A 72,089-nucleotide genomic window follows, 5' to 3' on the forward strand; every position below is an offset into this window, starting at 1 on the left:
ATTTGGAGTTTCGTAGCTCCAGTTATAAATAATTTAGTGACTGTTGCTTAGGAAGACATCTTGTCATGAAATTGAGTATATGTTGTAAACATTTATTAAACATGTAAATGAGCTGCTAATTGTTTTCTTAAGAACTTACTAAGCTTAAAGCTTACCCCCCCTTCTTTCCCATGTTCTCTAGGATTGCCAAGTTTGCTCGGGTTGGAGTTCGCCGGAGATATTATCACACTGTCGAGCTAACGCTATTGGTGTAGTGAATTCAAGTACTTTGGGTCTATGGCATGTATAGGTGTGTAAATATTAGAGTATGTGATATGGCTTTAACCGTATGTGTTGGCCTATTTTGATTATGGGGTTGTAAATCCATTTTAATTATGCATGTATGTGCTATGGTATTTCGTGATGAGTTTATAATGATTAATGCATGAATTTTCCAAGTTTTTCTTAAGTTCTCGGTTTAGTCCCGAACCACCCCGGATGTATGTTTTGGGCCTCGTAAGCCCGCATAAGGGACATATTGCAAAAAGAAAAGAAAAGAAAAGAAAATTTTTTAATTGTTTGAGATTTCTTGGCCCTGTTTAGTATAGAAGCGTTAGTAAAAGTCAGATAGCACCTCGAACCCCGTCCCGGCTTCTGATGCGGGCGAGGGTTGTTACACCATAGGATTGGAAGAGTTCAGGGATACTTCAACCTTGAGTCGATGAGACACTGGGTGTCACTATTTTACTTCGGATAGATTCGATAAGGTATTGGGTACTACTTTGCTTCGGCTCTGCTGATAAGACACTGGGTGTCAACTTTGCTTCGAACTATCCAATAAGGCACTGGGTGCCAATCTGGTGTGTTTGGTTGGATTCACCTATCTGCCAAAGTCTGAGTCTGTTAATAGGGGTAATTAAATGGAAAGTTAAATCAACTGAATTGAATCGATTGAGCCATTGGAAAGAAATGAGAAAGTAGATTATAAATTGAAAATGTGACTTGAATTTGTGAGTGGAATTAAGATGTGAGATTTGAAGCATGAATTTAAGGTTTATGAATTTGCTAAAATATCGAATTATTGATATTGAAATTAGTTGAATAAATGAAATGAGAAAATCAAATGAATTGATCAATTGAACTATTGAAAGTATGAGAAAGTGAAATTATGAATTGAAATGTGAATTGAAATTGAGATATCGAAATAAGAAATGAAAATAGAATGATTTGGAAATAATGAAATAGTGTATGAGTTAGTTGAATAAAATCTTATGAATTAATTATAATTATTTTTATTGAAAAATGTTGGTTTAAATAATTATTGAAAGACTAATGTTGTAAGGTTTTAGATATGGAATAGAATAAGTTATTGAATTAGGATATAGAAATGAAATATATGAAATAATGATTTTATGAAATGGTTATTGATGAAATGCATGAAAATGGATATTGATATAATAAGAAGATATATAAATTAAAATAAAGAAAAGCTATTTAAGATATATATTATTAGAATAAATTTAAAGTTTAAATGCATAAATGATTTATTGAAGGTAAAATAGTGGTAAGATTTAATATGTATATATATTGTTTTTACCTTAAGTATTTGAATTATAGTAATACCATTAGGTGTATACTCAGCGTACGGTTTGTTTCCATGCACAGATTAGGTACAGAAATTTTGAAGAGTTGAGATTACGAGTCTTTATCTCATCACATCTTCAAGCAACAAGAGGGTATGTTTTAAAATTTTGAATAGAATGACATGTACTTAGGAAAAATTAAGTATGTCCCAAGTGGTAGTACTAGATTTAAATATAAATTATTTAAATTTATTATTTGTCTATTTTTATGTTCAAATATAATAGTAATTAGCCATGAATTACTTTGGCACCAAATCTAATATTCCTGTATCAGGTTCCTTGAGTCGAACATGGTATAGGGGTGTTACAGTGACTTTGGTCATTTTGGTTATGAGTTGATAATGATTTTGGCCATTTGAATTGGCTTGTAAATGTTTACTTGATTTATTTTGGTATGTTTGAATCATGTATATATATGTGCTTATGTCTTGTGTACTGTATTGGATGATGGTTGTGTGATACTTGATGGTAATAGGTATTATGAGTATCAAATGGTTGAGGTGTGGATATTGGTATACTTGTGAGATTAGGCTAAATAATGCATATTTGAGTTTTTTTATTATGTTTGAGTAAGTGAAATTTGGTATGAATTGGATGACATATTGGGATATTGTGTGTCTTGTATATTGTCGGTATTGAAATGGTATAAATGATGCTTGGTTAAGGTTGATTTAATGCCTATTTATGCCTTATTTTAGTGCCATTTGGTTTGGTGTAGGTGTGCACAAGTTTGGGTGGAAAAATGGATTGGTAAATAGCCTATTTTTGTCCACACGGGCATGTGTCTTAGCCGTGTGTGATACACAGTCATGTACACGGCCTTGTGTCCCTTGATGTTGAAATAGAAACCAAGTCAGTATGCTCCACACGGCCTTACACACGAGCGTATGACTTGGCCATGTGGCATAAGTCAGTATACCCTACAGGTTTGGCACGGCCTAGCACACGACCTGGCACATGGGCATGTATGGCCATTTTTAAGGCACACGGGCTAGCCACACGGGTGTGTGACCCAAGTCAGAGAGTCACATGGGGTCGGACACGGGCTGGGACACGGCCATGTGCTTCCATTTTGAATGTACACACGGCCTGTGACACGAGCGTGTCTTTGGCCGTGTGAGACACACGGGCGTGTATCCCCTATTTTTGAGAAAATTTTTTTAAGTGTTCTAAGAATTTCCAAAGTTATCGGTTTAGTCCTGAACCACTCCCAATGCATGTTTGGGGCATCGTAGGCTCGTATTAGGGACAATATGATTGGTTGTGATTAAATTGTACTTGAATTGATTAAATTGTATGTGAAATGTATGTTTAAATGTGTGATAAGTTCGGTAATGCTCCATAACCCTATTTCGGTATTGAATACGGGTGAAGGGTATTACACCCTGCATCTTAAAATTGAGAAACAGAATACTCAGCATTGAGCACACGGATAGAGACACGGGCATGTGTCTCAGCCATGTGAGGTACACGGTCTAACATATGGGCGTGTGACCTGGCTGTGTGAAACCTGCACCTAATTTTCGAAAAATAAATTGACTACACGGCTTAGCACATGGGCGTGTGTCTAGCCGTGTGACCTAAGTCAGTGAGTTACATGGGGTAGGACACGGCCTAAAGTATGAGCATATCAAAGGGTCACACGGGCATGTCCCTTAACTACACGGGCGTGTGTGCCCTGTACCAGGGAAAAGTTTTAGAAATCTGCGAAAAATTTTCTAAGTTCCTGATTTAGTCCTGACTTGTTTCTGATCCTTAAATTGGGCCTCGTGGGCCCATTCAAGGGACGATATGATTAATTTTGGAAAATGAATAGTAAATAACATGATTTATTTATGATTTTTCTGTAAACTCTGGTAATGCTTCGTAACATTGTTTCGGTTAGGGGTGTTATAGCAGGTTAGCCGAGAATTCTTTTAAATTGATTTCTCTAGTGGAAAGAGATAATATAGGATCATTGAAGACTTTAGTAGTCAGTGGGATAGTGTCAACTATAAACATATCTAAATGCAACTGTTATGGCCGAGAATCTTACAATAATATCCTCTAGGTATCCTATATGTTCTTTTATCCTTAGAGATATATGTAGATGTTTTATCTCCAGATGTGGTTCTCTTTGTAAGGGGATGTTGGGTAGTGATGATGGTAAGCAAATATTGTTAATTTGACTAGTTAATGATCAATATCACTATATTTTTGGTATTCTATTTAGTTCTATATTAGTAGAAGATTCGGAGATAAAACTCATATTATGCTATTTTCTACTTCTATCGATTGTTGCTCTGCTTTATGTATATGGAATTTATGTTGTTTATGTTATAGCTGGTTCTAGTGTGTTTGATTAATATTCTTCTTTTGGATTTTTGTCAGAGTATCATCGATCTCTTTATCAATCAATATGAGTTATATTCTCGAAAGCTTAGTAGAACTTTACATCTGGGATTTCTTTATATTGGTTTTCTTATTGTTCTTATTATCTATTTTATCATATATGGTCTATCTGCAAAGAATACATTGTCTTGGAATTATGATATCTGTTACGATTATAATTCTTGGTTGGATCATTGAAGCATGTTAACACAAATCCCAGCTTTATAGATGTCATGTTGTTGCACTTATTATTGTGCTGGAATTGTATTGAGTTTCTCTCATTGCTTTGGGGTGGATTATTGGTACTTGAGGCATTGCTTTACCTACATCATTGTAACGTTTATCTTATTATAACACTGTGCTTAGTTTGGAAGAAGGTTTTCATAGGAAAGAGCAAAATAATCCTCTTAATTGATCTGATGTTGTGGCTCAAGTATGGTTCAAAGCTTCGATGTTAATTTTTGAAATAGCTTCATTATGTGTCTAACTTCTAACTTTCAAGAAGGGATAAATAGTGGAAATAGTATAGATGGTGGAAGATTAAGTTGAGCATCACACTCTAGTTCTCATCACTTTGATGATCTTGAATTATGTCAACAAATCAAGTCTGGATGTTATACTTCATATGGACTAATACAGTTGATGTGAATTTTGATTGCTACTATGACGGGATCAGGATAGATTTTATGTTTGAATATTTTATTGACAAGAAGTAAGCATTGATTTGAAACCTTAATATCAAGTTGATAAAATCAACTCAAATGATTTTGTCAGAACAAATTATTCACTTGAAGAACTAGTTGAGTTTATCTATAGATTCAAGAATAATTTCATGAAATCATGGACAAGAAGACAGACAACCAAAATGAGGGATTCAGATCCCAGAAGACATGATACATGGATATATCAACTAGGTCAAAATGGTTATTGGGAATTTCTTGGAAGTTATATTACTGATGGTAAAGCTATAACAGGAAAGTATCAAAATTGTTCAGTTAAGTTAGGTATTTATTTCAGCCTTACCCAAAAAAGAATTTTTTGTTCATGGTAATGTTTCATTCTGAGATCTTGAATTAAGATGGGTTGAATATCATGAAATTGAGGGTAAAACCATTAATTCCTTAGAGAATTTTGAAATGTAGGGAAAAACATTCAAATATGTGCATTGAATAATTTCGGGATTTTATGGTACATCTTATATGAGGTAGTTTATAGTCTAATTGATTTACATCAGACAGCGACAAAGGTATATAATTTTTTGAGATGAGGCTACTGGTATACATGATCAGAACGAGAAATTTTAGAGTTAATTTTCAGATATCTGTTATGCTTATAGTTAAGGTTTAATATCAAATTTTGGTATAAAGTCTTATTAGGAACGGGTTATGATAGATTTTTTTATTGGAATACTCTTAAAAAGGTGAAAGAAAGATTTGATTTGAATAACTATTATCAAGTGAGAAATTTCGAGGACGAAATTTTCGTTGGGGGGAGAATTGTAACAACCTGTTTTTCAGTAGTGTCAGAAACAATAGTTTTGGGGCCACAAATTCAATGAGCTAGTTTGTAAATATTACTATTTAATATTCACGAGTCAATTATGATGTTAAAATAAATTTCGAATTGGTAATTTATACTATATAGAAGAATAATTGGGTTCAAGTGGTATGACCTTAAAGTAGTGGTTTTAGAAAATGAGGTATCGAGACCTCGTTTCTATAAATTGAGCCATAAATATTTTTATAAATTTTTTCATAAATATTTAAGGAGTGTTATTAAGATTGTATTAAATTTTTGTTAAGAAATTTTAATGTTTAGATAGTTAATTAAGCTAAAAGGACTAAATCGTAATAGTTGAAAAAGTCAATCGCTATTAGTTTAAAGGTGTTAATTGATTAAGGAAACATAATCGGATGGGCTTAATGGATAAAGTACCCATTTTTAATATGGTGGATGGTTAAAGCTTTAAATTCTTTTAACTTTATATGTTTTATATGTTAATTTTATTATTAAAATAAAAGAAAAAAGGTTAAAAAAATAAGAAACAAAAGTTATCTTCCTAAATTAGTTTCTCCTTCTTCAAATGAAAGCCATGGTTAAGAGCTTGAAGTTTCGACCATGCTATAGTTCATGCATGTAAGTCCGTTTTGAACCTATTTCTCGTAATTTTTATGTCTTCGAGATAGTTGCAATTAGGTCCAGTTAGCCCGTACCTTCTTTTTTGAAACTGTTAAGGATTTTGAATGTTAACATTGATCAATATTTTTTATTTTAGATATTAAATGATGAATTTGAGGTATTGGTTGTTATTTACAAGTATTTTGTTAAGTGATTTTGATAAATTTATCGATTAGGGGCTAAATTGTTGAAATAGTAAAAAAACGACTTGATGTGAAATTGTTGCAAAAATGGGCTGAATTGGAAGCTATTAACATTCGACAATAAAATTGATTTATTTGCAAGACTAGGACATAGGACTAAATTGAATAAAAATGAAAAGTTGAGGATAAATTTGTAAAAATATAAAAAAGGACTAAATTGCATAAAATGAATTGGTTTTTCTGTCCAAATTAATGAATTGAATAAAATTATTATTTTAGATCAAGAACGAGTGAAAGATTGAGGAGAAGGAAAAATTACCAAATAGCCCCTGTACTTAGTTATTTCTGCAATTTAGCCAGTAAGTTCATAGTATTTCAATACTTAAATAAATTTCTACTTGCATTTTTATAATATAGTTTTGTAATTAAATGTTCATAGCTAATTATTGAATGATTGCATTTATGTGCCCCTGTTTGTACTTTGGTACCCTTGATTGCACTTACGTGCCCCTATTTATACTTCGGTACCACTGATTGCACTTACGTGCCCCCGTTTGTACTTCGGTACCTTTAATTGCACTTATGTGCCCTTGTTTGTACTTCAGTACCCCTGAATGCACATCTTTGCCCCTGTTTGTACTTCGGTACTCCTAATTGCACTTGGTGCCCCAGTTATGCATCTATGATGCCCTTGGTATGGTGTAGCTACCTGAGCATTCGAGTTAAGTTGCTAGTTCAACAGGCATAAAAAGGAAAGGAACAAAAATTTTTCAATTGACATATATTATAAATCTATGAAAATGACTGAAAAAGAAATGTTCAATGAAAGTATATTTATGTTCATGAAATTAATGATTTCAAAATGAATTTGTTCATGTGCAATGACTTACCTTATGATATTACACGTGAATTATGTGTATACAATAATATATGTAGTTGGTAATGCTTAGGCTTGTGCCAAGCTTATGGTTGGATTATATTATGCTTAATGGTAATATTATACATTGAAATGGTAAGTGTCTAAACGGAAATATGCTTATGTTCATGAAAAGGTGGTATGAATCAAAAGATGTGTTTTCTAATGAAATGGTGTATCACGTGGTTGATTCCAAAAGAGTTGTGTAAAATGCACTAACTTGTGTATTGATGATGATGTTTAGGCTTGTGTCAAGCTTGTGGTTATGGTTGATGTTGATGCTTATATATTGTATTAAGCAAATGAAACTAGTAGGAAAAAGTAATGAAACGGTAAGTTCATAATTGAGATGTGATGTAATGATAAAAGGAATAATGAGTTGAATGACGTACTTATATGGGAGAAATTTTCTTACGCTATGAATGATTTACCTATGTCACAAATAAATACATTAATTCGTGAATCGATGATGTTATTTAAGTTTATGTTAAGTAAATGATCTGTAAAGTAAGTAAATAGAATGGAAAATAAGCAAATGGAAGGGTTTATATCTTATGAAAGGGTTAATGATTATGTAATATGTCTTATAAAAATCCTATTATATTAGAAATGAAAAAGAAGTGATGTTGATAGACTTTCTCATTTGTGAGTTGGTGGTTAAGTAGTTGATAAATCTTAATGCATTGGTATAGCTTTTTATTTAACCTATAAAGTTCATTGTTGAAGTGGAATGTATTGTTTAAAGTTTATACGAACTTACTAAGCATTCATTGGTTACATATTTACTTTCCTTTACTTTTCAAATTATCTGAGGCTCGATCGGTTTGGAAGCTTGTCAGAGATTGATCACACTATCCAACATAAATTTCGGTAGATTTTGATGTTTTTGTCATGGTTATAATGGCATGTATAGGTGAATTATGTTTGATGATCTAGTTGTTATGTTTGGCTTGGAAATATGGTAATATGGTTGGTGTGTTTTTGGTATTTTGGTGCCGTAATGGTTGGTGTGGATGTGCCTAAATGAATGTATGTTTCACATTACCAATTTGGTATGTTTAGATGTGGTTTGGCATATGGTCAATTGTTCTATGGCTTAGTATAAAAATAGGTAGTTGTGTGTGGTTGATTTATGCCCAAATATGTTTATGTATAGGTTGATTTGATGATTTGTGATTGAGGTGCCTTTTGGCATATTGGTTCTATGGATAAATGGTGTAATGATTTAATCATCGTTATGCATGTTTTAAGTATGTTTTCAAGGCTTGAATGTATGTGTAGTTGGTTCATGGGATCATGTTTGATTAGGGTAAAGGAAATGGCTTGAAAATTTTCCTATTTCTTGTCCAAACGGCCTAAGACACGGATGTGTGTCTCAGCTGTGTGTGACACATGGCCATGCGACATGGTCGTGTGTCTCAACCGTGTATCACACACGGCCATGTGACACGGCTGTGTGTCCCTTGTAGGTTTTAAAGGTTGCATTTCGAATGTTACACATCCTGGCACATGGGTATATCACTTGGCCTTGTGACCCAAGTCAGAGAGTTGCATAGGCACGGACATGGGCTGAGACACGGCCATGTGTCCCTATTTCGAATATGAAATGGCCTGAGACACTGGAGTGTGTCTTAGCTGTGTGAGTCACATGGCCTGGCCACACGGCCATGTGACACCTACAGTGTGAATTTTTTTATATGTTTCCATGAAGTTCTAAATGTTTTCGATTTAGTCCTGAATCATTTCTAATGTGTTTCTATGGCCTAGAGGGATTTAATTAGGGACGTTATGCATGTGTTTGATTGGATTTTGCAATGATTATGAAATTTTGAAATGAATGATTTGAGTTACATTTTTACGGTAATGCTCCGCAACCCTATTTTGGCGACGAATACAGGTTAGAGGTGTTACACCACCACTATAAGATGGTATGACACACCAATCAAGAGGTCTTTACGAGGTTGTAATGGGGCTCAGGTTAAGGGTATGGAAAAAGGCCAGAAAAGTTGGTTATAATTGAGATTGAGTTGATACGTTACCAGACTAGAAAAAGTAATCAAATGCTAAATTAAAAAAGAAAACATCAATAAAGAATAATCAAAGACAAAAGCGAGCTTTTCAACACTAAATAAAACTAATTATTCAAGCTCAATCACATTATTTATTTATTTTTTTCGATTTTTTAGAACAAGAAATAATTGAACAATTCAAATAAAGGAACATAGTTAGGAAACTAACCAAATCAAATATTAACAAAAATGGAGTCAATAAAATGGGAAAGAGTCACAATGAAAAAATGGGTCATGGCTTAAAATTCGTGGTTTAATCAAGAAAATGTGTGTTAGGCTCAACGGGGTTCACTAAGGGTTGATTCAATAGGTAAGCTTTTTACAAGTTAAATGGGTTAAAACTTAAGTGCCTACATCATCTTAGTATATTGAATCAATCGTGTGGTCTCGACATGTATAATTGAAGCAAGTTCTAGAATAAGAAATCAAGTTGACACACTCATACCCAGTAATAAAATGAGCATGAACGATGTATGTTCTATAGGCTCAAAAGCTCACAAAAAATCATAGTTTTGATGTCAATGTTGCAAGTTCAAAATTTTAAGATAATTCTTCAATTCAGGGGGACAACCTAAAATATGATTTTTGAAAAATAGCTTATCATGCTCGACTCTCTCATGTCTTAAAATTTGAATCAAATAATGCAAAAATATCCAAAAATAAATCCAGAACAACATCAATAAAGATTCCAAATTTTAAAATAATTCACTCTAATGGGGGTATGATAAAATTACTTAAACACAACAAATAATTCAGGGATTTTATCACAAATATATAAAATAACCTCCCCATACTTAAGATGTACATGTTCTTTAATGTACAGACAGAAACAATGCACAAAATAAGCAGAATATCATAAGAGAAGGAGAAATCTAAAACTACCCTGAATATAGGTGAAATCACCAGAAAAGTGAAAACTGGAATTGTAGGCAACTCTAAATATAGTGCATAGTGCTGAGCAAACTAATAAGAAAAAAACAAAAATAAAGAAAAAGATTAAGAAGTTACAAACTCAAATAAAAGCAACCATCAAAATAAAAAATATAGTTCAAAAGAAAAATAAACTAAAGAAGTCTAAGAAATAAAAACAAAACAACAAAAAAAAAGAAAAGCACAATTGAAAATAAAATAAAGAAAACAAAGAAAATGAAAGTAGATCAGTGATCATCATCATGAGATGTGTCGGGATCGTAAGGCGCAGGATCAATAAGAGAAATATGAAGATGCTAACATATCTGCTGCAAGGTTACATCAATATTGTCAACCCATTCAAAGGAACGTTGTTCGAAATGGGTGAACGTTCAGAAAGATCCTCAAGTGTAATGGTAGAAGTAGCGGTAGGGTGACTCGAAGGTGAAAAATAAGGTGGATTCTCATGGTGAAAAGGATCATTATCGGGAAAGTCCACATACTCATCCTGAGGGTCGAAACGAGACAATCTATTCGAGGAAGATCCACTCCGCACTGTTGCTCGATCATCATCATATGACTTATAATCGATAATCCCTACGAGGTCATCTTCCCAACTAGTGTAAATGAGGATGAATGCTCTGGAGAATTAAGGAGGCCAAAATGATGTGTAAGATGAGTCATAAAAGGGCCCAAACAGATGAGACCCTTCCTATTGCGGTCAGACTGACGACGAAATGGTAGGATGACGAAGTAAGTGAGATCTAAAATGCGCCACATCATCATCCTCCAAAGAAATAAGTGTCGAATGTACCAACGCCTCTAGTGCTCTCCCTCTGACTAGTCAACTTGTGTGCCAAGATAGTATGGATATATCGCAATGCTGGAGGTAGGGAAGTCATCTTCGGTTGACTAGGATCATATGATGTTGTACTAGTAGTAAGCTTTGTTTAGCATAAATATAGGAATGATGGATGTGTTGGTATAAGGTGAGGAACCCCTCGGCACTCACGAACTCCTTAGAATAGAGTCCTAAGGTAATTTCTAATTCTGGAATGCTTGATAACGCGTCGTACCATCGAGTCGGAAAGAAATAGTGCGTGGCTCATAATGTCTTGGCATCACATGCTGCAAAACAAATGTCAAACAAAACTCTAGTTTGAGTTCTGAATAAGTAGGCTCGATGATAAAGAAGAATTTGTCCCTATGATATGTCACGATCAGGGTGCGCACTCTATCGACTAGATGGGCAGTCTATAAAGCCTCCTAGTCGATGCAACACCCTAAACCCAAGGGTCTCTACCAACGAAGTTGATATAGGTCCTTGTGAGGACTTAGTGGAAACTTTAGTCAAGGATAGCGTGCATCGAAGATGGGGCTCATGAAGAGGTTGTGCCCGGAGTCTTCTTGTTTTTTGAAGCAGGGATGGTGACTTTGGATTTGTTGCGGGTGTTAGTCATGATATATGATTGTTGGGATAATAGCAGTGATAGACGACAGTGGTCAAAGGAAGAATGACGACAAGGCAATACAGGGCTTCGATAATGGAAAAACGGGCTACGACAAGAAGTGAAGACGGCTTTGGGTTGTTCATGTAGGTGTGTGGTGGTGTTTTGAATGGGAAGAAAAAAAAGGGAAAAGGGAAGGCTACACATGGTGGTACGACGAGGGGGACGAACAAGGAAAGGGTTTTGGGGGGTAGGGTGTCTCAACGACAGTTCAAAGAAAGAAAGACAAAGCTTTGTGCGTGTGTATGTAATCGGTGATAGGAGGGGTTTGGTTGTCGAGGACGTTGGTGGTTGGATTAGTGAATAAAAGGGATGGGGAAAAGGTTTGGTGACCAGTCCGACGAAGGGGAAAGAAAAGGGAGAACGATGATTAAGAGAAAAAGACAAAGGAAAAGAAAAATATTTTAGGGTTTTGGGTTAAAAAGGGGACATGGTTGTGTAAAGGCTTGTATTGGGCCACACAGCAATGTCTCACGCCCGTGTGATGCTTTCTCAACCCGTGTGTCATTTAAAATATAAATAAAAATTAAGCCTATTTTAACACGACCTGAGACACGCCCGTGTGTCCATGTATTATGTCACATCTAACCGTGTGTGAACATCTTTCGCTTCTCCCACGCCTGTTTGCGAGGTCGTGTTGGGAATATGGTCTCACACACGTCCGTGTCTCTGGCCTATGTGACTCACTATTTTGAAATAAAATTGAAAAATTCACTCCAGTTTACACATGGCCGTGGACACACCCATGTGTCGAGGTCGTGTGATTCACATGGCCATGTCTTCAAACTATGTAAATCTCTGTTAATGTGTGTTTCAAAAAGTTTTAAAAAAATTAGCTCCAATATGCACACGGCCTGGGACACGCCCGTGTGTTTAGGCCGTGTGTCACACACAATCGTGTCATCAGGCCGTGTGGACCACTTTTTTTTTAAATCAAAGCAGATAAAAAAATAAATATTAAATAATAATAATAACAGTAACACTCGGATTGCCTCCCTAGAAGCATTTATTTAAAGTTTAAGCTTGACTTCCCTTTTTAGGCTCGCAGTTACAGTGGGTCTTGGAGTCGATGCTCCTTTCTCTCGTTATTAGTTTTACTACCAAAATAAGGTTTGAGATGAGTACTATTTACCTTTAATGTGCCAAATTCAGAATGTGCTATTTTAATTGTACCGAATGGAAAAACATTTAATACCACAGATGGGTTCAGTCCTCTTGACTTAAACTCCAAATGGAACATTCGTGGATCCGATTTGTCTAGCAGTGCTTTGTCCCCATCTTTGAATTGGTCATAATGCAAGGCCATGTGACATACCCTAGGTCATGTAACATTCAAACAAAGGGACACACGACCGTGTCCTGGCCTATGTCTCCACCTGTGTAACTCACTGAGTTGGTCACATGGCCGTGTGCTAGACCGTGTAACTTTCTGACTTGCAACACATGACCATGTCACAGTTCGTGTAACTCACTAACTTAATACACTAAGAATTGAAAAATGACACACGACTGTGCACCCAGGCCGTGTGTGTCATACGGTTGTGTGACAACCTGTGTTCTAGGTCATGTGATCCATACATTGACCCTAAAAACATGCTATTTGAAGGCCAAAACACACCTAGCCATCCATCCCATTTGTGCACACATTCAATTGACCTAAACATCATTCAAACACTCATAAACATACCATTTCAAATATCCTATTTCATCAAACCAATATGTCACCTAAAGGCATCATATATATATATCAAAACATCATGAATCAACAAATCAATATGACCATACTTCAAGCACAAAATCTAGTTCATTTATCTACCAAATGATATCATCAATGGCCATTTACATGCCATCACAACATACAAAAAGAAGTCTTATAAACAAGTACTTAAGAATGACCAAAATGACCTAACTTGTCAAGGTTCCAAAGCTCATCAAACCAAACATAAACTTCAAAAGTATATACGTACCAAATCAACCATTACACATCAAGAAATACCATAATAAAATGGTCATATACATGCCATTTATAACCTTGGCCAAAATACATAAAAACTACAGAAATGGTTGCAAGATAATGTGATTGATCCCTGACAAGCTTCCAACCAATCGAACTTCTAATAATCTAAAAACAAAAAGGAAAGTAAATATGTAAGCAATGAGTGCTTAATAAGCTCGTATAAACTCAAACATAACCTACCATTTCCATAGTACAAACTACAAACTATGCATAATGTCATTACCAAGACCATAAGCTTAGTAAAAGCCTATACAAGCACTATCAAACTCACAAGTTAGTAGGTTTATCCACGATACATATGAGTTCAATCTTATAGTAAGTAGATTTCATATACACATCATTTAACTCATCAACCATTTCATAATATCATGAACCATTCAATTGTATGCTTACCATGCCATTTCCTTTACTTACTCGTTGAACCATCTGGAATTGCATTAGATACTTAGGAATGCTCACACATAGTGTGCCTTTCCATATAACCGTAACCTTTCATTTTCAATAGTGCTCACACAAGCTATGAAATGGGCCTACTCACACGAGCTGTGGGTTGGAATGTTAGCTACACAATGCTACTCACACAAGCTGTGGAGAATCCGCAAAAAATGTAGGACCTCAACCATCAGTAGGATAATCAAGACCACCACCCGAAACATGAAATCCCTAATGACATGTCATTCGTATCCTAAGAATTCTTAAGGTTCAAACAGGATTCGTTATTTGTCAATTAATCATAACATTGATACATGTATATTCAAATTCATTTATAACAACACAATATAATAGATAGTCAATTTAACTAACATTATTATGATTATAATTCATACGAATTTAGCTCAATAACTATGGTCGTAGAAGTAAAATTTGAAACTAATCTGAAGCTTTTGCCTTCCCTCAATTTAAGTCCGATTGTGGTTTATCTTGATCTAAGTAGTTAATTTCATTCAATTAAGTACTTCAAGTATTCAATTCAATCCATAACTCATATTTATGTAAAATTATAAAATTACACCTAATACTTTAACTTTTCATAATTTAGTCCTTAACCTCATAACTTGAACTTTAACCATTTTAATCCTCCGTACAGGCTAGCCAAATTTTTTAAGGACTCATATCAACCCACTTAAATCATCATTTCATAATATTACCATGAAATTTTACTATTTTCACAAATAACTCCCTAAAGTACAATTCACCCAAAATCACTTAACAAAACATGTTTGTTTAACAACTAAAGTTAACAATCTATCAACTATATCAAAACCTATTCAAAAAAAACTATAGCAAGTCCCTCAACCTTTAAAATTTTTGCAACTTAATCCTTGGGCTAGCTAGATTAAGCTAATACGATCACAAAAACATAAAAATCATTAAAAACAGGATCTATATCAAATACCATGCAAGATAAAAGCTTGGTCGAACTATAAAGCCCTAAAAATAGTTTTTTTCTCTTTAATTTTTGGTGGAGAAGACAATTAGAGAAGATGGTATCAATTTTGTTTTATTTTGGTTTAAGATTATTTACTAAATTACGACTTTACCCTTAGTTATTAACTTATAAATTAACAAAATCCTACTCATAATTGTCCACTAACTTTAATAATGATATAATTACTATCTAGATCCTTCAGATTTCCTTTCCATATCCATTTATCCTTTTTAAACTAATAGATACCCACTTTTGCAACCTTTACGAATTAGTCTTTTTTACCTAATTAACCATTTAAACTTCAAAATTTCTTAACGAAACTTTAATAAGACCTTAATATAACCCCGTAGACATTAAATTAATAATAAAATAACAACTCAGTCGTTGGAATTGTGGTCCTGAAACTACTTTTTTTGACACTACTAAAAATGAGCTATTACAATAGGACATGAATCAATTTGGTGGTCATAATTAGCGCATATACCACTTCTCGTAACACGTTGAAAATTTTGAATTCTCTCTCTTCTCCTATTGAAATTGTTGTGTGTTAGTAGTAAGTGATTCAACAATTTCTTCAAGAGACATACCTGAACTAAAGGATGATGGTTGAATCAGAGCATATGCCCTCGACCCAACGTCTGTAACAGCCAATTTTTCAATGGTGTCGAAAATAGTGGTTTTGGGGCCACAAAATTTGACAAGTAAGTTTGTAAATATTATATTTAATATTTACTAGTTAATTGTGATTTTAAAAAAAATTTTGATATTGTGATTTTTGTTTTATAATCGATTTATTAAGTTTAAGTGGTATGACCCTAAGGTCAAGTGGTTTTACAAATTGAGGTATCGGGACCTCATTTTTTATAAAATGAGCCGTAAATATTTTTATAAATATTTATGGAGTGTAATTAAAGTGGTATTAAATTTTTGTTGGAAAATTTTATCGGTTTGATAGTTAATTAAGCAAAAAGGTCTAATTCGCGTAAAGTGCAAAGGTTGTGTTCTATAAGCTAAAGGTATTAAATAGCTATAGAACTTTAAAGTGTAAGTCCTTATATGGTAAATAGACCATTAATGTGTTAGTGGATGATAGTGGTTTGGCAATGTCGTAATTTTTAAATATAACAAAGGTTAATAAAGTAAATTAGGAAATTAAATGATAAAAAAATACATTAAAAATATCATCTTTTACATTTGTTTGTTTCTGCCGAATTTGAAAGTAGAAAAATCCATGGAAGATGAGAAAGGTGCAGCAATGGTTTTATTTATGCAAGGGAAGCCATTTTTCACCCGTTTCTTTAAATTTTTATGTTTTTGAAATCGTTGCAACTAGGTTTAGCTAGCCCGTACCTTTGATTTTGAAACTGTTAAAGATTTTGAATATTTTCATTGATGAATTTTGTGATTTTTTATGTTAGATGATGAATTTGGAATGTTGTTTTATATTTAAAAGTATTTTGTTAAGTGATTTTGATGAATTTTTCGATTACAGACTAATTTGTTAAATTAATAAAAGTACAAGGATTTAATGTGAAATTGTTGCATAAATGGGTTTTTTTGGATACCATGAACTTTTAGCTAAACTCAATTTGGGGTAAAAAATGGTTAATTTGCATGTTTTGGGCTCAAGAACTAAATTGAATAAAAGTAAAACTTTAGGGGTAATTTTATAAAAATGTAAAAAAATGACCAAATTGTATGAAATGAATTATTTTATTGTCTAAATTAATATATTGAATGAATTATTAATTTAGATCAAGATTGGGTGGAAAATCAAAGAAAATAGAAAATTACAAAAATGCCCTTGAACTTTGGTATTTCTGTAATTTAGCCAGGTGAGTTCGCATGAACTATACTATGTATATTGTTGATTAAATTTGATTTTATTATATGAAATTTTATTGAAAATGAATCGATATATATATGTTATTATATAATTTGGTTTATAGTGAAACGAGTGAAATTCAACGACGCACGACGACTATCGAGTCCCGTTTGAACTTTAGAAATATTTAGGATACAAATGAAATGTCATTAAGGGTTACTATATTTTGGGTGTTGATCCCATACGTTCTACCGGTGGCTGAGTTTTCTAGCATGTGTTGTGGTTACTCGTCAGCCTGTGTAAGCAGCACCGTGTAGTTACGTCTTGACCGTCAGCTTGTGTGAGTAAACTCAGTGATAGCTCGAGAGTGAGCATCTATATGAGATATGAGATAGAGATGGTTTCGACCATGTGTTGGCACATAGTGTGCGAGATTTCCTGCGTATCTCATATTATTCTAAGTGGTTCAACTGGAAATATGCTGTTACGAGACGATATGAGTTCGATACAAACTAATACATCTATATATATAGAATACATGGAAATGACGGTACATGATTTATTGATATATTGAAATGGATTATATATGTATATAATGAAACGGTAAGATAATGATATGTATCATGACATGTACATATATGAATATCTTTGATATGTCGATACATGGTAATTATGTAAGTTGAGACAACTAATGAACTCAAGTGTGACATGTTGAGAAAATAAAGTTATAAATGTTGAATTTATATGAATTTATATGAAATATGTTCAAGTACGCTAACATGTGTTGTTGTTTGATGCTTAGGCAAGTGCCAAGCTGTTGGTTGAATGGTATTATCTTTACTTATAAGTCGTATTGAAATGGTAAGTGCTCAAATGAAAATATTCTTGTACTCATGAAAAAGTGGTAAGGTTTAAATTATGCAAATTCTTATGAAATGGTTTATTATGTGATTAATTCTAAAAGAGCTATGTTTAAATGCTCTAGCTTGTGGCTATGGTTGATGATATGTTTGTGTCTTGTGTATTATGCACATGAAATGAGTGATGAAAAAGGGAATGATGAGTTGAATTGATGATGCTAATTAAGCTAAAGAAACTAAACGTAATGGAAAGTAATGGCATGCAAACGAAAGGAAGAAAATTGAAAGAAAGTTAAAGTTTTTATAAAATCCTACTTTGTTAGGGATGATAGGTATAAGTAATGCTGTGGAATTATTCAATATGTAAATTTTTGAATTTGGTTTCATGAATTGTGTGGTATCGGTATATGATTATTCTTGAATTGTATAAATTTCATATTTGAAATGGATAGATATGATTAAAGTTTATATGAGCTTATTAAGCATTCATTGCTTATGTAGTTATTTTTCTTTACTTTTCAGACTATCAGAAGCTCGATCAGGTTGGAAGCTCATTGGAGATTTATCACACTATCCAGCGATATATCGGTAGATTTTGATATCTTGGTTAAGGTTATAATGGCATGTATAGGTATTTTGGCTAATGTTAGCCTATGTGTTTTGGTTGTGGAAATGACCATCTGGTTAGTTTGTATTTAGGCCTTGTGTTGGTAAAATAATATATATTATAAGGTGTATATAAGTAACCTTATAATGGTTGATATATGACTTGTTATGGTTGAATGATGGTAGATAGAAAAGTAGTTGAATGTGCATATTAGATATGACATATAACTTGTTGTGAATTGGTGTTTTGTCATAGTAAGCATATATGTATTTTGATACTAATTATTATGTGGTACAGTTGGTACCAAATGGTATGTTTTGGTAAGTGATTTACATGTTGTGTAATGATGCAAACTTAGTTAAAAGTTAATCATTTACTTTGGCCAAATTGAGTACTTGGTTATACATGTTTTAATGTTGTCATTTGAGGTGCCTTTGGGCATATTGGTTGGATGTTATTATACCATATGTGTTTGGCTTGATATTTCATGATTTTGGTGCCTTTTTAGGACTTAGGTATATGTATAAAACGGATTATAGGTACATGTTGAAAAGGGTGAGAAAAATGGCTTGTAAAATAACCTATTTTCGCCCACACGGGTGTGTGTCTCAGTCGTGTATGACACACGGCCAGGTAGCACAGCCGTGTGTCCCCTGTAGTTTTGAAAGGGTTTCAAGTCAGGTTTTACACTGCCTGGCACACGGGCGTGTGGTTTGGTCGTGTGACTTAAGTCAGTAAGTTACACGGGTACAGACACGGGCTGAGACACGGCCGTGTGTACCTATTTCGAATGCCTACATGGCCTAAGACACGGGCGTGTCTCTTGGTCGTGTGACCTTGCAGTTGGTAAATTTTTATTTTTTCCCTAAAATTTCTCCATGTTTTTGATTTAGTCCCGATTTTCTTCTAATATATTTGTAGGGCCTCGAGGGCTCGTATAAAGGACAATATGTATGCTATTGATTGGTTTTGCTGTAATTGATGATAAGAATTAAATATTTTAAAATTTTTGATAGTTCTGAAATGTAAACTTTGGTAATACTCTATAACCCTATTCCGACTCAGATACGGGTTAGGGGTGTTACAAAGTCAGACAACCAATCTCTCCTTACCTGTTTCGTAATTAAGAGACAACTCGTTTGAAATTACTTCCCTAATCAATAAATAACCTTATAACTCAGTGCCTAAGATTTTACTTATCAACATAATTAAGAATGTATCATTAAGAATGAAAAAGATATAATTCTAACTAACAAACTTACCTCAACGGGGTTCATTTAAGCTAGATGGCACATCCACACCAAATAAAATAAACCACAACAAACAAATTATGCAATTCGTCACTAGTATTAGAATAAATTAAACAATTACGAATTTAACTATTCTAATTGACAAGGCAACCATTCTAAGTTATCAAACACTAGTCATATATTCAATAAGTCCGAGCAGTTGTAATTGAAATAGAAGATGCATGAATAGAAAAGAACAAAGAAGAATTAAAGTGCAAATAAGTCTCACGAATATATTAAATCAAGCTTCAATTAAACCTTTCACTAGAAAAGAGGTTTAGAATCCTATAAAATAAAGAAAACAAAAAGAAATTAAAAGTGGCTATGTCTATACCCTCAGTTTTAATCTAATAGTGTCTCTTTATAGGATAAAATTAATATAATGGATAAAATAAAAAAGTGCCCTTAATTAAGTAAAGTAGAATTTTTCTAGATTTTTCGGTAATTTTTGTGTCAAACTTCCAAGCAGTTTTTGAATGTCCTCTTGACATTTTTGGGTTTCATCCGTGAAATAACTTTAGATAAATATTTCAATTTCCTTTGAATTGATATATTATGGATCCAAAACGTATGTTTGTAGCTCAAGTTATGATTAAAATACTAAAATTGTGTTGTGTTGAAAATCCAAAATCACAAAAACTTGCCAAAAAATAAACTTTAAGCACATTTTTCTCCAATTATTCCCTAAATCAATAATAAATAAAATATAGGTATAAATAATATAATTCATAACATAAATAACATAATTCAATAGGAGAAATATCAAATTATAATGTAAAGAAAAGATTTAGATGCATGTCATGTAAGTATGAAAGTTGAGATATCAATTTATATAAATAAATTAAAGTATGGAGATTAAATTTTGATATTAGTATAAGGATTAAAACTAAAATTTAATCATTATTGTATAATCTCAAAGAAAAAGTAAAAGGATCATAGTTGAAATTTAACCATTGTTTCATATAATATATATACCCTTTTACATATAATATTGTGGGCTGAAAAAATTGTATAGATTGTATAGACTTAGGGGTGTTTGGTAGACATAATTTTGGGCCTTTTTAGATGATTTGCACACAAATGAAGAATTAGATAATCAAACTCTCTAATTGTAGTGTTTGGTGAATCTAATTGTAGTGTTTGGTCAATGGAGATTTGCAAGAGCTTGTTGAGTTAAAATCTACAAAAAAAAAGTTGCAATGGTCAACTTTTTTTTAACAGCTCATTGTGTAATACTTCAAACCCAGTCTAGATGTTATGACCAAAACTAGCGATGTCACATGATAGTGCTTTAGAAATCGCACTGACGTTAAGGTCATATCTCCGTAGGTACCTCATTTCATTATCTTATGCTATCTTCTAAAACGTGTCATTTGTTTTCAATCATTAACCATTTTCAAAATGATGAACTTTGCGAAAGCTTTTAAAACCATTTTCATATGTTTGGTGGTTTCGTAAAACAATTGATTCTTTTGAAAACCCGAGTTTTCCTACTACTAGTAGTAAAAACCGTAAAAACATCACAAAATTCCAAATTAAGCAAAAATCTGTAAATGCCTTAATTACATCAAATTTCCCCAAATATAAATTAAATCATAAGTAAACAGAAAATAGTCTAAGTGGAAAAATCGTGTGGCCATCGCTGAGTCCTCCGCTACTCCAATCCGTCTATTACTAGGGATTACCTGGACAGATAAAACAGAAAAGTGTGAATTTTTACAAACTCAGTGTGTAATCCCCACAGATAAAACATGCATTCAAACATACATTAGAATATAGTCTGGGGCCGGAGCCCATTACAGAACCAGTCTGGGCCTTAACCCACTCAGATACAAATGTAGAACAGATCATTAAAGTCCTACCCACCAGCCTCTACACACCATCTCTGTCCAGCCCTACACACTATGTGGGGATAAAATCAACTCACCTATCCTTACACACCAGGCTGTACCGAAGTGCGGTGCATAATCAGATAATCGCAGCTGAGCTGCCAGATATCAAGCTTAAAAGCCTTTCAGAATACTTCCTCCAATATAACATCAACCCAAACCCGATGCAATGCAACATCCATAAATGTCATGCTAAAATGCAATTTATCATACTACTCAAACAGTTCATATCTACATGCTAAGTATCATATGCTTAAATCATACATCATATAACCAGATCACAAAATCAAGGGTCTAAGTAATGCTTACTGACCCTATGATAGGTCACAGTCGACTTGGGCGACCCGTGCAACCTTACAGAGTTTTCTAGAAAAATGGGCCTACACGCCTATGTGGTCTGCCCGTGTGGGCCAACATGCCCGTATGGCCCACACGGCCTAATTTGGCCTTCGCCGTGTAGATCACACGGCTTGGCCCAAAAATCTCACACACCCGTGTGGCCCACACTGTCCATTTGGTTGAGCTCGTGTCTCGCACACAGCCTAACCGGCAAACACACGACTATGTCAAGCGCCTGTGTCTTGTGCGCATGGCCTGGCTCGTCAATCACACATCCGTGTACTACCACAAGGCCTACCACACGAGTGACCACACGCCCATGTGGCGTCGATAGAATTATTTTTTGGCTTTCACCAATTCTCTTTTTTTGTGTTTTCGGGTACACACCTGGTTCGTATCCGCTGCTTACACAATCCTGAATTTACCAGCACCTATAATTAAACAACATTTTCCTCAGTTTATCTCTTAAACGATTGAATCAAATCAAACCGAAAATGGAGTGCTGATCCAACGGGTGACCAAACTTACCCTTGAGCAAGAAAAACCGTTTCTATAACACGAGAACCCGATTAAGGCTTTCGAGCAGTACCTAAACGTGAGTGAAATGATTCCTCCGTTAATCGCTTAATCAAAAATAAAGCTAGAACTTAAGAAGAACCACTTACCGAATCAAGGGAAACAACTATTGCACAATAGAAAATAAATTGGACGAGGAACCAAAGAAGAGAAAGAAGACGAATTTTGGCACACAAGAAAAAGAGAAAAACTCAAGGAAAGTCGGCAACAAGGGGAGGAAAAGAGAAGAGGATTAGCTGAACATTGCCAAAAAGCACAGAGTAATCAAAAATTCGGTAACCACCTCCCTAATCCCTTATTTTTCTCTTAAAATCCGTCCACTACTCTCCCCCAACAACTCAAACACTCAGCATTTGACTATACTTTAAACTCCTGCACGGCAAGAATAATAAAAATAAAGCTCCTGCCCAAACTCGAAGACAAGACCTCTAGCAACCAACACTCTACTTAACCACTAGTCCAACAGGCCCATTCTGACACATTTTAACCAACTCTTACTTAAGAGCCTACTGAACCCAGTTAAAGCTTTATTCATAAAAATACCAAAAATTTACCCAAAGCTAAGGCTTGAACTTGAGACCTCTCAGAAACTTCTCAGGATACTTAACCATTGAAGTAGAAATGTATTTGTGTATTATTTACAGAAACAATTTATCAAATTTCTGGGGAATTACAACTCTACCCCCTAATAGAAAATTTCAGCCTCGAAATTTACCTAATCAAAATAGATAAGGGTACTACTGACGCATCACATCCTCAAGCTCCCATGTAGCCTCCTCAGTGCTATGATTCCGCCACAACACTTTCACTAAAGGAATATATTTCCTCCTTAGGACCTTTACGTCATGATCTAGAATCTGAACTGGCTTCCTCCTCGAAGATCAGATCTGGCCGAACCTCAATTTCTTCCACAGGAATAATATGCGTGGGATCAGAGCGGTAACGTCTCAACATCGAGACATGGAAAACATCATGAATACGATCCAACTCCGGAGGCAGTTCCAACTGATAAGCAACTGGTTCTACTCGTCTCAAAATACGGTACGGCCCAATAAACCGAGGCTCAGCTTGCCTTTACGACCGATCCTCAATACCTTCTTCCATGGTGGGACCTTGAGAAAAATGAAGTCTCCCACAGAATACTCTATCTCTCGACGCTTCAGGTCTACATAGGACTTCTGCCTATTAGAAGTCGCTTTTAGTCAATCTCTAATAAGTCGAACGTTATCTTCAGTTTCGGAGACCAACTCTAGACCCAGAACACGTCGCTCACCCAATCCAGTCTAGCACAAGGGAGTGCGACACTTACGACCGTAAAAGGCCTCTTAAGGCGCCATCTGGATGCTAGACTGGTAACTGTTATTGTGGGCAAACTCAACCAAAGGCAAGTACTCCTTCTAGCTGCCCCGGAAATCGATAACAGAGCTTCTCAACATGTCCCCCAGTATCTGAATCACTCTTTTTGACTGACTATTTGTCTGAGGATGGAAAGCAGTACTGAAGTCTAACCTTGAACCCAGAGCCTCATTCAACTTCTTCCAGAATCGAGACGTGAAGCGAGGATCTCTGTCAGGGATGATCGAGACAGGTACCCCATGTAGCCTCACTATTTCAGAGATGTAGAGTTTAACCAATTTCCATAGAGAAAGTCTGTCTTAACTGGGATGAAGTGAGCAGATTTGGTCAATTGATCCATGATGACCTAGACAGAATCCTTCTTAGTGGGTGTTAAAGGCAACCGACTAATGAAGTCCATCGTTACTCGCTCCTATTTCCATAACGATATCTTAATCGGCTGTAGCAAACCCGAAGGTAACTGATGTTCAACCTTAACCTGCTGACAAGTCAAGCAGCGAGCAACGAAGCCAGTAACCTCACGCTTTAACCCTAGCCACCAGTACAATTCTAGCAAATCTTGATACATCTTGTTCCCTCCAAGATGCATACCATAAGGACTACTATGCGCTTCCTTCAGAATCGATTGTCTCAAGTCCTCATCATTCGGTACACAAATCCAACCGTGGAAACACAATATCCCATCCTTATTAATCCCAAATTCCGTAGTAGTACCACTCTTAATATGATGGAAATGCAACTCTAGAGACTTATCCCCCATCTATTTATCTCTACTCTGATCAATCCATGTCGGTCTAACCTGAAGTTCTGCCAACAGACTCCCTTCGTCAAAGAGACTAAGTTGAGTGAACATCGCTCTCAGATTGGTCATAGCCCTACGACTTAACGCATCGGCCACCACATTGGCCTTACCAGAATGGTACTCAATAGTACAGTCGTAATCCTTAAGCAGTTCAACCCATCTACGCTGCCTAAGGTTTAACTCCTTCTGAGTGAAGAGATATTTGAGGCTCTTGTGATTAATGTAAATAGTAAACTTATCCCCATACAGATAGTGCTTCCAGATTTTCAGAGCGAAGACCACCGCTGCCAATGCCAAATCATGCGTCGGACAATTAGCCTTATGAGTCTTGAGCTGTCGAAATGCATAAGCAACTACCTTTCCATCTTGTATTAGAACACATCCCAAACCCACATGCGACACATCACTGTATACCACGAAGTCTCTACCAGGCTCAGGTTGTATCAGAACAGGAGCCATTGTCAGAACAGTTTTGAGCTTATCAAAGCTCTTTTACTGTGCATCAGTCCAAACGAAAGGAATTCTCTTACACATAAGCTTAGTCAACGGGGTTGCGATTAAAGATAAACCTTCTACGAAATGTTAATAATATCCTGCCAGCACCAGAAAGCTGCAGATTTTAGACACATTCTTTGACTATTTCTAACTCAACACAGCCTCAATCTTACGAGGATTGACTCGTATCCCCTCAATAAAAACTACATGTTCTAGAAATGTCACTTCTCGAAGCCAGAACTCACACTTGCTGAACTTCGCATACAACTGTTTCTCATGAAGAATCTGTAGAACCACTCTGAGATGCTCATCGTACTGATCCTCTATCTTAGAATACACTAAAATGTCATCGATGAACACCACTAAAAACTGATCTAGGTAGGGCTGAAATACTCGGTTCATTAAATCTATAAATGCCGTCGGTGCATTAGTCAAACCAAAGGGCATAACTAGGAACTCGTAATGTCCATATCGAGTCCTAAATGCCATCTTATACACATCAGCCTCCTTAACTCTCAACTGATGATAGCTTGAATGCAGATCAATCTTAGAAAACACAGAGGCCCTTCTAAATTGATCAAATAAGTCATCTATCCTCAGAAGTGGGTATTTATTCTTGATCGTTAGCTTATTTAACTGGCGGTAGTCGATACACATCCTCATTGTCCCATCTTTCTTTTCATGAAAAGAACAGGTGCTCTCCATGAAGACACACTAGAACGAATGAACCCACGATCCAACAACTCTTGAATCTGAGCCTTAAGTTCAGTCAGCTCTTTCGATGCCATTTGGTAAGGGGTGATAGACACCTGAGATGTGCCAGGAAACAACTCAATCCTAAAATCTACCCCACGGCTCGGAGGTAACCCCGGTAGCTCCTCAGGAAACACATCTGGAAAATTTCTCACAGTTCTGATGTTCTTAACCAAAGAGTTTCCAAAATCAGAAACATAATGTAAGCTAAGAATGCCTCACATCCTCTCCGAACCAACTTTTCTGCTACCAAAGCTGAGATCACATTAGTCAGGTAGTCTCGTCGATCCCCAATTACCATTACCTCACTGTCCTCCTCGGTCCACAAGATAACCCTTTTTGTTGTACAATCTAGACTTATCCGATGTTTAACCAGCCAGTCCATTCTCAAAATTAGATCGAACTCCCCAAACAGAAGCTCCATTAGATCAGCTAGAAATACTGTCCTTTGGACCTCTAGCGGAACATCTTTATACAGCTTACTCACCCGAATAGATTGCCCTAAAGGACTTAACATAGTTACCTTACTATCAGTACCCTCGATTGGAATCCCCAAGGTTTCAGACACAGTACTAGCTACATATGAATGGGCAGAGCCTATGTCTATCAATGCTAAATAAGATACATTAAATATTAAAAATGTACCCGTAATGACGTTTGGAGCATCTTAGTCCTCACGGCGACGAGCAGCATAAACCAAAGTAAGTTGTCTCACCTCAGTCGATTCAACACCTCTACCCGGTGCTTTCTATCCTCAGCCCATACCATTAACACCCCTGGCCTGACCTCGGCCCCTAGATGGCTGCTGAACTACTTTCAGCGGTTGTACAGTACCAGAACCTAGAGCTTGCACCTGATCAATTCTCAACGGGCAATCCCGAACACGGTGCTCAGTCGACCCACATCTCAAGCACGCCCCAATAGTTCTACAACAATCACCCAGATGGCGTCTACTATAGTGCCCACATGGCGCTACCCCAGTAGGTGCAACAGAAGGCCCAACTCGCATTGGCCCATCAGATTTGGCCTTTTTCTTAGGCCTCATCCTAAAACTCGAGGGCTCTGAATCCCTCTTGTTCTTACCCCTCTCGCGATCCCTATTTTGATGCTCCGCGTGCTTAACATCCTCAATAATCTTAGCCTTCTCAACCAAAACAACAAACTCACACTCCCTCATGCTTCCTCTACGGAGCTATCAACACCCTCAGATTATCCCTAAGGTCGTCCTCAAATCGGACACATCTCTCATATTCGGCCTAGTCTCAAAAATTCGGCCTCATATTCTGCTACTGATCAGTCACCCTGGGTGAGATTTAAGAACTCACATCTCCTTGCATCAATATAACTGGCTCCCACATACTTACTCTGAAATGCTATCTTAAAATACTCCTAAGTCAACCGTTCGGGCTCGGCGCCCTCCTTAACAGTCAGCCACCACTGGTATGTCTCGTCACGAAACAGAGAAACAGCCCCTTTAAGCTTTTGCTCAGCAGTAAAGTCCAAGTCGTCCATAATTATTTCTGTGGCCTCCATCCAATTCTTGGCCACACTAAGGGTTACTCTAGTGACACCCCGAAATTACTCAGCCTCATTGGATCGGAGTCGTTCCATAACCGACCTCGGCCCTCAGATCCAGTATTTGGCCCAACGACCTTCTCCAAAATTCGTAGCATGGCTTGGGACAGTGTGTTGTCCCCGGCTGTGCGATCATGAAACCCATTCTCTGTAGCTGGTGAAACCGGTGTCTCGCTTGTATCAAGATTCGACATGTTTCCTAAAGATGAGGACTTAGCTCGAGCCCCCTATAGCCTCTACCCCGACCTTTAGTACCACGTCCGCGGATACCTCATGCACTCATTGTAAATTTCAGAATTTATCTATATTAACAGTTTTATGCATTAGTTAACAGTTCTGATATTTTATTAACATATATTTTATGCAATATAGTATCAGTAGTTTAGAGTCTGTTATCGCGAATCGTAGTCTCACCATTGGTTTTAATCTACACTTCTTAGAGTGTTTTCAGTATGGTAAACTACCTAAAGTAGTTTCAGAATATTCAAATCATAATTTCAGACAATTCTAAATAGAGTTTCAGAAAACTTATAGGATCGGCGCCAGAGACTCGATGTGCCACATACTTATTCCAAAAATATTTCAAATTATTTATAAATCATTTCTTTAAAACCAATCTTTAAAACTCAAATCCACTGCTGAGTTTTGGAACCTGACTATGATACCACTAAATGTAATACCCCAAACCTGGCCTAGACGTTATGGTCAAATCTAGTGATGTCACATGATAGTACTTTAGAAATCGCATTGACATTAAGACCATATCTCCGTAGGTACCTCTTTTAATTATCTTATGCTATCTTCTAAAACGTGTAATTTGTTTTCAATTATTAACCATTTTCAAAATGTTAAACTTTGCGGAAGCTTTTAAAACCATTTCGTATGCGTGGTGGTTTCATAAAACATTTGATTCTTTTGAAAACTCGAGTTTTCCTACTACTAGTAGTAAAAACCGTAAAAACATCGTAAAATTCCAAATTAAGAAAAACTTCGTAAAGGCCTTAATTACATCAAATTTCCCCAAATATAAATTAAATCATAAGTAAACAGAAAATAGTCCAAGTGGACAAATCGTGTGGCCATCGCTGAGTCTTCCGTTACTTCGATCTGTCTATTGACGGGGGATTACCTGAACAAATAAAATAGAAAAGTGTGAGTTTTTGCAAACTCAGTATGTAATCCCCACAGATAAAACATGCATTCAAACATACATCAGAATATAGTCTGCGGTCAGAGCCCATTACAAAACCAGTCTGGGCCTTAACCCACTAAGATATAGATGTAGAACAGATCATTAGAGTCCTACCAACCAACCTCTACACACCATCTCCGTCCAACCCTACACACTATGTGGGGATAAAATCAACCCACCCATCTTTACACACGAGGCTGTACCGAAGTGCGATACATAATCAGATAATCGTAGCTGAGCTGCCAGATATCAGGCTTAAAAGCCTTTCAAAATACTTCCTCCAATATAACATCAACCCAACCCCGATGCAATGCAATATGCATAAATGGCATGTTAAACTGCAGTTTATCAGACTACTCAAACAATTCAGATTTACATGCTACATGCTTAAATCATACATCATATAACTAGATCACGAAATCAGGGGTCTAAGTAATGCTTACTGACCCCATGACAGGTCACATTCAACTTGGGTGACCCGTGCAACCTTACAGAATTTTCCAAAAAAATGGGCTCACACGCCCATTTGGTCTGCCCGTGTGGGCCCACACGTCCGTATAGCCCACACAGGCTAATTTGGCCTTGGCCGTGTGATCCCAAAAATTCCACACGCTCGTATGGCCCATATTACCCATTTGGTTGAGCCCGTGTCTCGCACACAGCCTAACCGGCCATCACACGGCCGTGTCAAGCACCCGTGTCTTGTGCGCACGACCTGTTTCATCAATCACACACCTGTGTACTGTCACAAGACCTACCACACGGGCGACCACACGCCCGTGTGGCATCGATAGAATCATTTTTTGGCTTTCACCGATTCTTGTTTTCTGGTACACACCTGGTTCGTATCCGCTGCTTACGCAATCCTGAGTTCACCATCACCTATAATTAAACAACGTTTTCCTCAGTTTATATCTAAAACAATCGAATCAAATTAAACCCAAAATGGAGTGCTCATCCAACGGGCGACCAAACTTACCCTCGAGCAAAAACCAACGTTTCTGTAACACGAGAACCCGATTAAGGCCTTCGAGCAGTACCTAAACGTAAGTGAAACGATTCCTCCGTTAATCGCTTAATCAAAAATAAAGCTAGAACTCAAGAAGAACCACTTACCGAATCAAGGGAAACAACTGCTGCACGATAGAAAATCGATTGGACGAGGAACCAAAGAGGAGAAAGAAGATAAATTTCGGCACACAAGAAAAATAGAAAAACTCGAGGAAAGTCGACAGCAAGGGGAGGAAAAGAGAAGAGGATTAGCTTAAAATTGCCAAAAAGCGCAGAGTAATCAGAAATTCGGTAACCACCTCCCCCAATCCCTTATTTTCCTCCTAAAAACCATCCATTACTCTCCCCCCACAACTCAAACAATCAGCATTTGACTATACTTCAAACTCCTACATGGCAAGAATAATAAAAATAAAGCTCCTGCCCAAGCTCGAACACAGGACCTCTAGCAACCAACACTCTGCTTAACCACCAGACCAGCAAGTCCATTCTAACACATTTTAACCAACTTTTACTTAAGAGCCAACTGAACCCAGTTAAAGCTTTATTCATAAAAATACTAAAAATTTACCTAAAGCTAAGGCTTGAACTTGAAACCTGTCAAACACTTCCTAAGACACTTAACCACTGAAACAGACATGTATGTGTGTATTATTTACATAAATAATTTATCAAATTTTTTGGGGCGTTCCACATTGAGAATGAGATGTATAGAATGACATACCTGACCATGCTTACTAAAAAATTACTCATTTTGCCACATGCGCTCAAACCTAATAGGGATGTCAAGATATCTGTAACCTCCATTATCTCATTTTCACTCTTACCTCCAAAGTCCAAAGTAAATCTCAAAAAGAAAAAATCATTGTGAATCTACAAAAATCAACATTGCCGCGAGAAATTTTCAATCAAGCCCATTCATCTTTGAATATATACGTACTCTTAATTGATTTTCTTTACTTGTGTAAAAGAATTTCTTATACAACTTTATATTAATTGAAATATGTTACTTGACAAATTTATTTAGAGTGTGACATAATAATCACTAATTTATATACTAAGAACATAACATAATTATCACTAAAAATATAGTTTACAATTGTATTGATACACTAGTAATATTTATCAATTTCTACAATGTTAATATTTGTAAAAAAGTAAGAAATTTTCAAAAATATTCACTAATTAATTTTCCATAATAGATGTTTTAATTCTTTGGAAATAATATTTTATTTCCATAATTCTACCCAATAAAGACTAAAGTATTATAAGCAAATAAATACTTAATATAAAATATGTAATGTAGTTATTTTTCATTTTACACCGACCAACTATCAGCCAACTGCCAAACAAGGACTTAATATATTCTAATTTTGTAAAGAGGTGTTTTTCTTCCTTTTGCTCAGCCGAAAAAGTAAAATTGACAATATGCATAAGTAAGAAAATCGAATAAAATTTGAAATTCTAGAGAAACAAACAGGAACAAAAGAAGCAACAATAGAAGGTAGTGAGGATAAGGGATCACAGTTGAGTACTGCGACGGAAACATCAATTTCTATATAAAAGGAAACCATACATAGTGCAGTTCCTGTCCTCACAAAAACTAGTTTGGAGACATTAAAAACAACATACATTGATATGTTTTTTTTTTAAAATTAAAATTACATTATTATAACATTGCATCATCGAGACAAGGGAACTAATTTATTCCTCTTTCAACTGATTCGATCCAATCTTCTTCCAGGCCCTTGCTCCCTGCATTATTTGGATAGTAGAGATGGCAAATTTGGGTAACTAGAGATATCCTCTTTCCTTGCAGCACTGAATGGCTCCATCAAACATTTCCTCCACCCCACAATTAAATTCGAAACCTGTGTCCAACAGTTTCTTTGATGACACACCGGGCCATTTCATACCTTTGATTTCTCCCAAGGATCTGCAATCACAACAAGAAGTTGGAGGATGACTCTGCTGTCACTCCATGGTTTTTATTGTTTTATAATGGAAGTTGGGAGAAAGATGCAGATGCACTCACTCTGGTGATGGAATTGGGAACTCTGGGTACTTGCCACCAAGAAATTCAGACAACTTCTCAAGGCTTATGGTGTCGGAAGAACAATTGTATCTTCCTTTTGCATCTGGATATTCAAGCAGGAATATATGTGCCCTTGCCAAGTCATCAACAAGCACCATCAATGCATTCAGAAGGAGACTATATTCAGATTGGTTCCCTGTACACATTATTCAGCTTCCTCGTCTTAGTGCACTGCACTTTCTCAGTAAAAAACTGTGTATTTTCAATCATTATCATCAAAGTAATGACTTCAGAATGATAGTTAAACAAGAAATGAGGTTATTGCTGCAGTTGAAATCTTTGAAGCAAATTAAAAAGTCTATATAGGGATGGGAGAACTAGCAAGCTTGTACCTAGGACCAGAGCCAATGACAAGCGCACTGAGCCAGGGAATTTGGGGCATATGAAAGGACCAACAACCAAACTAGGAATCACCGTCACCACATCCAATCCATGTTGTGTACCAAATTCAAGGGCCGCCCTTTCTGTCAATGTCTTGGAAATCATGTAAGAACGCATGAATGGGCTTAAATTTTCCCTAATGATGTCCACATCAGTCCAAAAACTCTCATCCACCACCTCCACATCCTGCCCGTTGAACATAACAGTGGACGCACTTGAAGTATACACAACTCTCTTCACTGTTTTCGACTTCAAGCATGCCTTCAAGATGCCTAGTGCTCCACTCTTTAGAAAGACAACTAAACATTCAGTTGTTAGAAACCATCAAAAGACGAGAAAAGAGGGGTGTGCGGATTCATTTTTTTCTGCAAAGCTCCAACAGGAAAGTGGGGGTAAATCATGTACATTTGCTCAAAGTATTAATGTTTTGAAATTTGCATATTTAAATGGATTTGCTTATAAATTGTGATGGTTCAAAAGAAAAAGTGTTCCTTGTTATTTTGAGTAAATTAAGTCGTGTTACCTGAATCGGCCCTAACAGTGGTACGAACAGCATAACCCTCCTGAAGAAGGCTCTTGATGAGCCATGAAGCTACGAACCCAGTACCTCCAGTCACACACACTGCTCCTTTATCTCCTTCCATTTCTCTCTACTCTATTAGAGTATTTTGCATAAAAAATATAATTAAGAAAAGGCTCATATATATATAATCTTGAGCTTTTCCTCGTTATTTACAAAAATTCTTGGATGACTCTGTTGTCTGTCATTTTCGATGTGCAACTGTCCGTGTGGTGTCAGTTTAAAGCACGGATGAGTATACATTGAAATATCTCCACCAACATCTTATTCATACTGACAAATTGCATTTTCCACGATGGTTTTGCTTTTTTCTTGAAAGTTCACTGCCAAAGTTGGAGAAACGTATATTTTGACCCTGAATTGGTTAATGCGTGTGGAAGGACTTCAGTATTTTGCATGCTTACGGCATGAAAATCATTACTCTTTATGGTTGGTGAAATTTATTGTTTTCTGTTGGTATTGTAAAATATGAACCTAATTCTGAACAGGGTTCTTCACATTTTAGCAATCAGATGCAATTAAATCTAAAATCTGGGAAATTTTAGATGGTCACCGAGGATAGGGTTCCTTGGCAAACGTTTTTTTGGTATGGTAACTTGGCGTATACGGTAGAATAATTTTTTTTTAATATTTCAAGGAGTATTTTAGAGCATAGTGGAAACTATTAAGGTATCGGTAAACTAGGCAAAACAGTACATAGTAGCGTTTAATTGGGACCTATTTAGTGATCGTATGTTAGATTTAGAGTAGCTCTTATGAAATTGTTGGAATGGTAGGGTAGGAGAATGTTAGCTTTAGTTGCTTAATTTAGTTAGGATTTTATCGCCAAAAAAAACCTAAAATTTATGTCAACGTTGTAATCTTAGTTATAACCTTAGAATCTTCTCAAGAGTGCTGTCTTGAGCATTGCCGAAAACAGTATTTTCGTGACAGAAATAGAGTGAAACAGTGAAAATCTAAAAAAATTTTAGGGTATATTTAGAAACTATAGAGTAAACGGATGAAAATGTAAATATTATAGTAGTAATTACATCCTCTTATAAGTTACATGGTTGTTCTCCACATTGTGTTTGATAGTAAAAATTGCAATTACAAGTTACAAAATTTAACTTTTTTAAAGTATTAATTATTATAAAAAGTTAACAATAATGCTTGAAGAAAAAAAAAATCTTAATAAGTAACAAAAAATAAAATTAAATCATTGTATTCAATATGTTAATTCAAGAAAATAATCGACAATACAATTACTAATAAAAATAACAATAAAAATCAACATCATGTGCAATTTTATCTAATTGCTCTGACATTTCATATTTGTTGAGTTATTCTCTCTCTAACATTTTACATGCACTCCTTATCATTTATAATAGCTCATTTTTGATAAAATCAGAACAGTAGTTTCGGGACCACAGATCTAAGTCCGGAAAGAAAAATTATTTTAATACTATTTTAGGATCTACAGTATGATAATAATATTGTGTGAAAATTTCGTATAGAAATTTTATTGATTACATGTTTAGTTTGATAAAGGACCAAATTGCACAAAGTGCAAAAGTTGAGCTCTAATAACTAAAAGGATTAAATAGCTGTAGAACTTTAAAATGGAGGTCCTTATATGGTAATTAGACCATTAAAAATTCTTAGTTGTTAAGGATGATAATTCATCCATGGAAAATAAAATAAAGAAAAGGATGAAATTGGAAAGATGAAAAATAAAAGGTGATAAATTAATTAAATAAAAAAATATCATCATTTTATGTCATCTTCTTCCCTAAAATGCATGGAAACCCTAGGAAAGAGAAAGAAAGCTTTCTTGACTAATTAGGTAAGTATTCAAGTCCTGTTTTTAGTATTTTTTATATTTTTTAGATCAGGATAACATAATCTAGCTATTTTAGGGATCAATTTGTAAAGTTATCAAAGTATGAAAATTTTGTCATGGATGAATATGCTGAAATTTTGAAATTTATGGTAGAATATGAAAGGTTGTTGATAGATAAACAACTTTTACAAAATGAATTTTGATGAAAATATGATTTAGGGACTAAATTGAAAAGTTGTAATATTCATAGAAAAATTCTAAATTTTATGAAATACATTTGTTGTAAATGTTACATGTGAAAATTGGCTAGACATGGAACAAGGATTAAATTGCATGAATTTTAGTTTCCGAGCCTGAGGACGAAATCATCATTAATTAAAAGTTTAAGGGAAAAATGGTGATTTTTCCTTAAGATGTGAATTTGATTGAATTGAGTTTAAATTGTTTTAAATTGATGTTAAATTTACTCGTATAGATCTAGATAGACCAAATTTGGAGTTAGAACGAGGAAAAGAGAAAAATGTCGAATTAGTAGATTTTACGTACACGAACATTTGGCTAGGTAAGTTCGTGTAACTAAATTGTGTATATTTATATGCTTGAATTAAATGTTGTGGTTGTGAATTTTATAAATATCATATATATATAACATTGAAAACATATCCAACAAAGCCCGATAAGTGATAATGCCTGAAATAAATGATAATGCTCAATAAATGATAAATGATAAAAATGTTACTTTTATGCTTGAAATGAATGTGGAATGTGTTTATTTAAATTATATGAATATTGTAAATGTAGGAAGTAATCACATGCTTGAAAAATATTAAATCTCGTTTGAATAATTGAAAGTCGATGGATACAGTATTTTCCTGTATTAATATTAAGGTCCTGCATATGTCGCGGATGGGATTTATCTCGGACGAGTAACTTAATAAAAGCCCTCTTGAGCATCCTGATGTATAGTTCCTCCAAGCATCCTGATTGGTAGTGGTTTAGCATGTGTTGCGCACTACCGCAGCTCTTTATGAGCGTCTTGTTACATGATTCGATCAGTTGTGATCTAGCATATAATGCAGACACAAACAGAGCTCTACGTGAGCGTCCTAATATAGGTTCTTATGAGGTTCATGACATGGCTCGATTGAACTCCCTGTTACCTTATTCGATGCTCCTTAATATTATCTCTTTGAAGATATCTGATAAGCTCTACGAGCTTCCTAAGTAAAACTCTTATGAGTTTCCTGTTTGGCCCGAATAAGTGCCCTGTTACATGGTTCATCTGAGAATCCTAATATGTGGCTCAAGAGTGTGCTCCCTAGTTATGTGCCCTATCGGTAACCTTGAATACGAATTGATGAATCCTAATTTGTACACCTCGAGTGTACTACCTGTGTATCCATCGATATTTCAGATAAAGTCAATGGGAAAAATACTGACATGAGAAGACATGAATAAAAAATGAGTTATTACACATATCTGTCTGAAATAAATGAAAATGATGATAAATGATAATTATGGAAATATGAGATAATGATATTTGTACATGAGATTTATTTGATGAATATGTTCATCCGTGATTATAGATTTGTACACCTTGAGTATACTACTTGTGTGACATTGATATTTTGAATGATATGAGTAAAGTTCTGATATGAAATAATCAGAACTCGAGATGAATTATTATGAAAATATATGATATGAAATAATCAGAACTCGAGATGAATTATTATGAAAATATACTTGTAATATAAAGATATAATTTATACATGTTAAATGAATATGTGATGTGGAAAGCATATATGCCTAGAAACCTGATTGTTGTAAAGCCCATATATGTTTCTTGATGATATTGCGAATGTATGACTAACAAGGGCAATGAGGATATGTATAGGGTTTGAGATCAAATTCATTGAATGTGCCTTACATTTTTATCTTAAAATAGAATGAATGGTAAGTTAAGTACCACGTTATACAAACTTACTAATTATTATATGCTTACTTAGTTTTATTTCCCTATTTTATAGTAAAACAGAAGCTCGTTGGATGGAAGCTTGGTGAAGATCACTCACATTATCCATCGACCTATTATGATTATTTCATGATGATAACATAAGTGTTTATTATTGATTGATTGAGATAGGTTAAACGAGTATGCTTATAAAAGGTAAGATTAAAAGCATGAATGCATGCAATAATATATCATGTTAGATAATAAAATTAGCTTGGTTACCATACTTGAATTGGCTGATATATGTGTGTAAGTGATTTAGCAGGTTGATGGCAAGGTTTGAGTGAGAAATAAGGCTAGAAAATGACTTTATTTTGTCCACATAGGTAGACACACGGGCGTGTGTCTTGACCGTGTGTGACACACAGCCTGGCACATGGGTATGTGGTTTGGCCGTGTGTCCCCTGCATCCTAAAATTTAGAAATAGAATGCTCATAATTTGGCACACGGTAGAGACACGGGCGAGTGTCTCAGCTGTGTGTGCTACACGGCCTAAAATAAGGGTGTGTGTCTTGGCCGTGAAACCTGCACCTTAATGTTTTGCAAGTTAGAGAGTTACACGGTTGGGGACACGGCCGTGTGACCTATTTCATACACCACACAACCTAGGACACGGGTGTGTCATTTGATCGTTTGAGCTACATGGCCTATCCACACGGGCGTGTGACCCCTGTATATGGGAGAAATTGTGAAATTTTACGAAAAATTTCCTGTGTTCTCGATTTAGTCCCAACATGATTCCAACATTTATAATGGGCCTCAAAGATCCATTCAAGGGACGATATGGCTAGTTTCGGAAATGAACAGTATTTAACATGAATTATCTATAATTATTCTGTAAACTTCGATAATATTCTGTAACCCTGTTCTGGCGACGGATATAGGTTAGGGGTGTTACATCATTACTCATTGGTCCTCAATTTCTTCCTCATGGGAATTGGAATTTGTGTCATTAACATTATCAAGATTTTCTTCTTCTATATACCTTTTAAAGTATAAATCATCCCAATTTCTCCTACAAATAAAGTTATGAAGTATACAACATGATAGTACGATCCAACCTTACTTTTTTTATACTATATTGAGGTGGTGGTGTTACTATGAGAAATCTTTTTTTAGAACAACAAACATTTCTCATCCACATTTCGAAGTTTTGAATATCTCAAATTCAAAAGTTTGTGAGTTGTATTTGGTGCTAGTGTCTAGTTCTATTCTCTCAAATGATAACTTACCTCACAATATGGTACAAGAAAATCTTTTGTATTTTCATAATCAACATCTACTATATAATATATTTCAACAAATAATAACATATAACATTTTGAATAATTGATAAGAAAATAAAATAAAAACTTTGTGATCATCAATTGGGGACAACGAGTAGCTTGTACCTAATACCAGAACCAATGGTAAGGGGATGAAAGGACCAACCACAAAGCATGAAGCTATGAACCTTGTACCTCACTATCACACAAATTGTTTCGTTTCCCCTTTCCATCTCTTCATTATATTTCTCTTTAACAAGTTTTATTTATAAGAGTACTTATATAAGATATTAATACCCAAATTTGAAATATTCCCTTCAGTTGGTTCCATCAATTGAATATATTCCTCTATAATAAAAAAAAGGGTAAAAATACACCAACAGACACTTAACTTTAACATCAATGACAAAAAATCATTCAATTTTCAATTCAATCACTCAACTTTCAAAAACTAGCAAATCATTCATACTAACCATTTTCTGTTACAAACTTCACAGAAAGCTGACCTGTTATGCCACTGTGTGAATGACCCCAATTTAAAACTCTGGTTGGGCTGGATAGTAAAAGAAAAAAACAAGAAGAGAAAAGAAGAAAATGATGAGAAGAAGAAGAGAGAAATTCTAGAGTGGTTCAACAGCAGCATGAGGTTATGGATTGTGGCGATGGCGATGGGGTAAGCTTCATAAAGAATAGTTTTGGTGACAAGAACGATTGAGAGCTTTTCTTCGTCGTATCTGGCCAATTGCACCATCTCAATCGTTTAGGAACAAAAAAAAAATCTTTTGCTACAATATCCAGTCTGATTTCAAATTTGGGATCTTGCTAATCACAGACCCAACCCAAAATTTCACTTATCGGCATTTGTCTACCCCTTTGGAGGAATCGCTTTCTTTGTTCCCAAAAATGATGGGTTCAATGGATTGTTTGGATTATCTGGATATTCCTCTTGTTTTTCTTTTGATTTTGTTTTATGCAACTTAATAATGTTGGCATGGAGTTAGTGTTGTTTAGCTTAATTGATGACCATTTTGTTTATATCATCATATCCCATGAATATCTAGACAAATCTAATTCATTTTGGTTCTTGAATAGCTACAATGTTTCTTTGGAAGTTTTTCTCCTTACTGATTTGGTTGTGGGTACTGATAGTTTGACCCCAAATTGTCTCTAATCCCATTTCGATCTGGTTTTTTGAAAGTTAAGGGCTTCGGGCAGTTGAAAAAGATAGTAGGATCCCAATCGTTGTGGCTCTTCTATTGGGGGAAGGAGTTGAAAAAAAGGATAGTTTGGTGTGTAACTCCTTATATCCTGCTCAGTCGCCGAGCCCGAATATCAAGATGTCACACTACCATCACACATCATAAGCATTACAAATTGTCTCGTTATTAAGCACACATCTTCCGATTTAGTTTTTGAATAATAACAAGTCATACATGTTCCAGTCATCATTAAAACATGTTCAACATTCATCAAACAAAATTAAAACGAGAATTAAACATGCTTTTAGGCCACCAAACAAAGATTCAGAATTATTCATATAGGTATCGATACTAAATCAAAGGTATCGATATTTCTTTCAAATGATATCGATATTGCTTGGAGAATTGATACCAAAAAAGCATCTGTTTCTCTCTTAAAATCAAAATATCAGAATTTATCGGTACCTTTCATAAAGTATCGATTATTCTACCCCAAGTATCGATTCTTGTGATATGGTATCGATACCAAATTATGTTAGCACTTTCAAAAATCATGGAGGTATCATTTCAAAACACGAATATCGATACCTCTTCTTTAAACCACAAAAATTCAGCAGTTTAAGACATATAATCCATTCAAAAACTCACTACTCAACATGCAACTTTTACCTTATTAAGTAATCACCAAAACAACTACAATAACGGTTCAATCATCGAAAACTTGTCTGAGTAAGCAAATGATATAACAAGAACAATATCTGTAAATCTTAAGAGAAAGTAAGCTATGAAAGTAATCAAAACATTAAGACAAAATTCATGCAACAGTTCTACCACATTATTCAATGTTAGTTGACCATATATGCAGTTCATGGCACTTCAACATAGCAAATATTTAAACCAAAACAATATCAATGAAATAATTATAGAATCCATCAAAAGTGCTAGATAACTAAACCCATAAAATATCATGAGGACCACAATAATAATTGATCAAAGTCTAACCACACTGCCTTATACCCATAGTTCAAAGAATAATATTAATACCATCTATGCAAATACTAAACCCTAACTTGGATAACTTCCTTGGTATCCCCACATCACTCACACCATAAACGCTAAATATCTACAATGGTTAGAGAGAGTGGGTGAGCTTAAACAAGCTCAGCAAATGTCAAAGAGTAACCACAATGTATACACAACATTAAAGGTTAAATAAGAGCATGTTATAACACATTCACAGGAATATTCTAACCAAGTCACAATAACATATTCACGCTTCATTAAATCATAAAACTAACATATACTCCTACATGCAATTACACTCAACTCATTTATATATGTAATTCATTTAACAATAATTCATCAAGACTAAACAACATATACATGCTTTAATGACTCACAAGTCTAACTTATATATTCACATGTATTAACAAGTAAAATGATAACGACCCAAACTACAATTACATACACAATTTACCATGAGAACATACTAACATTTTCATGAAACTTAAATCAACTCATTTAGCATATTAATTACATGTTTATGCATCCATCTCGCATCGTATTATCACAATACATAAGATCACATTTAAACGATAATTTGGCACTTGAGGTTATGAAACATAAAAGTGGGCTCTATCACCACACATCGGATATACGGATCTCTAGCACACCAAATTGCTCGTAGAGTCGAACATATCCCAAAAGTGTAGCATAAAGCTAACACTCTCCTATTACATCAAACATGTCCCATTGAATGGAGCTTAACTCACATTCCCTTATCTCTCCAACCTATCTCAAGGCCTTAATGCTCAAAAACACAATATATATAAGTGAGTTATGCCAACTATAGCCAACGGTTTAAAGAGATCACAAGGCCAAAATATCCACAATTACACATTTTTAATTACTGATTTAATGCAAATCATCTCTATTTATATTCATCAATTCATATCACAATTTGTACACAATGCATGCTAATCAGATTCACATTTAATTACTCTTTAAGTGCCATAATAATGCTCATTGAGCCATCACCTGTCCAACCATATATGAGTGCATTAAAATCAATACATCATATATCACATGCAAGTATTCTCACATATTTCTTGTCATAATAATATCACATTCCAGAATTCAACACATATATCTTACCAAAATTCCACTTGCTTTCACTACATATTTGCATTATTAGTATATCATTATCACTGTCATTTTACATGTACATCATGCCCACAACACAACACAATTCACAATAGTCATCACAAATATCTCATATCATAATATCATATCATAATATCAATCTACAATTATTCACATAATCACATAATTAGCCAAAATAAGGCAAGGGAAATAGAAAGCTTACACTCGAAACTTAGGATAGGGGTTTAGGTTATTCCTAATCTCCCAATTAACACTATGAATCGTGTTTACAAGTAGCAATTCCAAACACTCACCTATCACGCTTTCCCCTAATTGCTAAAAGTTTAAAGTAGTTTTTCCTTGCCTTTTGCCTTGCTCATAGAAAGCTTCAATGGTTTCGATGCTTCACACATAATAACAGACAATATACACAATCAACAATCTGCCAAGACTCACTTCAAACAATCAAAACACAAGCCTAAGCTAAATTCTCTTTTAGTCGAAACCTTCAACATAGCAAAATTAAATTTCAATTATCTCGGTCTATACTAAATCTTTTTGCCTAAAACTGATTATGTTTATCTAATTATTCACCTACGACTGACTCTCAACCTTTAAACTACTCAAAATTACCAAATTCATGGTATCAAATTTTTGACATGTTTTTGGCAATTTTCACAAAAAATTATTAAAATGTTGGAAATCTTCAAAAAAAATTTAAAGTAAGTTTAAAACCTTCTAATCATGTCAAAACTAATTGAAAAACACTTTGAAACCATGTTTTTTTCCAAAATCTCAAAATCCACCATTAACGACCCAAATTTTGACTTTTATTCAAAACATGAGATTTAATGGCTAAAAATTCAGTTTAAAGGATCAAATAACATAAAAAAAACTAATAAGGAATCGAATCGTTACCTTAGTTGACGAAAAACTGAACATTTGATTGAAAACCCCAAAAACCCAAAAATTCAACAATAGAGAAATTTATGGTGTTCTTAGATGTTTTTCTTGAAATACTATGAAGATTTATGGTTTGGGGAATGATAGAAATCTAAGTAATTAAGTTTGGGAATCAAAATTGAATGAAAAAAAGCTTTGGAATGCAATGGATGACAAAACAAAAATATGGACAATAAACTAAAATGGGTTTTATAAAGATGAAGGAGAAAAATAGTGTGAAAATTAACATTTAGTTTAATTGCCTTTTAAAAACTCATACTTTAGACCACTTTACAAATCAGTCCTTATTTCAAAATTGAAAGTCTTTTAAACATTATTTTCAAAAAGTGATTTAATTTCCAAAATGTCATAGGCAAAAAACAATTCCGAATACCATGCTAATAAAATTTTCGAGCTCACTAGAGCTAAAATCCCTATTTTACCCTTGAAACTTTTCGGACAAATTTTGTGGTGTGACATGGTGGTTTGAAGGTTAATGATTGTGACGCTAAAGATGGTTGTGGCAAAGGCAGTGACAGTGAGATTGTTGGAATGAAGGAGAAGAAGTATAAACATATTGAGCCACTTACGCAAAAAAGTAAAAATATTGGGCCATTTATTAAAAAAGAAAAAAGGAAGGACGAAAAAAAACAGTCACTCAACTTTGCCTCATCCAACGTGGTAAGTTAACTAGCTAACGTAGCCAGTTAATTGGTCACGTCACCTATCCTGTTAAGCATGTAATGTTAATGGTTGACTAATTTGTTACTTTTCGATAACGTTAGTGATTGATTTGTTATTTTTAAAAGTTGAGTGATTGAATTTAAAGTTGAGTTTCTGCTAGTGTAATTTACCCTAAAAAGGAAATTAATCACAAGCAGAGCAAATAGGTTTGAGTGATATACTCATAGGAAGAGCAAAAAATTGCATACAATTATCTCCAAAACAAACTAATATATAAGAAGTCCATGAAAACACAAGCATCCAAACATGAAAAATGCAAATAAATACATTTAAATTTTCATGTAATTAGAGCAAAAGAATCCTATAATCTTCAAAAGAAGTATTGCATCAACATCGTCTATTCATTGAATCGTATTAGGCTTTCTTTGCTTATGCAATGAAACAATGAGTTAACATCATTCCTACAGATTCCACACCATGTTTATGCTTACTAGAGAAAGCCTTTCTTCTTGCAGCTTTTAATAATTCCATCATATATATCCTCAACCCCATACTTGAATTTGAAAACCAAGTCTAAGAGCCTCTTTGATGACAAACCAAGCAATTTAGCACCTTCAATTCCTTCTAGGGTGCTGCATGACAAGGATTAAAAAATTTTCTTTTACTCCAAACATTAACATAACATGAGTTGTAATTAAAATAAAAATAAAAATTCTACTCACTCTACAATTAAGAATTCTGGATAGTTAGTTCAAAGAATTTCAACCATCTTTGGAGCAGTAACCGTATCAGAGGAACAATTATACCTTCTTTTTGCCTCAAGATGCTCAAGCAGGAAGATGAATGTCCTTGCCAAATCATCCATATGCACCATTGCAAGATTGAGAAGAAGATTATTGTTTTTCCTACTCTCTGAACAAATAATCAATAGGATAAACTACCTCTGCATATACCTCTGTATATGTTAGAATTAAGTGACCCAAATCCTTATTTAAATAAAATACAGTGGTAAAATAAAATAAAAGTAAAATCCATGTAGACCTATAACTTTTTTTAGAATAAAGTTTTTTTAAACCTTATTAAACTCCATCTATTTGATATTGATTAGAATAAGATGTTTCAATCTTACAACACTCCTATTAGAATATAGTTTTACAAGCCTATAAATAGAGATAGTCTACTCCTCTTGTAATCATTCGAATTCGACATAGTGAATTTTCTTCTCCTTTGCCCGTGGTTTTTTCCCGAAAGGGTTTCCACGTAAAAATCTATGTGTTCTTTATTTTTATTTTCTTTTCTTTGCGATATATTGCCATTAGCGACATTATATTTTTTACAAATTAGTATAAGAGCTTTCGGTTTGTTGATTTTGATCAAGGTAATGGCATCTTTGAAGTATGAAATTTCGCTGCTGGATCGCAACACCAGATTTGTGTTGTGGCAGATTAAGATGCAAGCAGCTCTTACGTAGATAGATCTGGAAAATGCCCTACTAGGGATAGATAAGATGCCTTCGACATTAACGAATGAAGAGAAGAAGCGTAAGGATCGAAAGGCATTAACACAATTATATCTGCATTTATCTAATGAAATTTTACAGGATGTGATGAAGGAGAAGACCGGTGTTGCATTATGAAAGAGGCTAGAACAAATATGTATGTCGAAAACTCTAACCAGCAAGTTGCATGTGAAGCAGCATCTTTATGCTCATCGTTTGGAAGAAGGTACGTCTGTGCGCGAACACTTAACAGTGTTTAAAGAAATTCTCTCAACCTTGGAGGCCATAGAGGTTTAGTATGATAAGGAAGATCTAGGGTTGATTCTACTTTGTTCATTGCCTCCGTCTTATTCAACCTTTAAAGACAAAATTTTATATAGCTGTAAGTCTCCCACAGCTGATGAGGTTTATCATTCTTTAACCTCGTATAATAAGATGAAGCATAGTGTGGTTGAACCTGACTCTCAAGGAGTAGGCTTCATTGTTCATGGGAGACAAGATTGAAATGCTGATGATGATCGTGGAAGGGCACAGGAACGAAATCCTCGTGGTAAATCTAAAGGTAGATCAAAGTCTTCAAACAGAGGTAAAACTTGTAACTTCTGTAAGAAAAAAGGGCACATTAAATCTGAGTGCTATAAGCTGTAGAACAAGATCAAAAGGGAGGCTGCAAATCAAAAGGGAAAACAACCAGAAAAATCCGGTGAAGCTGATGTTGTAGAAGATTATAGAGATGGTGAACTTCTAGTCACTTCTATCAACAATTCTAAAATAAGGGAGGAGTGGATCCTTGATTCGGGTTGCCCCTTCTACATGAGTCCCAGTCGGGATTGGTTTACAACTTACAAAATAGTGTTTGAAGTTGTTGTTTTGATGGGAAATAATGCTTCGTGTAAAATTACAAGTGTTGGAATAATTAAAGTTAAGATATTTGACGAAGTTGTCAGAACACTTAATGACGTGTGACATGTTCCAATGAAGAGAAATTTAATTTCGTTGAGTACTCTTGATTCAAAAGGGTACATATACACAACTGAAAGTGCGGTTGTGAAGATTTCCAAAGGTTCCCTCGTTGTGATGAAAAGGCAGAGAAAGACTGCCAAGTTATATGTTTTGTAGGGTTCTACTGCTACTGGTGATGCAACTGTCACTTCCTCTTTCTTATCAGATGATGATATTACTGAACTTTGGCATATGCACCTAGGACATATGAATGAGAATGGCATGGCAGAATTGGGCAAAAGATGACTTCTTGATGGGTAAAGAATTTGCAAACTAAAGTTTTGTGACAATTGCGTTTTTAGGAAGCAAAAAAGAGTTAGTTTCACCAAAGGTATCCATAGCACGAAAGGAAACATTGGAGTATATTCATTTTGATTTGTAGGGCCCATCTAGAGTGCCTTCGAGAGGTGGAGCTAATTATATGCTAACTTTTATAGATGATTTTTCCAGAAAAGTTTAAGCGTTCTTCTTGAAGTAAAAAAGCGATATGTTTTTCGCATTTAAGTTTTGGAAAAATATGATTAAAAAACAGAAGGAAAACAAATAAAATACCACCGCACTAATAATGGCTTAGAGTTTTGTTCTGATGAGTTTAATAAATTGTGCAAGTTTGAAGGGATCGTAAGACCCTTGAAGTTCGTTATACTCCACAGTAAAACGGTGTTGCAGCATGAATGAATAGAACGATCATGGAGAAAGTTCAATGTATGTTGTCAAATGCCAACTTACCAAAGTCGTTTTCGGCTGAAGCAACTTCTACTGCATTTTTTTGATCACCTGATCTCCATAAGGTCTGGTAATCTTACTTACTATTCTGATTTAAAGATCTTTGGGTGTCCTGCGTATGCTCATGTTGATAATGAAAATTGGAATCGAGATCCATTAAATGTGTTTTTATTGGTTATAAAGCTGGTGTAAAAGGGTATAAGTTATGGTGCCTTGGAAATAGGAAAGTTGGGATTAGCAGATATGTTGTTTTTGATGAAACTACTATGATACCAAACTTATCTCTTAAGGACACTTCCAATAAAGAAAACCAAAAGCAGGTGAAGCATCAGGTTAATCCAGAATCTACAATAAAGTTGGCTCCTTAAGCCAATACAAAAATTCAGAATAGAGTTGCTTCTTCACCACAATACTTTATCGCCAAAAATAGAACTATAAGAGAAATTAAACCTCCAAAAAAGTATGTCGAGGTTGATCTAGTTGCTTATGTTTTAAATGTGGCTGAAGATATAGATACAAACTAAGAGCCACCTAATTATTCTAAGGTGGTTAGCTGTGAAAACTCAGAAAATAAGATGTTTGCTATGCAAGAGGAGATGGAATCACTCCATAAAAATAGAGCATGGGATCTTGTGAAACTTCCTAAAGGTAAAAAAGTTGTTCGTTGTAAATGGATGTTAAAAAAAAAAGAAGGGACCCTAAGAGTTGAAGAACCTATATATAAATCAAGGCTTGTTGCAAAGGGTTACAGTTAAATTCCAGGAGTAGACTTCATAGATATGTTCTCCCCAGTTGTGAAGCATAGTTTGATTCAAGCTTTGCTTGGTATTGTGGCCATGCAAGATTTAGAGCTTGAGCAGTTAGATGTAAAAAATTCATTTTTGCATGGAGAACTTGAGGAGGATATTCACATGCAACAACCAGAGGTTTTACAGTCCCCAAAAAAAAGGACTATGTTTACTTGCTGAAAAAGTCCCTTTATGGTTTGAACAGTCACTGTAGCAGCCTGATTTAGACCCTAATCGGAACGGTGGTTTCGGAACCATGAATCTGAGTCATAAAAATATTTAAATATTATCTTTCATGCTTATTATATGCGAATTTTCATGTGTGAAAGTTTCGTATGAAAATTTGATCGTTTCTGTGCTTAATTTAATAAAAGGGTTTAATCGCGTAAATTGAAAAATTGATACTTTATTTTATAAAGACCAATTTGTTAATGGCTTTATAAATTGAAGTATTTATGCTGCAAATAAACCTTTAGACTATGTGATTTCCAAATGTATCCTAATTATGTATGTTTTTGTTATTAGTTTTAAAAGGTTAAATATGTAATTAGGTAAATAATATAAATGTTATAATATAACATAAATAATAAAATGATGTTCATATATGCATGCTTTTACCAAAAATAAAAAGAAAGAAAAGAAACTAAAGCTTGGTGATATTCGGCCATTTCTCAAGCTTGATTCAAGGTTAGTTTGGTTTTGGTTTTTGATAATTTTTATGTTTTTGAGATCGTTGCTTCGAATACTATCCGACCCATGCTAGAATTTCTGATTTTGATGATGTTTTGAGTTGTGCCATTGATGAATATTTTTGTTTTGTGATGTTTGATGATGAAATATTAAAGATATGTTTTAGATTAACATGTTTTATATTGGAATTTTTGATGAATTTGAGTAATTAGAGCTAAATTGCAAAAAAAAAATTAAAGGACTAAAATGTGATATAAATGAAATATATGGAGTAGTATGAGTATAAGGAATATTCGGCCTAACTATGTTGTTGTGAGATTGTGCATATTTTGTGTTTTATGCAATATGGACTAAATTGTAAAAAATGTGAAATATCAGGGTAAAAGTGTAATTTACCCATTTATGTGTTTTTGGATGAATTTGGTTGAATATTTGATTTAATAAGTTTAATTTATATTAATTTAGATTAAGAAAAGAGAAAATCGGATTTAGATCGAGGGAAAAATAAAGTTGTGACTAGCCGATCCGTACCGATTTTTCATCATCCGAGGTAAGTCTTTAAGCAATTAAACATCGTTAATTTTAGATGTAACTTAGTTTAATATGCTGTTTTGGAATATCTGAAAGTTTCGATATATTAATTGTTTATGAGACAATGTTATAATAGTGATATTCAGGCGTTAAGCTTAGCAAGCCTAGTGCTGGTGAATTTAATCGAGCTTATTGCCTAGCAGGCTTATTGCTGGTGTATAAAAATCAGACTTTGAGTCTAGCAAGCCTTGTGCCGGTGTGAAATACAGGCTTAGGCCTAGCAGGCTTTATGCTAGTGAATTATTATAAGTTTATGCTTAAAAGACTTTATGCTGATGTGGAAATTGAATACGTTAAATGAGTTAAAATGACCAGGTGTGATCTTAGCTTATTACTTAATTGAAACAAGTTAAGTAAGCCTCTTGATATCTGTTATAAGATATGTAAGATATAAGTGAAGAATGTGAGTAGATATGAGAAGTATGTTTCGGCTATATATATATATATATGAAGTTGAGTTTTGATTCATGACTATATATATATTTGAATGTAAGCATACTTGGTATAATGTCACTTTGGGAATGAAAATTTGAATGATATTATACTAAATGTGATACATTAGCATTACGCCAAGGTAACTTATTTGTGTAAAAGTATAAGTTATAAATAAATAAGATGATATGTTTGAGATTAAGTATAACAATAATGTTATAATTTGGCTTGTTTTAAATGCTTTGATTATTCTTTTGAATGATTAAATTTGCTTATGACTTACTAAGCTAAATTAGCTTACTTTGTGTATTTATGTTTACCTCTGTTTTATAGATTTCGAATTCAAGTTACAAGCTCGGGGATCGTCAGCAAAGTCTAACAGACTATCGATCGCCTTCAGTATTTTATAAACTGAATTTTTAAACCTATGGCATATATAGGTTGGAACATGTTTTGAAACGACGAACTTTGGTTTTGTATAAAGCCATGCGAAAATGGCTTGGTATTTATGCTTAGTCTTGGTTTTATGTGTACTTAGTTATTATGTTTAATGAGCTATGCATGAATGTGGTAAAAATTCATTTCAGTTAAAGTGTTAAGTACTATGGATGGATGATGTTTTTGGTAAATGTTTTATGCATTGGAAATGGCTTTATTATTAGGTTTAAATTCGGTATTGGTTGGATTATAGTTAAACTTTATTTGGTTATCATGTTGTATGTCATGGTTGAACATAATTTCTGTTATATGAAAGTCTTGAGGATTGGTTGTTGATTTTGAATGTGGCATGGACAAATTGGTTATGTTATATGATTATAAATACAAATAAATATTTAATCTTGATTTGAGCTTATATTGGAAGTGTATCTGAGTGTATGATGCATGTGAAAATGTTTTGTATTTCTGCTATATGTTTATATTAAGTGTTAAATAAGTTAAAGTAGGCCATGTGATTGTTAATTAAAAACTGAGACACACACATGATACCATTTGGTGTACTTTTATCATATATACTAAGACAATGACCTATGTTAGCCGAATGTACTAGTAACTAGAATGAGTTTGTTTGTAAATGGAAGCTCATTATATTTGGTGTTAATATACAAAATATACAAGTTTCATATAGATTAATATGTTGGTGTCGTATATATATGAAACAAAGGGTTAATAATGTATATTTTATTTTAAATGGTGTATAATTTATGCATGTGCAAGACTTTTATAAAAATAAGTCTAATATTCAACAATGAAATTATTGATGTGTTATATGTTCTGTATATGTATAAATGATGGGTTATGTGCAATTTATATCATGTTATGAATGACATATATTATGAGTTTCGTTAATTGATTTAGTTATAATAATTTATGTGATTAAAATTTTGAACTATATTATGTTATGCATATCTGTGTGAATAATAATATGTTCGGTAATGCCTCATAACCTTAATCCGGCGACGGATATGGGTTAGGGGTGTTACATTTTATTGGCATCAGAGCCAGGTTTAGTCGATTCTAGGACTAAAATAGCGCGTGTGTGTCTAGCTATACATGCCATAATATATACTGCGATATTGTGATGACTTCTGGCATTTAAAAATGTGTTTTCGTATAGTAAATGGATCTCGACAGAGCTGTAGCTGATGATGTCGAGAGTATAGTGCTTGCTCCCGTGCATGGGATAGCGCCAGTTGAATCTCGGCCGATCTCGAGTAGCCATGAGGGGGAGGCTAAACAAGCCTTCTATCAAATGATGAATGATTGGTTTACTCAATATATCTGAACTAACCCAGTTACATAACAACCTCCACCCCGAATAATCCATTTCCGATACCTGTGGTACCTCTGATGATTGATCTGATGAGATTTAACAAGCCTCATGTTGATAAAATTAGAAAACACGGGCTGAAGAATTCAAAGCTACTAACGACGATGATGTTGAGCGAGCTGAATTCTGGCTTGATAATACTATCAGCGTGTTGATGAGTTATCTTGTACCCCAGATGAGTGCTTAAAATGTGCCATATCCTTGCTACGAGACACCATATATCACTGGTGGAATATACTAGTATCGGTGGTTCCGAAAGAGCGAGTGACCTGCGAATTCTTTCAGATTGAGTTCCGTAAGAAATATATCAGCCAGAGATTCATTAATCAGAAGCGCAAGGAATTTCTCAAATTAAAACAGGGTCGTATGACTGTAACAGAATATGAGCGGAATTTTGTGAGACTTAGTCGATATGCCCGTGAGTGTGTTTCAACTGAAGCTATCATGTGTAAAAGATTTGAAGACGGTTTGAATGAAGACATTAAATTGTTGGTTGGTATACTTGAAATCAAAGAGTTCGTGGTACTTGTTGAGCTAGCTTGCAAAGCTGAAGAGCTTAGGAAAGAGAAAAGAAAAGTTGATTTTGAAGCCAGAGAATCCCGTAAAAGATCATCGGGTAAGACTTTTCACTCAACATCGAAGAAGTTCAGAGATGATCCTAGTCGATCTAAGGATACTGCGGGCTTTTCTAGACGAGACCAAGACTAACCCCCTGTGAGTTCACGAGCTACTTCGATAGCTAGTGTTGGCAATGTTCGACAGAACAGAGTTGAGTGCAAGCATTTTGGTAAATGGCATTCTGGAGATTGCAGATTGCATAACCGGTCTTGTTTTAAATGTGGATCGATGGATCATTTTATTCAAGATTGCCTGATGTTAGCCGAGCAAAACACTGTTCAAAACGCAAGATCGAGTAATATGTTAGTGCGAGGCAGATCACCCAGGCATTTGGGTAATGTAGGTGGTAGTTAGAGAGGGACGAAAGATATAACAGTTCGATCTGAGGCTCGTACACCTGCTAGAGCATATGCTTTACACGCTCGCGAGGATGCTTCTTCCCTAGATGTTATTACCGGTACTTTCACTATTTATGATACTAGTGTTATTGCATTGATTGATCCTGGTTCAACTCATTCTTATACGTGTGAAACAATAGTATCCAATAGAAATTTGCCTATTGAGTCTACTGAGTTTGTGATTCGAGTATCGAACCCCCTGGGCCGGTGTGTTTTGGTTGACAAAGTATGTAAAAATTGCCCGTTGATGATTTGAGATTCATGCTTTCCGGCCGATTTGATGTTGTTACCTTTCGACGAGTTTGATATAATTTTGGGTATGGATTGGCTGACTTTGCACGATGCCGTTGTTAATTGTAAAAGAAAGACCATTGATTTTAGATGTCAGAATAACGAGATTATTCGGATTGAATCTAATGATCTGAGTGGTTTACCAGCAGTAATATCTTCGATGTTAGCTCAAAAATATGTGAGAAAAGGTTGTGAAGTTTACTTTGCTTATGTGCTTGATAGTAAAGTGGCTGAAAAGAAGATTGAATCCGTACCAGTTGTATACAAGTATCCGGACGTGTTTCCTAAAGAATTGTCGGGTTTGCCACCTATCCTAGAGGTAGAGTTTGGTATTGAGTTAGTACCGGGGACAACTCCAATTTCAATAGCTCCGTACCGGATGGCACCTACTGAATTAAAAGAATTGAAAGCTCAGTTGCAAGAGTTGATAGATAGAGGTTTCGCGCGACCGAGTTTCTCTCTCTGGGCTGTGCCAATTCTATTTGTGAAAAAGAAAGATGGAACTATGAGAATGTGTATTGATTACTGCCAGCTAAATAAGGTGACTATAAAGAATAAATATCTGTTGCCACGGATTGACGACCTATTCGATCAGTTGAAAGGGGCTTCAGTGTTTTCGAAGATAGATTTGAGATCGGGTTATAATCAGTTGCGAGTCAGAGACTCAGATGTGCCAAAAACTGCTTTCGAATAAGGTAGGGACATTACGAGTTTCTGGTTATGCCCTTTAGACTTACTAATGCACCTGCTTTTTTTATGGATTTGATGAATTGGATCTTCAGATAGTATTTGGATCAGTTTGTGGTTGTGTTTATTGATGATATATTGATCTACTCCTGTAATAAAAACGAACATGCTGAGCATTTGAGACTTGTGTTACAAGCTTCGTGAGAAAAATAGTTGTATGTAAAGTTTAGTAAATGTGAGTTCTGGTTACACGAAGTTAGCTTTTTGGGACATGTTATTTCAGCATCAGGTATTTGGGTTGATCCGAGTAAGATTTCAGCAATACTTGATTGGAAACCTCCGAGAAACGTTTCTAAAGTTCGAAGTGTTCTGGGACTTGTTGGTTATTATAGACGGTTCATGAAAGGTTTCTCTATGATTGCAACCCCGATAAAGAAGCTACTACAGAAAGATGTTAAGTTTGAGTGGTCAGAAAAGTGCCAGAAAAGTTTTGATCAGTTGAAAGCCCTTTTGACCGAGGCTCCAGTGTTAGTTCAACCAGAATCGGGTAAAGAATTTGTTATCTATAATGATGCATCTTTAAATGGTTTGGGCTGTGTTTTGATGCAGGAAAGTAAAGTTATAGCCTATGCCTCGAGACAGTTAAAACTGCATGAAAAGAACTATCCGACGCACGATTTAGAGTTGGCAGCTATTGTGTTTACGTTAAAAATTTGGCGTCACTATCTGTTTGGTGAGAAATGTCATGTTTATTCCGATCATAAAAGTTTGAAGTACTTGATGACTCAGAAAGATCTGAATTTGAGACAGTGTCGATGGTTAGAGTTGTTAAAAGATTACGAGCTAGTAATTGATTATCGTCCTGGAAAGGCTAACGTTGTTGCTGATGCTCTAAGTCAAAAATCCATGTTTTCTTTGCGTGCAATGAATGCACATATGGTTATGTCAGATGATGGTGTGATAATAGCCGAGTTAAAAGCAAGACCATTATTTATTCTGTAGATTTGTGAAGCTCAGAAGGTCGATAATGATTTGATACTAAAATGGGCTCAATGTGAATTGAATGTTGATTCAGAATTCCAAGTGGGTGTTGAGGGATGTTTTCAAATTCAGAAACCAAATATGTGTTTTGAGAAATACAGAGTTGATTCAGATGATTTTGAATGAAGCTCATAATAGTCGGCTATCTGTTCACCCAGGTAGTAAGAAGATGTATAGTGATTTGAAACAGCTTTACTAGTGGCATGGTATGAAATGAGACATTTCTGACTATGTTTCAAAGTGTTTAATCTATCAACAAGTAAAAGCCGAACAGTACCTTCTGGATCGCTTCAGCCGATCATGATACCTGAATGGAAATGGGACAGAGTCACGATGGATTTTGTATCTGGTTTACCATTGACACCGAGCAAGAAAGATGCAATCTGGGTTATTGTTGATAGATTGACTAAATCAGCTCACTTTGTTCCGGTTCGAACAGATTATTCGCTCGATAAACTTGATGAATTATATGTTTCTCAGATTGTGAGACTACACGAGTACCTATTTTTATTGTGTCGGATAGAGATCCAAGGTTTACATCACAGTTTTGGAAGAAACTGCAAGATGCACTAGGTATGAAATTACATTTTAGCACTGCTTTTCAACCCTAGACAGATGGTCAGTCTGAACGAATCATTCAGATACTTGAGGATATGTTGAGATGTTGCATTATCGAGTTTGAAGGTACGTGGGAACGATACCTACCTTTGATTGAATTTGCGTATAACAACAGCTTTCAATCGAGTATTAAAATGGCACCTTACGAGGATTTATACGACTGTAAATGTCGTACACCATTGTATTGGACTGAACTCAGTAAAAACAAGATACACGGGGTTGATTTGGTCAGAGAAACTGAACAGAAAGTGAAAGTAATTCGTGAAAGTCTAAAAGCAGCACCAGATCTTCAGAAATCGTATGCAGACTTGAAACTTAAAGATATAGAGTTTTAGATCGGGGATAGTGTTTTTGAGAGTCTCACCGTGGAAGAAAATACTCAGATTTGGTCATAAAGGCAAATTGAGTCCGAGATTCATTGGGCCGTATGAGATTATCGAGCGAATCGAGCCGGTTGCTTATAGACTATTGTTACCACCTGAACTAGAAAAGATTCACAATGCATTTCATGTTTTGATGCTTCGTAGATATCGATCTGATCCCTCACATGTGGTTAGCCCGACCAAAGTTGAGATTAAGCCCGATATGACGTACGAGGAAGAACCGATTCATTTTTGGCTTGTGAGATTAAAGAGTTGCGAAATAAGAAAAATTCATTGGTTAAAGTACTATGGCATAAGTACGGTGTTGAGGAAGCAATGTGGGAGTCAGAAGATGTAATGAGAGAATGCTATCCAAACCTATTTATCGATAAGATTTTCGAGGACGAAAATCCCTAAGGGGGAGAAGCCTGATTTAGACCCCAATCGAAATGGTGGTTTTGGGACCATGAATCTGAGTCAAAAAAATAGTTAAATATTATTTTCTGTGTTTATTATATGCAAATTTTCATGTGTGAAAGTTTCGTATGAAAATTTGATCGTTTGTTGGCTTAATTTAATAAAAGGGTTTAATCGCGTAAATTGAAAAATTGATACTTTATTTTATAAAGAACAATTTGTTAATGGCTTTATAAATTGAAGTATTTATGTTGCAAATAAACCTTTAGACTATGTGATTGCCGAATGTATCCTTATTATGTATGTTTTTGTTATTAGTTTTAAAAGGTTAAATATGAAATTAGGTAAATAATATAAATGTTATAATATAACATAAACAATAAAATGATGTTCATATATGCATGCTTTGACCAAAAATAAAAATAAAGAAAAGAAACTAAAGCTTGGTGATATTCGGCCATTTCTCAAGCTTGATTCAAGGTTAGTTTGGTTTCAGTTTTTGATAATTTTTATGTTTTTGAGATCGTTGCTTCGAATACTATCCGACCCATGCTAGAATTTTTGATTTTGATGAATGTTTTGAGTTGTTCCATTGATGAATATTTGTGTTTTGTTATGTTTGATGATGAAATATTAAAGATATGTTTTAGATTAACATGTTTTGTATTGGAATTTTTGATGAATTTGAGTAATTAGGGATAAATTGCAAAAATAATAAATTAAAGGACTAAAATGTGAAATAAATGAAATATACGGAGTAGTATGAGTATAAGGAATATTTAGCCTAACTATTTTGTTGTGAGATTGTGCATATTTTGTGTTTTATGCAATATGGACTAAATTGTGAAAAATGTAAAATATCAGGGTAAAAGTGTAATTTTCCTATTTGTGTGTTTTTGGATGAATTTGGTTGAATATTTGATTTAATAAGTTTAATTTATATTAATTTAGATCAAGAAAAGAGAAAATCGGATTTAGATCGGGGGAAAAATAAAGTTGTCGACTAGCCGATCCGTACCGGTTTTTCATCATCAAAGGTAAGTCTTTAAGCAATTAAACATCGTTAATTTTAGATGTAACTTAGTTTAATATGCTATTTTTGGAATATTTAATATGCTATTTTTGGAATATCTGAAAGTTTCGACGTATGAATTGTTTATGAGACAATGTTATAATAGTGATATTCGGGCCAAGCCTTGTGCTGGTGAATTTAATCGGGCTTATTGCCTATCAGGCTTATTGCCAGTGTATAAAAATCAGACTTTGAGTCTAGCAGGTCTTGTGCCGGTGTGAAATACAGGCTTAGGCTTAGCAGGCTTTATACCGGTGAATTATTATAAGTTTATGCTTAAAAGGATTTATGCTGATGTGGAAATTGAATATATTAAATGAGCTAAAATGACTAGGTATGATCTTAGCTTATTACTTAATTGAAACAAGTTAAGTAAGCCTCTTGATATCTATTATAAGATATGTAAGATATAAGTGAAGAATGTGAGTAGAGATGAGAAGTATGTTTCGGCTATATATATATATGAAGTTGAATTTTGATTCATGACTATATATACATTTGAATGTAAGCATACTTAGTATAATGTCATTTTGGGAATGAAAAGTTGAATGATATTATGCTAAATGTGAGACATTAGCATTACGCCAAGGTAACTTATTTGTATAAAATTATAAGTTATAAATAAATGAGATGATATGTTTGAGATTAAGTATAACAATAATGTTATAATTTAGCTTCTTTTAAATGCTTTGATTATTCTTTTGAATGATTAAATTTGCTTATGACTTACTAAGCTAAATTAGCGTACTTTGTGTATTTATGTTTACCTCTATTTTATAGATTTCGGATTCAAGTTACAAGCTCGGGGATCGTCAGTAAAGTCTAACACACTATCGATCACCTTCGGTGTTTTATAAACTAAATTTTTAAGCTTATGGCATGTATAGGTTGGAACTTGTTTTGAAATGATGAACTTTGGTTTTGTATAAAGCCGTGCGAAAATGGTTTGGTATTTATGCTTAGTCTTGGTTTTATGTGTACTTAGTTATTATGTTTAATGAGCTATGCATGAATGTGGTAAAAATTCATTTCAGTTAAAGTGTTAAGTACTATGGATGTATGATGTTTTTGGTAAATGTTTTATGCATTGAAAATGGCTTTATATTAGGTTTAAATTCAGTATTGGTTGGATTATAGTTAAACTTTATTTGGTTATCATGTTGTATATCATGGTTGAACATAATTTCTGTTATATGAAAGTCTTGAGGATTGATTGTTGATTTTGAATGTGGCATGAACAAATTGGTTATGTTATATGATTATAAATACATATAAATATTTAATCTTGATTTGAGCTTATATTGGAAGTGTATCTGAGTATATGATGCATGTGAAAATGTTTTGTATTTCTACTATATGTATATATTGAGTGTTAAATAAGTTAAAGTAGGCCATGTGATTGTTAATTAAAAACTGAGACACATACATGATACCATTTGGTGTACTTTTATCATATATACTAAGACAATGATCTATGTTAACTGAATGTACTAGTAACGAGAATGAGTTTGTTTTTAAATGGAAGCTTATTATATTTTGTGTTAATATGCAAAATATACAAGTTTCATATAGATTAATATGTTGGTGTTGTATATATATGAAACAAAGTGTTGATAATGTATATTTTATTTTAAATGGTCTGTAATTTATGCATGTGCAGGACTTTTATAAAAATAGGTCTAATATTCAACAATGAAATTATTGATTTGTTATATGTTCTGTATATGTATAAATGATGGGTTATGTGTAATTTATATCATAATATGAATGGCATATATTATGAGTTTCGTTAATTGATTTAGTTATAATAATTGATGTGATTGAAATTTTGAACTATATTATGTTATGCATATATGTGTGAATTATAATATGTTCGGTAATGCTTCTTAACCTTAATCTAGTGACGGATACAGGTTATACAGTCACCAAGATAGTTGGTACAAGAGGTTTGGTTTCTTTATGACTTTTTAGGATTTTAAAAGAAGTAGCTTTGATAGTTGTGTTTACTTTAGGAAAAACAGTGATGGTTCTTTTATCTATCTACTCCTTTATGTTGATGACATGTTAATAGCAACGAAAGATAAAGGAGAGATAAGAAAGGTTAAAGCCTAGCAAAGAAGATACTTGTTATGGAGATTCTTAGAGATAGAAAAGCAAGTAAATTACACCAAGTCAGAAGGGGTACATTGAGAAAGTTCGTTACAGGTTCAATATGCAGAGTGCTAAGCCAGTTAATACTCCTTTAGTAGCTCATTCTATACTTTCATCGGTTTTGTCTCCACAATCAGATGATGAGATTGAGTACATGTCACATATTCCATACTCTAGTGCAAAGGGATCTCTCATATGTGCTATGGTTTTTTCATGTCCAGATTTATCATATGCAGTCAGTGCAGTTAGCAAATACATGGTGAATCCTGGTAAAGAACATTCGAAAGCAGTTCAGTAGATTTTAAGATATTTATGAGGTACTACTAATGTTTTCTTGCAATTTGGAAGAACTAGAGATGGAGCCATTGGGTATGCTTATGCTGATTTTACTGGAGACCTTGATAAAAGAAGATCTCTTACAGGTTATGTCTTTAGAATTTGAGGTTGTGCAATTAGTTGGAAAGCCACTTTGCAAACTACAGTCGCTTTGTCTACCACTGAAGTTGAGTACATGACAATTACTGAGACTTGTAAAGAAGCTATTTGGTTGAAGGGACTTTTTAATGAACTCAATGAAGACCTTCAAATCAGTACAATATTTTGTGACAGTCAGAGTGTCATCTTCCTTAGAAAAGATCAAATATTTCATGAAAGAACAAAACACATTGATGATCGGTATCATTTTGTTCGTGATATTATTGCTTGTAGTGATATTGTTGTGAGCAGAATTAGTACTCATGAAAATCCTATAGATATGATGACTAAGTCACTTCCTATAACCAAGTTTGAGCATTGCTTAGACTTTGTTGGTGTTCATTGTTGATGTTAAACCCTTAAGGGGTTTTATGAAAGAAGTGGAGAACTTGTTCATTAAGAGTTCACGATGAAGAATTTTTTCATTGAGAATTCGTGTCAAGGTGGAGATTGATAGAATTAAGAGACTCGAATCCTTTTTTAAATAAAATACAGTGGTAAAATAAAATAAAAGTAAAATCCATATAGAACTATACTTTTTTTAAAAAATAAGGTTTTTTAAACCTTATTAAACTCCATCTATTTGATATTGATTAGAATAAGGTGTTTCAATCTTACTACACTCCTATTAGAATATGGTTTTATAAGCTTATAAATAGACATAGTCTACTCCTCTTGTAATCATTCGAATTCGTTATAGTGAATTTTCTTCTCCTCTGCCCGTGGTTTATTTCCCGAAAGGGTTTCCACGTAAAAATCTATGTGTTCTTTATTTTTATTTCTCTTTTCTTTGAGAGATATTGTCATTATCGACATTCTATTTTTTACATTATGTTTAATTGATTCATGGTAAGTAAGAAAAACAAGTTCAACATATACCTAGGATAGGAGACAATGCAGTGCGCACTGGAAGGTGTATCTTGGGACAGATGAAGGGACCCAGAACCATAAGAGGAATGATGGAAACCAAATCCAATCCATGTGCTGCAAATTCAAGAACTGTTTTTTCTATCGAAGTCTTGGTAATGGCATAAGAATTCACATATGACTTAACTTCTGAACGAATGTAATCCACATCCCTCCAATAACTCTCTTCCATAATCTCCACATTCTTGATCTCGTTGAAAAAGACAGCGGTAATACTAGAAGTGTATACAACTTTCTTCACTGTGTTTGATCTCAAGCATGTCTTCAAGATGCCTAATGTTCCATCGATTGACCTTTGGATCACAACTGTTTCGGGTTTATTGTCCAGGAAATCTATGGGAGCAACAATATGGAAAACTCCTTTGCATCCCTCGATGGCAGTACCAAAACTCTCAGGATCATTAAGATCTGCTGTGAAGATTTTAAGCTTTTCATTTGATCCTGGAAGATTTGTGAGGAAGCTAAGGTCTCTCTTGTTACCTGCTACAATACAGAAACTGAGATAATAATAAAAAAAGAATGTAACTTCACTAATTTAAAATTGAGTGTTTACAGATCTTGACCTGGGTCAGCTCTAATAGTGGTATGAACAGAGTAACCGAGCTCAAGAAGTAGTTTGATTAACCAGGAGCCAACGTAATTGTTCCCTCTAGTCACGCACACTTTTCCTTTATCTCCTTCCATATCTCTTACCTTTCTAGAGGAATGGGTGGTATTCTTAATCATTGCTTCCATGGAATTGTTTGTTTTGACTTTGAAATGCCAAGTCATGCACAATATCAACTCATGCATATATTTCTCAATATAATGATAAGGTAGATAAATATTTTAATACCATACGGAATTTTATATACATATGTGTACATATCGACTTACCTATTAGGCCAACATATATTTCTACATATTCAAACACATTTTGTAATTTCACATCGCTAACAATTCCTCAGGATTAGCACCCTCATAATGCCCAAAATTGTTACCTAATTAATTACTTAATTTCTTGATATCAAAAATTGAGAATTTGAAGAGAATTTAAAATGTGATCCCTTTAGTACGATGTTATTTGATGGTATTGAAAAAGTCTCTATCTAAATTGAATTTTTAATGAGGAGATCAAGACGAAAAATCATATCCCGTAAGTTGGGGCACAAAATCTTGAATTTCCAAAAATAAGAATGCTCACCTTTTAATTATTGCCCAAATATTATATTTTTAATTTTTTTTAAGAGAGAAGGGACATTCGATTATTTGGATTCGAGGAAAAACCGTACCTCGTAAGTTAAGGGCACAATTTTTCGAATCCTCAAAATAAAGAATATTGTCTTGGTTCAAATCATTTCTTATGCATTTGTGCAGAAAAACAAATGGATGTATGTAGCAATATTTATAATGCACGATGATGGAAAAATTATGACATTAACAAAATAACAACATAAATAATAAAATAAATGACAATAATATAATGAGTACAATAAAAAATGATGAAATAAAATAATAAAAAATGATTAAATAAAAAATATTCAATTAATAATATTATATAATAATACTAATAGTGAAAAAATATAAAAATGTTTGATAATAATATAATTATATTCATAAAATATTGATTTTTAAGTGAATTTTAACAAAATTAATATTAGTTAACAACGATGATCATTTAATAATATTAATAATATCATTAATTAAAAATAAAGGACCAAAATAAAATAATTGGGAAATTCAACGGCAACAAATTAAAAAACAGCAAGTACATGGACTTAATAAAATGAACAAGGGACTAAATTGAAACTATGACAAAACCTCAAGTATAAATAATTAAAAACAGTAAATAAAAAGGTTAAATAGAAACTAATAAAATGTAGGGACCAAAAAGGTAAATAACCCTAAACCCAGTACATGTCATTCCCTAAGGGGTCTATAGTCTAGGGACTGAACTGAATATATAGAAAAACTTAAAGCATAAATAATAAAATAAAATGGAAAAGTGAAAAGCCTCAAAGGGAAATTATCCCAATCCCATATCATTTCCTTGGTTCAACTAGAGGTGTGCATGGGCCGGGTTCTGGTTAGGCCCAGATAAAATTTTAGGCTCGTTTTCTAGGCCCAGGCCCGGCCTTAAATATGGGTCTAAAAATTTGTCCAAGCCTGCCCCAAAATAAAATTGTTAAGCCCAAGCCTGACTCGACCCATATTAAATTTATTTTAGCTTATTTCATTAAATAAAAAATTTTAAAATATAATAAATCAAATACATTTAAAAACATAAAAACAAATATTAAAACAAGAAACAAATAAAAAATGAGAAAAACAATTCTTAAAACAATACATAAATTAAAAATATAATAAAAAATGGTTATATTAAAATTGAAAATAAAATGTAAATATGATTAAAAATAAAAAATATATATATAGTATATAATTCGGGCCAAGCCCGGGCCAAAAAAGGTTTACCCGAGCCTTGGCCCATTTTCTAAACGAGCCTCATTTTTTGCCCAAACCCATATTTCGGGCCTATATTTTTACCCGAACCCTTCCATTTTTTGAGGGAGCCTTCGGGCGGGGCCGGGTAGCCTGACCCATCCACACCTCAAGGTTCAACAGTGGGTCCAAGGACCGACTTGCAAAGAGATTAAAATAATGGGATAAAAACGAAATAAATAAAAAATAAGTATAGGATGAAATTAAAAAAGGGAAAAAAGTGGAAGGGCTTAGGAAGTAATTTTCCCAACCCTTTAAAAAACAAGCAGATCCTGGGGCCATTTGGGTCAGATCTTCGGGTTATGCTCGAAACGACGTCGTTTTGGGCATCTAAAGTCAAGCCCAAAATGATGTCGTTTTAAGGGGCTTATATAAGTCAAAAAATCTAAAAAAAACAAATCATTTGCAACCTTTTAAAAAACTCTATATGCCCTCTCCCATCTCCACCGTTTCGATCGGCCATGGGATGGTGGGCCTCCACCATTGCCACCGATCATTGGCGACAAAGTCCGCCGCCTCCGGTGGTCGGAGATTGCCAAAAGACTCCCTTTTTGACCCTTTTTGACTTTCTTAACCCAAATTCAGGGCTAAGTACCCCTGAAACTTCACCGAAATTCCTAAATAACCCAGAGAACCCTTCGATTTCTCTCCTCCAATGAAGCCATCGACGAACCCCGAGGGGTTCGGAGGCCTTCCCAGATCGAAAAAAGACCTTTTAGCGGTGATAAACAGGTAAAGCTCAAACTTTTATTTTATTTTTTTATATTTTTCAAAATTAAAAAAAAAAAGATGAACCTTAATTTTTTTAACCTTGTTTCTATATTTTTTTATGCTCTTTACGAAAGAAAAAAAAATCAAAATAGAAGTCTTAAAAAAATCACCTTTGTAATTTGTTTATTGTTCTTTGTATTCTCTATTAAATTTCTTCATAAAAACGAGAAAAAAATTACAAATTGTTCATTGGCTTTCTATAGCTGAAAATTCAACATATTATTTTTGTATTGTTTCTTTCTGTTTCTATTTCTCTATTTTCTGCAGGTGGTAGCGGCAAGGACGAGGCGGCAGTGTTAGGGCTCAGATTGCACGCCTACTGATGTGGCGAGGTGAGCGGCTGCTGGAGACTTTAGGGGAAGCTAGGGTTTCTGAAAATTTTTTAATGTTTTGGGCTTTCGGGCTTAGGTAAATTAGGCTTTAGGGTTTTGCATTTGGGCTTGTAATAGATTGGACTTTTAATTAATGGACTATTTTTTGTTTATTTATTTTTTTGGTGTTATTTTTGGGCCGAATAAAAATGGGTCTCTACTACCGCCCTTCATTGATCATTGTCGTGTAACGGGAAGGGAGCAAATACTTTAAAAGATGACCAATTTTGTCCAATCCCGCTGCATCTCAACTTCTCGGTGCTTCTCATTTCTAAGTAACCCACTTTTTCAATTCATTGGTTACTCTACTTTATTGTACCCACTTCGCTACAACTTTAGGAAGGCAGGATTTTGTGTTATAGCTTCATCTTGCTCCATTGCAACTTCAAGGAGATAAGATTTGTTGTTGTAGTTTCAATCCATTCCACTACAACTTCAGGGATATAAGATTTTTAGTTTCATTCCAAACAACTACAACTTCAGGGGTATAGGATTTGTAGCTTCATCTTGTTCCACTGAAACTTCAAGGAGATAAGAGTTACTATGGTAGCTTCGATCTAATCCACTACATCTTCAGGAATATAGGATTTGTGGCTTAATCTTGCTTCACTGCATCTTTAGGTAGATAAGATTTGATATTATAACTTTGATCCAATCCACTGCATCTTCAGGGATATAGGATTTATAGCTTCATATTGCTCTACTCAATTTCAGGGAGATAAGATTTGTAGCTTCGTCTTGCTCCACTGCAACCTCAGAGAGATAAGATTCGCGATTGTAACTTTGATCCGATCAGCTACATCTTCAGAGATATAGGATTTGTAGGTTTATCTTGCTCCACTGCAACTTTAGGGAGATAAGATTTGATATTATAACTTTGATCTGATCCACTGCATCTTCAGGGATATAGGATTTATAGCTTCATCTTACTCCACTGCAAATTTAGGGAGATAAGATTCGTAGCTTCATCTTGTTCCATTGCAACTTTAGAGAGATAATATTTTCTATTGTAACTTTGATCCGATCCACTGCATCTTCAAGGATATGGGAGTCACTATTTCACTGATCTGTTACACCACTCTCTAGGGAACAGGAACTGTAAAATCTATTTCATAGGCTTATATTTTGCCAAACAACTAGGATGTTATGAGTAGAATGAATCAAATGCTCCTATCTAGATGCATATGAATAATGAATGCAACATGTCATTTTTTAGAATGGTTTTGTCTTTTAACACTTAGGTTGATATTACTAGTCATTCGCACAAGTTCTATACAGATGCTTTACCACGCCTTCCATTCAAGTCTGGTATCTTTGATAGGAAACTCAAAAAGGTAATCGCAATTTTGACTATTTGTTTTAGGATCTTTCCATCTTTCAAATTTGGTTATTTCCAACTAGTGCTCTTGTTTCAGGTCCCTGTACTATTTAGAAATTTTCAGAGTGATATGCAGAAATCCTTTTATACTTTAACATTATTAGTCTACTAGCCATTATTTCAATGCAAAAAATGCTTGAACAAGGTCATAAAAGAAATGGATAAGACTAAAATTTATTGGGAGCAAAGCCCTTAATGAAAAGATTAATCAAAGTGGCAAACATTGATAAAACACAAAGTGGGTAAAAATGAAACCAAGTGCCCCAAATATCACAGTATGAGCTTCTCTGAGCAAACTTGTTGAGGATAAATCTGAGCTTGATATGTGTTTGAGAGATCTGGAGTACTCTGTTGATACCCCAAAATATAAAGTTTCCCCTCCTTGTTTCCTTTGGGGGGAACGACTACTACATGCCCATTCTTTGATCAAAATTTAATCAACCCTTTTTGGGTTTTCAACTCAAAACTCTTTTGGTCTCAAGACGTCCTTTGCGGGTTTTAGCCTTGGCCTCTCCATTTTTTTAGGTGAAGTATTTTTTGACTGAATCCGACTTCACATGATTATGCAGATCTTTTCCATCTATCTCGGTTAAAATCAGCGCTCCTCCAGAATAGGATTTCTTTAGAATATAAAGTCCTTCCCAATTTGACATCCATTTTCCTCTAAAGACCTTTTGTATGGGAAGAATCTTTTTGAACACTAGGTCCCCCTCATGGAATTCTCTCGGGTGAACCTTTTTTTCATAACCTTACATCATTCATTTTTTGTACATCTGACCATGATAGATAACTTTAAACCTCTTCTCTTCGATCAAGTTCAGCTGATCATATATAGATTTGATCCATTTTGCTTCATCTAACTTTAATTCTGATAAAACTCGGAAAGAAAGAATCTCAACTTCGATAGGTAAAACTGCCTCCATTCCATAAACCAATGAGAAAGGTGTTGCCCTGGTGAAGGTTCTGACAAATGTTCGATAAGTATAGAGGGCAAACGGTAATTTCTCATGCCGATCTTTATAAGTCTCTGTCATTTTCCCCACGATCTTCTTAACGTTCTTATTACTTGCCTCCACTGCACCATTCATTTTTGGGCGATATGGTGATGAATTGTGATGTTTGATCTTGAATTGACTACAGACCTTTGCTATTGTATTGTTGTTAAAATTCAATGCATTGTCAGATATGATCTTTGTTGGCATTCTATACCAACATATGATCTCTTTCTTTAAGAATTTGCTAACTACTAACTTTGTGACATTAGCATAAAAAGTGGCTTCTGCGCACTTGGTGAAGTATTCAATGACCACAAAGATGAATCGATGCCCATTGGAATCTTTTGGCAAGATTGGTCCAATGACATCCATGCCACACATAGACAAAGGCTACAAAGAAGTCATCACATGGAGAGTTGAATGAGGCACATGAATTTTTTCCCCATAAGTTTAACATTTATGACACCTCTTGGCATAATGGATACAATCCCCTTCCATTACTGACCAATAATATCCGAATCTCATGATTTTCTTTGCCATTATAAAACCATTGGCGTATGTTCCACAAACGCCTTCATGGACTTATTATAGAATTTTCTTGGCTTCAATAGCGTCCACACATCTCAATAACACCTAATCCTTTCTTCTTTTGAATAGGATCTCCCTATCTAGGACATACTCATTGGCCAACCTTCTTAGCGTCCTTTTATAATTCTCGGTTGCTTGCTCAGGGTATTTGTAGTTCTTTCCATATCATATTATGTCATAGTACTAAGGTAATCATCCCTTTTTTCTTCCTCGATGTTGCAACAATAAGCCAAGGCCTCATAAATGATCATCTTGATAGGTTTTATATCCTCTTGTTTGTTCACTTTGACCATGGCGGCTAAGCTAGACAAGGCACCAGCCATATGATTTTCATCTCATGGGAGGTAGCAGAAGGTAATGTCATCGAACTCCTTAATTAACTCGAGAACTAGCTTTCGATAATCAATCAGCTTGGGATCTCTCATCTCCCATTCACCTCTGAGTTGATAGATTACTAACGTAGAATCCCTATACACCTTCAGTACTTTTTTCTTACGTTTTATAGCCTCATGGATACCGATGATACACATTTCATATTTCACCATGTTATTTGTGCAATCAAAATCAAGTTTACTGGTGAAAGGATAGTGATCTTCGTTTGGGGATGCCAAGACTTTCCAATTTTGTCACCCATCGCATTTGAGGTGCCATCAAAATTCAATTTCCAGAGATGTTCTTTTAGAACACCTTCTTTAGTGGTTGCAACATACATCAGATCTTCAATCGGGAAATCAAAGTTTAAAGGCTCATAATCTTCTAAAGTTCTGTTAGCTAGGAAATTTTCTATTACACTCCCCTTTATTGCCTTCTGGTTTAGATAGATTATATCAAATTCGGAGAGTAAAATTTTCCATTGAGCCATTCTTCCATTCAATGCTGTCGATTCAATCATGTACTTTAGAGGGTCAATTTTTTTTAAATGAGCCAAGTCTTATGGTACAACATGAACTATCTCAGCCTCTGGGTAGTCCAGACTAAGGTTCAAACACAGGTTCTTGATTGGTGAATATCTTGTCTCGCATTCAGTGAACTTCTTGCTGAGGTAATAGATTGCTCTTTCTTTCCTCTCTGACTCATCATGTTGGCCTAGTACACATCCCATAGAATTTGCAAATATTGTCAAGTATAGTATCAATGGTTTATCTGGGCTAGATGGCATCAGTTCTGAGGCATTGGACAAATAATGTTTAATATTTTCGAAAGTTTTCTGGCATTCCTCATCCCATACACCTGGATTATGCTTCTTAAGGAGACGGAATATGGGGGTCACATTTCTTGGTTAGTTGTGAAATGAACCGAGCAATGTAATTTAATCTCTCTAAGAAACCCTGAACTTTCTTTTGGGTACTCAATGGTGGTAACTCCTATATGGCCTTGAATTTGTCTAGATCAATCGCAATCGCAATCGCAATCCCAATCCCAATCCCTTTCTCATTGACTATAAATCCCAACTGTATTTTCCTAGATTCAACTTTAGTTGGAATTTTCTCAACCTCAAAAATAGTTTCCTTACGACTTTCACATGCTCTTTCTTTATTTGGGATTTTGCGATCATATCATCAACATAAACCTCAATATCTTTGTGCATCATATCATGGAACAAAGTTACCATGGCTCTTTGATGTGTTGCTCCTGCATTTTTCAGTCCAAATGACATCACTTTTTAACAAAATGTTCTCCACATTGTTACAAATGTGGTTTTCTCCATATCTTCTAGATGCATCTTTATCTGGTTGTACCTGGAGAACCATCCATGAAAGAGAACAGCGAATGACATGTTGTGTTGTCCACCAAAGAATTAATATAGGGTAACAAGAAATTGTCCTTTAGGATGGCCTTGTTTAAATCCCTCTAATCTACACACAATCACACCTTCTAGTCTTTCTTAGTGATGGAGACTATATTGGCTACCCACTTCGAATATCTGACCACTTGTAGGAAACCAACATCAAACTGTTTCTTGACCCCTTCTTTTATTTTCAACAGTACATTTGATCTCATCCTTCGAAGTTTCTGCTAAACTGGCTTGCATTCTTCCTTTATAAAAAGCCGGTGTACCACGATATCAGTACTTAGACAAGACATGTTTTGATACGACCATGCGAAGACATCTTTGAATTCTTAGAGTAACTCAAGAAGGTCTCACCTTGTTTCTGCAGTGATACAAGTCCCAATTTTGACCTCTTTCTTTTCTTGTTCATCCCCTAAGCTCACAATTTCCACTGACTCTTTATGAGGTAGGATCTGTTTCTTATATTGCTCTACCATCCTTAACAAATCAAGATACAAATTCCAATCTCGATCATCTTCAAAGTCCTGAGGTTCCTTTGGACACATATCCTGCTCAAAAGGAAACTCTAAGTTGACAGCAGCATCATCCATATCTTTAATATTTGGGGACCTGTTATAGGAATAAAAAGAGACCCAAAGAACAAATGGATTTAAGAATGATTAGCTGTGTGGTATGAGTACGAATGAAATGAAAAAAAAATCCTAAAATGTTTTCCATGCGAGGACATAAAAATGCATTGTTTTTATTGAAATAAAGATAATGGACATACGCCTTTTCACAAAAGGATTCCTATTGCTCCAAGGCTTTAGAGCAATAGGTGTGTTCTGAACATTACTCTAAAATAGTCCTAAAAACTACAGAGATCTCCTCCAAGTCTAGTTGTTCAAAACACTTCTAGGGATGAAGGGACAAATTCCTAATAGATTTTCTTCTTCAGTTTCCTCTTTAGAGGCACAAACATTTTTCCCTTCTAAACCCTTGATATCTTCAAAGAATTCCAACTCTTTTTTGTTCATTAGGCTTTGTACCAGAGTTCTAAACTCGGCACACTTTTGGATTTCATGACATTCCACAGCGTGAAACTCACAGTGGTTCTTTACTGCTTTTGGCACCTTTTCTGAATTTTGAATGATCAAACCCACGTCTATCATTTTTTTCCAAACCCATTTTAGAGGGGAGTTCACCTTTGTAACATCGTTTTTAGTCTTCTTGCCCCCACTCTCGATTATCACATTTGCCCCCACTCTTAGTATATAAGCTTGCACTGTTTACTTCAATTTCTTTCTTTCTCGGGATAGGCCTTTTAGCATTTTCCCCCGTATCTATCTTTCCACTCCTTATCGCATTCTCAATCATTTCTCCGGACATAACTATAGCACTTCCTAGCATGTGATTGATGAATGAGGCTTTCAGGGTATTGAAAAAAAACATTATCGTTTCTTTTTATAATAGAGGTTGCTAAACCTGTGTTGCCACATCTCTCCACCATTGGGCGTCTTGCCTAAAGCTTTCGTTTGGCTTTTTTTCCATGTTTTGCAATGTAATTATATCAGGCGTTATATCAGTCACATGGCTATACTATTTCATGAAGGCCTAGGCCAAATCTTTCCATGAATTAATCCTAGAATGGCTCATCTAATTTTACCATTTATAAGTCGACTCAATCAAGCTATCCTGGAAACAATGGATTAACAATTAATTATTGTTGATGTATTCAGTCATTCTTCGACAAAACATTATGATATGGGCCTCAGGGAAACTAGTCCCATTGTATTTTTTGAATTTTAGGGTTTTCAATTTTGGTAGGAGCACTAGATCCAGGACTAAACTCAATTCCTTAGCATTGACACCACAAAGGTAATCAACACTCTCTATAGCTCTAAATTTCTCCTACACCCACTTGTACCGATCTTTCACTGATTTTGGAAGTTCTACTATTGCCCTTTATATTGCTGCATGTTGCCAAAATCTGGAACAATGAGGTTGGTTGGATTATCTCTGGGGATGGAACTTGAACCCGTTGGGTAGTTCACCGGTCCTGAGGTGCCAACCTAGTTGTAACAGCTCAATTTTGGGCCTAGTTGGAACAGTGGTTTTGAAACCACTATACTGAGGCTGGAGAAATTATTTCTAATATCATTTTGGTGTTATAGCTTGATTATATGGATACATGAAAATTTTGGTGAACTAATTTTAGTGTTTGTGGGATTAATTAAAACATAAAGGGCAAAAGTTTTGTTTTGCTAGTTAAATGTGTTAAATAGCTAAAGAAACATAATTGGTGGTCTTTAAAGAGCAAATAGACCTTTAAGAAATGCTTGGCCGACCATAAAGATAAAGGAAATAGAAAAGTCAAAATTAGGTGAAGTTGGTGACCTATTTTGACTAGAAATAAGATTAAAATAAAACAAAGGACTTCATCTTTTTCCTTCCTTCTTCTCCACCAAAAATACCAGAAAAAATAAGGGTTTTGGAGCTTCAAAATATCAGCAAATTATATCTCTTACAAGTAAGTGATTTTGATAGCCTTTCTTGATAATTTTTGTACTTTTGGGACCCTTTTAGCATAATCTAGCTAATGAGAGGACTATTTTGCAAAATAGTTAAAAGTCTAGGGTTTTAACATAAGCATATTCATGTTTTTTGCTGAATTTTTATGGAAGAAAATGAATCTTTGTTGTTAAATAAACAACTTTTGTGAAAGGATTTTCATGAAAACACCTAATATGGACCATTTTGTAAAGTTTGTTAAATGGATGAGAATTGTGTGAAATAATTGGAATTTTGAATTGCTACAAGAGTAATAAAGGTTGGGCTAGGCTTGGCTAATGAGGAAATTTGATAAAAATCTTTTCACGAGCCTAGGGGAAAAATCTTAATTTTTGTGAAAGTCTAGGGGTAAAATGGTCATTTTGTCAAAGTATGAATTATGGAACGCTTAATTTAATATGATGATTAAATAAGTAAATTTTATTATTTTAGATCAAGAAAATAAAATTTCGGGCTTAAATCGGAAAGCACGAGGTTATGGACTAAAATGGAATAATTGGCTGAAATTTGTATTTGAGGTAAGTCCGTGTGACTAAATAAGCATGTTATCTATATTATTGTTAATAGACTTTAAATCTATCATGCTATGATTTTATTGAATTATATGTTGATGATATTGAGTATGAGAAAGTGATACCAAATGTTAATAACATTTATGTGATGATTGAATACATTGGAAATTTGATGGAATATGATATTCCATGGAAGCGAGTAAGTTGTACGTAAGTAAGGTAATTTTATCATTATTATATGTTGAATGAATGATTTTGCATAATATGGTTGAATAATGTATGATGAAAATTAAAGTGGTAAATTCCTGGTTAAACCTAGGAATAGATTGGATATACATGCCATGACATTTGGGTGACATGTGAGCCAGTGAAAGACCATATTGGACATGGCATCGGCATTGACTGTGAACCAGTGTAAGACCATGTTGGACAAGGCATTCACATTGATTACGAGCTAGTGTAGGACCATGTTGGACATGGCATCGGCATGGATTGTGAACCAGTGTAAGACCATATTGGACATGGCATCGGAGTTGATTGTGAGCTAGTGTAAGACCATGTCTGGGACATGGCATCGGCCTTGACATGTGAGCCAGTGTAAGACCATGTCTGGGACATGGCATCGGCAATTCACCCTCTTGTATGAGGCTTATCAAATATCCATTAGTATTCCAAAAGGGTTCACGGGTTATTTTAAGGCTTATGATAATGATATGGAATGATATAATCATGTTGTGTGTAACACCCCTTACCCGTACCCGAGACCGGGACAAGGTACGAGGCATTACCGAACATAAACAAGGCATTTTTGAAAAGTACAGGTCATAAAATTTCACTCCAAATTAAAACCGATCAAACAAAATCATATTGTCCTTATCATGGACCTACGAGCTCCAAAATATACATTAAAAGTAATTTGGGACTAAACCGAGAACTTAAAAAAATTCTAAGAAAATTTCTAGGTTTAAGCCTCACACGCCCGTGTGCTTTGGGACACGTCCGTGTCCCACAGCCGTGTGGAATTTTTAGAATTTATTTTTCATTTCGAACCTACAGAGGTTTTCACACAGCCGAGCACATGCCCTTGTCCCTAGCCATGTCCATCACACAGCCTAGACACGCTCGTGTCATCACCCGTGTCCAAAAACTTGGACATTCTATTTATGACATCATCATTCATTTAGGGGCACA

At 34.6% G+C, this 72,089-nt stretch overlaps 2 protein-coding genes and 1 pseudogene across 3 annotated transcripts; all 3 read right to left on the bottom strand.

Annotated features, from left to right (window-relative positions):
• Positions 1-25,858: 25,858 nt before the first annotated feature.
• Positions 25,859-26,997, bottom strand: LOC107955806 (uncharacterized). Its single transcript, XM_016891603.1, has 3 exons — positions 26,718-26,997; positions 26,175-26,564; positions 25,859-26,091 (listed from the first exon to the last, which is right to left on the bottom strand). The coding sequence occupies exons 1-3, from the start codon at positions 26,995-26,997 to the stop codon at positions 25,859-25,861; spliced, it is 903 nt and encodes a 300-aa protein (XP_016747092.1).
• Positions 26,998-31,238: 4,241 nt separating this feature from the next.
• Positions 31,239-33,109, bottom strand: LOC107952904 (vestitone reductase). 2 transcript variants are annotated; one of them, XM_016888109.2, is made up of 4 exons: positions 32,730-33,109; positions 32,158-32,505; positions 31,766-31,961; positions 31,239-31,666 (listed from the first exon to the last, which is right to left on the bottom strand). In XM_016888109.2, exons 1-4 carry the CDS (start codon positions 32,848-32,850, stop codon positions 31,525-31,527), a joined length of 807 nt encoding a protein of 268 aa, XP_016743598.1. In that variant the 5' UTR covers positions 32,851-33,109; the 3' UTR covers positions 31,239-31,524. The 2 variants fall into 2 exon arrangements, with proteins under 2 accessions (XP_016743598.1, XP_016743599.1); XM_016888110.2 differs by having other exon boundaries at positions 32,158-32,491; positions 32,730-33,095.
• Positions 33,110-43,342: 10,233 nt separating this feature from the next.
• On the bottom strand, positions 43,343-60,147 carry LOC107956474 (vestitone reductase-like; annotated as a pseudogene).
• Positions 60,148-72,089: the final 11,942 nt, after the last annotated feature.

Source organism: Gossypium hirsutum, chromosome A07, assembly GCF_007990345.1.
Source record: "Gossypium hirsutum isolate 1008001.06 chromosome A07, Gossypium_hirsutum_v2.1, whole genome shotgun sequence".
Taxonomy (NCBI): domain Eukaryota; kingdom Viridiplantae; phylum Streptophyta; class Magnoliopsida; order Malvales; family Malvaceae; genus Gossypium; species Gossypium hirsutum.

Excerpts from the sequence above, each read along its gene's own strand:
- LOC107955806 (XM_016891603.1), bottom strand. The coding sequence starts at position 26,997 with ATGAGGCCTAAGAAAAAGGCCAAATCTGATGGGCCAATGCGAGTTGGG. Across the intron at positions 26,565-26,717 it reads TCAGGCCAGGGGTGTTAATG|CATTGATAGACATAGGCTCT; the intron begins GTATGGGCTGAG and ends TATCTTATTTAG. Across the intron at positions 26,092-26,174 it reads AAAGTTGGTTCGGAGAGGAT|ATGTGTTTCCTGAGGAGCTA; the intron begins GTGAGGCATTCT and ends GAAATTTTCCAG.
- LOC107952904 (XM_016888109.2), bottom strand. The coding sequence starts at position 32,850 with ATGGAAGGAGATAAAGGAGCAGTGTGTGTGACTGGAGGTACTGGGTTC. Across the intron at positions 32,506-32,729 it reads CACTGTTAGGGCCGATTCAG|TTGTCTTTCTAAAGAGTGGA; the intron begins GTAACACGACTT and ends CTGAATGTTTAG. Across the intron at positions 31,962-32,157 it reads GTCATTGGCTCTGGTCCTAG|GGAACCAATCTGAATATAGT; the intron begins GTACAAGCTTGC and ends TAATGTGTACAG.